This window comes from Benincasa hispida, chromosome 8 (assembly GCF_027475165.1).
Source record: "Benincasa hispida cultivar pf3 chromosome 8, pf3_genome.v1.1, whole genome shotgun sequence".
In the NCBI taxonomy this organism is placed as follows: domain Eukaryota; kingdom Viridiplantae; phylum Streptophyta; class Magnoliopsida; order Cucurbitales; family Cucurbitaceae; genus Benincasa; species Benincasa hispida.
The window spans coordinates 49,247,858-49,319,946 of NC_143485.1; the positions used below are offsets into that span (position 1 = coordinate 49,247,858).

Below are 72,089 nucleotides of genomic sequence, written 5' to 3' on the forward strand. Positions count from 1 at the left end.
CACTAGAAATAAGATTTTTAGCCCAACCAGGAAAAACATCACGGCAAACACCTATCAAATAAAATCTTCTAGCTTTCGTGGCTGCTTCATGGGTAGTCTTGTCTCGAATTCTATAGATATGTTCAAAAGAAATGGCCAAAAATTCATCAACTAGCTCCAGGATCTTTGCATGTAAGCATTCAACCTCATTGTGTGATCGTGATCTCCCGATCAAATTTATTGCTTCTAAACAGTCTGGTCTAATAATCACCTTCGGAATATCCCGAATTTTTGCCAAACACAGACTTTCTAAAATTGCTTTCATTTCATGTAGAAAGGGGAGTTGAGTTGAAGCCTGAAAGATAGATGGTCAAGAGCTAAGCCATTCAAGGATTCATCTAAGTTTCTACAAACAACTCTCAGCCCTAGAATTGAAGGAGATTTCCCTCATGCAACATCAATATTAATTTCTAAAGTATCAGCCGGAGGTTTTAACCATCTTGACCGACTTGATATAATAAGTTTTAAATTGGATTTAGGGTATTCATTAGTAGGACTCTTGTATTTGGAAAATTCTGATAAGTAATTATGGATCCATGTAGTTGAGATTGAGGAATCGCAATGCACAATCTTGTTTTGATCAGTCCAAATACACCAGCACGTCACAGCAAACAGAGTAAGTTCTTCTTCGTTGCATGAATGGTTGATAGGAATCCATCTATTGATGAAGCTTAGTTGAAGTTGTCAAAAATAATCAAGCAATCAGAAATCCGACTCCAAATATCAATGGCTCTTTGACATTTAAACAATGTGTGATCGATGGTCTCAAATTTCCTAAAACATAAAGGATAGTAACATGTGATTTCCAGAAGTGTTTAATTTTGCTTGAAATGTTTAATTTCAAGATATTATTCCACCCATTAGCCATTTTGTTGTTACTGGTACTTTCCATGTCGATAATATTCTTCATGAAGAGATGATAGCTACTTTTAACTAAGTATGCGCCAGCCTTTCCATAATGTTAAATTAACTTGTCAGGAATTCGTTTATTTGTTGGAACCTGTTTAATAAATTATGCATCATCTTGTAAATCAATTAAAAAGACTTCATCCTATCTTCCCAAAGGATGTAAGAAATCAGCCACTAATAAAGAAGATGTAAGAGGATTAAAACAGATTGATTTAAATGCACTGGGTCTAGGTAACCAGGGGCCTGAGAAAAAAATGTATTGATTTTCCATCACCTACTCTATACCTTAATCCTTTCGATAGTAGTTCTTTCCCCCAAATGAAACTTTTCCAAATATAAGAGGAATTTGGGTTCACTACTGCCTCCATGATTGAACAATCCTCAAAGTAAATGCATTTTAAAATAATAGAAACCCGTGTATTAAGATTTTCCACTATTCTCCAAATTTGTTTGGCAATCAGTGCTTAGTTGAATCCACTCAGATCATGAAAATTTAGACCACCCAATGCCTTCGGTAAACACATCTTCCATTTCATCCAATGAATTTTCTTCTTGTTATTCTTTGACCCCCACCAAAATCTTGTAAATGATTTGGTTATATCTTCACAAAATTGCCTTGGAAGCTCGAATAAGCTCATTGCATATGTTGGAATTGATTGACCTATACTTTTGATTAAAATTTCTTTTCTGGCTTTAGAGAAAAAAAGATCTCTTCCATCCTTGGATAGCTTTTCGAATATTTTCTTGGATGTAGTTGAAATCAGCTAATTTGTTTTTTGTAAGTGAAGATGGTAGATCCAAGTATTGTCTTAGATTATTAATATTTGATATGTCAAATAATCTGCACAATCTTTGTTAATGATATGTCGATGAAAATTTAATAATTGATTATAACACATCAAATGTGATTAGCCATCATTTTCGTTTTTATTTTTGAAACAAGTGGTTAGCCAATAGCCATCGATCTTCGGTTCCCATTCTCCATTATAGATTCATAATTTGTTATAAACACAACCATTATCATATTTTCTAAAGAAAAAGTTGTAGTAAGTTATTCTATTTTCTAATAAATCAAAAATAAAATATAAGATTAGAATATTTAAAATGAAAACACTTTTAGCGCGCGAAGCTCTGCAATTAGGTTATCGAATGATGAGGATTATCCTGAAGAAGACTAAGCCAAAAGAGAAGCGATCGCTTTGAAGATGACTAATACGACTGAATTTCGAATCTCTTCAACCTATTACCAGGTTTGTTTCCCTTCATCCTTATCATCGTTGACTCGGTTTGAATTCTTCTCAATAATGCAGCGACATCCTTCATCATCGGGCGATCATCGGCGCGATAATTGGTGCATAGAAGGGCGATTTCGAGGACCTGAAGCATTTCACGAATTTCGGCTTCGGGATGGATTTTAAGTTTTGGATCCAAAAGCTCGATTGGATCGTTCTGGCTGTGTAGATGATGTTGAACCCATTGGATTATGTGTTGGCCTTCTGGAAATGAAGGATCGGCAGGCTTTTTACCGGTAATCATCTCAAAAAGAACGATTCCGTAGCTATACACATCGCTCTTCTCTGTTACTTTAAGCATATGACCATACTCTGTCAATAAAATCACCATTAGCAGAAAGTTAAAATTGAGTGAAAAATTAGGTTTACCAAACGGGAAAATATGAACACTGTGCTCACCCGGTGCAATGTAGCCGTACGATCCGACGAATAGCGGATTGGCCGACGATGATTCGTTTAGATTGTCTTCAATGAACCTTGCGAATCCAAAATCTGTAAGGCACGCGTCGTATTCATCGCTCAACAGTATATTTTGGACCTTCACGTCCCGGTGCGAAATCGCCGGCACGCAGTCGTGATGCAAGTAAGCCAATCCGTCCGCCACTCCGATAGCGATCTTGAACCGAGCATTCCAGCCAATTACGTAACCGCCGGTGCAGCGCTCGTGTAACAAACCGCCGAGGTTTCCTTGTGGCCAATAGTCATAGAATAGCAATTTCGTTTTCCGATTCACCGCCCAACCGAGCAATCGGATTATATTCCGGTGCCGGATACTGGCTAGAGTCGAGATTTCGGAGGAGAATGCGGCGGCGGCGAACTTCTCCGATGTCTTGAACCGTTTGACGGCGATTGTTAAGCCGGACGGGATGTTGACCTGGTAAACGACGCCGGATCGGCCACAGCCGAGGATGTTGCCAGCTGTCAGTTTCTTTGCCACGTCAGAAATTGATAGGTCGAGCTTTTGATAGAGGGTCATCTCCCATTCGAGTTCATTGCCAATCTCTAAGTCGCTATCGACGCCGTCACCGTCGTGGCCACCGTAGAAGCGTCTTTGGGCCATTTTTTTAGATCCGAAGGTCACGTAAAGCGCCGCCATGAGAAGCGTCCAAGCTATGCATAGTAACAGCACCACCGCCACACGAGACGCCGGTTCATGCTCTGAATTACTGCTTCCCTTTTCGTCGGTGCATTGGCTGCCGAAGCAGAGGTCTGGATTGCCGGAGAGGACGCTGGGAGGGAGTTTTTGGAAGAAGGGAGTCACCGGGACGCGGCCTGAGAAATTGTTATCGGAGATGTTGAGAACCACGAGATTTTGCATTACGGCGATTGTTTGAAGGTCGCCGCTGAGGTGGTTGTGTGAGAGATCCAAGATTCCGAGTCTGTCTAAATAGGCGAACTCCTTCGGTATCTCGCCGTTGAGTTGGTTCCAACTTAAATTTAGAGCGATTTCCAGCGCAGGAATTTCTCCTAGCTCTGCCGGAAGATAACTGGAAAGTTGATTAACACTGAGGTCCAATAACTGTAACCTCAAGCAGGAGCCAAGCTCCCTAGGGATTGGGCCGGAGAATCGATTGTTGAACAGAATGAGTTTTGTCAATGAGCTTAACAGTCCGAGGCCAGGATCTATGTTCCCTTCAATTACATTATTTGAGAAGTCGATGATTTGAAGGGAAATAAGGTGGTTTAGACGTGAGGGTAAAGCTCCACTAATGGAGTTGGAGTGTATATCGATGAATGTTAGATTCGTGCAGCCAGAAATCTCATCAGGTATTACTCCAGTGAACCGATTCTCTCCAAGGTCCAAGAAACTCAGATTCTTCAAATTCCCAAACTGTGGTGGGAGAGCACCGAAGAGCAAATTGTTGCTGACTCTGAAACGATTTAGCGACGAGCAATTTCCAATCTCTGGAGGTATAACGCCTGACAGATTGTTGGAGAGGAGCATTAGGCTGTTTAGCTTCTTGAGGTGGAAAATTTCTCCAGGAATGTGACCCGTTAAGCCGTTTATAGATAAATCCATCTCTTCAAGCATCTCACAGTTGGAAATTGAAGATGGAATATTTCCCTCAAGCTTGTTATGCCACAAGAACAACATTCTCAAATTTTTCAAATTCCCTAGTTCTGAAGGTATCAAACCCGTAATTTGATTGTTGTCGAGCATCAAATGAGTAAGTTCCCTCCAATTTTCAATCTCGGCTGGTATCTCCCCTGAAATATTATTCATTCCCAAATTCAATTCTTGAAGCGAAGTCAAGTTACCAAATGTGGTTGGAATACTTCCCGTCAAAGAATTCATTGAAATGTCGATATCGAATAATTGATTGCAGTTTCCAAGCTCCTTTGGTAACGTACCTGTCAATCTGTTTCTATATAGAAACAGATTTAGCAGGTTCTGTAGATTCTTGAAACTGGTTGGAATGGAACCTGTGAGCAACGTCTCATAGAGAAACATGTATTGGAGCTCACTGCAGTTTCCAATTTCAGGAGGAATTTGGCCAGAGAGAAAGGTTGTGTACAATGCGAGTGTTTTGAGCTTCTTGAGGAGGCCTAAACTTGATGGCAGAGAGCCTGAAATTCTGGTTTCAGCAAAGCCTACATACACCAAATTGGTACAGTTCCCAATTTCCGTAGGTATATTGCCTTCGATGTCTTTGTTTCCACCAGCTCTAATTATATTAAGCTGCTTCAAGTTTCCTATGCTTCTGGGAATTTGACCGTTAAGTTGATTATCATGAAGACCAAGCTCTTTAAGGATCGTGAGATTCCCAATTCCAGTAGGAATCGAGCCCACAAGTCTATTCGAGCTGAGGTCAACTTTTTCGAGCTTGAGCAAACCACATATCTCAATTGGGATTTCTCCTGTCAAGCCATTGCCACTCAGGTCCAATGTATTCAATTCCCTTAGATCGCCAATCTCTTTAGGAATTGAACCAGTGAGGTTAGTTCCCACCAAGATGAGCTTGTTCAGGGTCAACAATGAGCTGACATTAGAGGGGATTTTACCCCACAATTCCACGTACCTGAACTCTATTTCCACAACTTCCTGTTTGAAGTTGCAGATGATTCCAAACCACTCACAGGGAGTTTCATCGTTGGAATCCCAATTGTTTAACTCTTGGGCCGATAAATTCAAAGATTGTTTCCATGATAAGAGAGCTTCGCCTTGATGGTTGACAGCAGAAGCGATTAAAGAAAAGGAGAAAAGAAGGAATATTATGAAGAAGAGGATCCACTGTTTTGCATGCATTTCTATTGCTGTGCTAGGAACTCAAATGGGAAAAGCAGAAAAGCGTGTCTGAACCTAGGCAATGGGCAAGGACAAATCATGTCCTTTTGGCTTATCGTGTTGCTGAATTGCTCTGAACAAAACCATGTTCTCTGGATCCAACAGACCTTTGTCTTTGTTGTTCGTGCTGAAGCAATGGAATTACAGTTGGCTTTCGTTCCTTTTTATGAACAAGGTGAGTACTGTTCTTATAGTTCAAAGTTGAGAGGGAGAGTGAGAGATAGACAGAGGAAGCCTTCGAGGAAGAGACTAGGGAGAGAATAAGAGAGAGAACTTATTAAAAGTTAAGTTGAGCTATCCTGTAGAGCTGCCTCAAAAAAAATAAAACATAGTCCGGACAAATTGATTATGTCCAAACAAAAACTTACCTTCATTCATTTTGTTTATCAATTATGTAGGGAAGAAAACCTGGAAACTGCAGATAAAAGTTTGAAATTTAGAAGAAAATGTCAGTGGAATTAGGATGGATTGATATTATCTGTCTGAAAGTCCGCTTGTACATTATTTGGATGCGCAATCATATTCTATGCAGACCCTTAAACATGTAGGTATGTCATCGTAAGATCTCTAGAGAGATCTGTTTCTGTTTAAGAAAATGTAGCAGTCGCAACATCAGTGGTAATGGTGACTCATAGACTCAGCCTATTCTACTCCCATTCTTGAAGTCGCTACTTTTCACTATTCGTTAAGGTTTCCCAAGAGTATACATATACAGAGCCGTTTCACTAGATATTTTTTCTTCTTTCAGTGTTATGATTCTAATTTATGTTTTCCTATTTATGATGCAGGACCGTACAACCGGTGCGAGGTTGCAAGCTTAAAGCAAGCATTCGAGTAGATCGTCGAGGACTCGAACACTACGCAAAAGTATTTTCCGCGATGGTAATTCAAACTTCAAACACTATCTGTGAGATTATATGTATTTTGTTTAGATTGATAAGAACAAATATTGTGAGATATATTCAACAATAACATGAATTCTTACATAACTTTTTTCAGTGAGAGATTACAATATTAAAACTATAAAGGCTTAGAGGCAATAATAAACTAATTTGAAATGTAGAAGGAATATATAGTTCAGATTCCTTTTTCATGCCAAGCTATCAACTAAAGAATGAATAGCTGGGTGCTGATACTATTTCTGGAACTATGTATATAATAATGATATTTGCTTTGTGTTTTTGGGGGATGTGTCATGAAAGCCTACATCCATGGGGGTAATGTTTTGGCACACCTCTAAGTGCAATGTTTTCTCATATCTTTTATGGTTTAAATCCTATTTCCGTTATTGAATTTTAAATCTTGTTCTATTTTGGTCTCTAAACTTTAAAAAACGACCGTTTTAGTCCTTGAATTTTTAAAAAGTATTTATTTTGGTCCATTCTATTAAGATTTTGTTAATTTTTTTATGAAATTGTGTCTAGCATGTGCAACCAACGCACCAAAATATTGAATGGCCAAAATCTTAAGCACAAAATAACTTTTGAATTCTATAGAAAACTGTTTTACCACCTAATTTAAAATTGAAATCCTATATTTTTTAATGTGATTAACTTATTTGGCAGCCTAGTCATCTAAAAATATGAGTCATCTCATCATTTTGTTTAAGAGTCAATAGACTTTAAGTAAGCACCTTTTAAAAGTAGAAGGACTAGAATACACATTTTTAAAAGTTTAGGAATCAAAATAGAATAAGTTAGATCAAGATTTAAACTTATCTTTTATTATCATTATCATTATTTTTTGTCTCTTTCTGTTTGCTTTTATCGTTTCTAAAAATGGAGGTTTTAAAAGTCTTGTATTTCTTGGATATTGATTTTCTGAAAACTTTCTTGAAACTCTCTACGAGTCTTAACATTGGTTTTGTTACTGTTACCTATTTTTTAGTTTTACAAGATGCAAGTTGGATTTCTATTTGTTAAAAGTTAGCCTACGCATATATGAAAATCTCAACACTAACGTTGTTTGTGAATAAAAAATGGTGTGCTTGATACGTAGAAATGAGAGAAAGTGAAACCTAGTCATTACCATTAGCCCACATCTCCCTTTTGAAGAAGGCCTCTAAGAATTCTCCTAATTCTATCAAGCTAGATGTTCTACAAAGTAACAGAGAAAGTTGCCCACTAAAGAATCCCTCCTTTGTCCCAAAATGACGGGTGAAATAACATTTCCACCATTACCAGACAACAAGATCAATCTCAATTATTCACTTGAAAAATGTCAAAAGTTTAAATTTTAGTTGGTATATACTTTCAGCTCTTGTTTATTTTGATTCCTCTATTTTTAAAAAGTGAGTACTTTGATCTATGTTTCAATGTTTTAACATAAATATTGTCACAATGAAAACTCGTTAATACAAATTTATGACTATATTTAAGAAATAAAGTGTCATGTTAAAAGTATAAAGATTAAAAGAATGAAAATTAAGAGTACAAAAACCAAAATGAATAAAAGTCGAAACCTCCATAAGAAACCTAAAAATGAGCCAATAGGTTATGACTTTGAGGGATAGATAAAATTGATGGTGGAAGATGGGTGAAACATTTGGTTTCTATCAGACGACAAAGTCAACTAAGCACTAGACGAATGTAAAAAAAGGCTCCAAAAGCGTCCAAATTGGTAATGTACATTCGGTTTCTACCACCTGAATAAATCAAGTGAGCGTTTGAAACTTGGTAGCTGAGATAATGCCCAAAACTTTGTATTTACAGTACTAACGAAGTGAAAGGCTATCTTAAAACAGTCTCTGTGATCATCATCTCCCTACCAATCACAGTAAATATCGTTCCCATCATTCTACATTTCATCTCATTTCACATGAAAATATAGAAATCCATCTTATTCAGCTTCTATTCTTTTTAAAGTGAAATGTTTACTGTATGTGTTCTTTATTGCCTCATAAATATTATATTATTCAGTTGCTTTAACATCTGTTTTATATAAAGAGGTGAATTTTGATGAAATGTTTGTCAAGAAAAATCTTAGCTTCAACTAGTATTTCAGGTGAGAAGACCTGTTTAACGCTAATAAAAGATGAGTATTACCTGGCCATGAACGAAAAGTAATTTCTTGCCCATAATTTTTGTTTTCATATTGTAAATTTTCTTTTTCTGTTTTTTATCTCCAAATTTTCTAGAGAAATTGCTCTGATCTTTGTGGCTTTATGGTCGATTTTCTATGTTTGCATTTTAATATAGGCATTTGCATAAAATTAAGAAATGAAAATGGAATATTCATCTTCAGTTAGCTTAGTAGTTGTCAGACGAAGAAGTAAGTGAACTTTAGAAGAATAAATTCAAACATTATATTGGTCACTCTTACTAATTTCATATTAATCAAATGTAGTAAGAAGATAGATTGATTACCTCATAAAATTAGCCGAGGTATTAAGTTGGTTCAAACTTTATACCATGTTTGTTGGTAAATTTTAAAATTAGCTAACGATAAACTTATCGAGCATAATACTTAATAATTTGAAGACATAAAAAGAAATTAAATTACCTAAGCAAAAGTTGAAATTTTACAAAAATTGACAATTATCTAAATCTAATAAATATTATATTTAGAAAATCACCAACACAAAATTATACCAAAAATTGTCTAAATTGAAATTATATATTAAAATTCCAAGTATTTATCATTGTTGAATGAGAAATTTTGGTTAATCACAAGTTGTCATATCATCACAATGGAGGCTCAAGTTCATTGTGGAAATTATAAATTGGATCCGGTCAAGTAATTAAAGTTGCTCGGGCTCAACTCAATTCAAGCCCATAGTGAAAAATGTGGGTCAAATTAAAGACTGGGCTCAAGTCCAATATTTGGGCCCAACAACAGCTGGACCTTAACCTATATAAGGCTCACGAGAAACCTTTATAAATAGAGATCTTACCTCTTCATTTGTGGAAGGTTGGAAGAATTGACAAGGAAGTATTGAAGCTCTAGAGGTCTGAAGATTAAAGCTCTAAAGCTCTCAAGACTTTAAAGTTCGGATTGATCTCAAGATTATCATCTTCTGAAGATTGCAGACTTGAAAGACTAAACCTTCCTTGAATTTCAGAAGATTGAAATTCAAATCGATCTGAAATTGAAGATTTGGAAGGTAAAAATTTATTTGAATGCTAGAATATTGAAATTCAAATTGATCTTAAATGGACAACTTTCTAAAGACTTTAGAATTAGACATTTCAAACTTTATCCCATATTTAGAAAAAACATTAAATGATTAAATATTAGAAATTATATCTACTACACCAAATTTCGCGAATTAAATTTCACCCAAAAAAATTGAAAAGCCGCTAAAATGTTAAAAGACAAACTGACATTAAGCCCTTAAAATATTGTAGAATATTGTAGAATTAAAAGCTAAAAGTGAACTATTTAGATGGGACAGGCCTGGGGATTCGTGCAAACTAAATAAATAAATAAAAGGAAAAACAATAGTGAGTGAGTGGTGGTAGTGGAAAGGAAACAAAAAAGAAAAAAAAAAAAAGAGAGAAAAAAAAAACAAAGAAAAAGTGCGTGTCACATCCCTCGCCCCTACTACCGTAGAGGATGAAGGGCAGAGCATAAATTAAGGGGGGAAAATGAAACATGAATCTACCCACACTATGCTATGCAATATTCACTTTTGGTTCAATTTTTTCATCATATGCATTACCATATTCTTACCCCCAATATATATATATAGGATTGGCAAATTTTCATTAAGGAAAAAAAAATGCCCATCTGATCTTTAGGTTTTTGTAATTAGTTTTTATTTGATCCCTATAAATAAGAAAACAAGAGGAAGAGAAAATGAAAGCAAGAAATTTTATTCAGAGTAATTTGTCTGTTTTTTTTTTCATACACCTAAATGGGTATAGTAGGCATATAATATACACTTGAAATAATAAATGAATAAAAGAATAAAGAAACAATAAAGGGAATATTACAACCAAAATAGGCAATGTGGTGCAAGCTCATTGATGGACAATAACCAATTGAGAACAACAAAAACTTCTAGAAAGGCATTTGGGATTTTGCCAGCTTGGCTCCACATCAGCTGCCATCTGGTGATGAGTCACTAGTTTGACTATTCTGACTTGGTCTATTTTTATCCTTAATATCCCCCGTTAAACAATAAGTTAGGGAGACTAGCTCAAGTTTGTCTATCAGATAGAAGAACTGACTATGGATTAGTGTTTTGGTTAGGCAGTCAGCAATTCGTTCGTTGGAGGGTACATATCATGCCTTAAAAAGCCCCTGAAGGACAAGATCACGGACATAATGCACATTGATCTTGATGTGTTTGGTTCTGGCATGGAAGACCGGATTAGCTGCCAAGGCTCCTACATCCAGATTATCACACCAGATTACTGGAGTACTCAACAAAGAGAAGCCAATTTCAATTAACAGATTGTGAATCCAAGTAATTTCAGAGGATGCGTGAGCCAATGCGCGATATTCAGATTCAGTACTTGATCGAGCAACGACTGCATGTTTCTTGGATGACCAAAGTATGAGAGACGTGCCAAGATACACACAGTGAGTTGCTATGGATTTTCGATCGTCCACACTGGCTGCTCAATCAACATCTGAGAAAGTTGTAATACTTAAGGAGTCACTTGGTTGTATGAGTAGGCCAAAGGTAGATGTGGCCTTGAGGTAACGAAGGACTCGTTTGTCTGCTAGCTAGTGTACGTCTGTGGGTACCTTTAGAAATTGACTTAATTTGTCGACAATATAGAATATGTTCAGTCTGGTATTTGTGAGATATTGTAAAGCACCAATTGTGCTTTTGTAGAGTGTAGAATCTATCAGTGGATTGCCTTCATGAAGAGATAACGACTTTCCAAGAACAGCTGGAGGGACATGGATTGATGTTTTGAAGGTTTAACTTTGACAACAGATCATTGATGTATTTTTCTTGGTTGAGATGAATTCCATTTGAAGCATATGTAACCTGTATACCTAGAAAATATCTCAGCTGCCCCAAGACTTTAAGTGCGAATTTAGAATCACTACTTTGATAAGTTGGAAGACAAGGGAGGCATCATTATCGGTGAGTATCAAGACATGCACATAGACAAGTAGAAGAACTATTGAAGGACCATGCCTTAAGTAGAACATAGAGGAATCTAACCTGCTCGATAAAAAACCAAAGTTGAGTAAGCAATGACGAAACTCATCATTCCAAGCTCTAGGCACTTGTTTGAGCCCATAAATTACTTTATTTAATTTGTACACGGGAGGTTGATGCATGTATACATCTTCATTTAATGTTTCATTTAGGAATGCATTGTTGAAGTCGACTTGTCTTAGAGGCCAGTCGTGGCTCACGACTAAGAACAAAAAAATTTGGATCATGGACACCTTTGACAACAAGACTATAAGTTTCGAAGAAATCAACTTTAGGATTCTGATGGAAGCCTTTGGCAACCAATCGAACTTTGTGTCATTGGATCGAACCATCAACGTTTTTCTTCAACCAGAAAACCCACTTATACCCAACTACGTTGTAATTAAGGGAAAAGGTTACCAAGGTCCAAGTATTTGTGCATGCTAGAGCCATGTATTCATCATCCATAGCAGCCTTCCATGTGGTGATGCTAAGGCGTTAGTGACTTTTATAGGTTCCATCAAAGCATTACCGATCATACTTGTAGGCATGGTAGAGGAGACCCAAACTTTAGGACAAAATATACCATCCTTATCTCGAGTAATCATAGGATGGAAGTTGACAGTGGGCGTCGGTAGGCCAGTTGGGGCACCGTTTGGAGCTGTGATAGAGTCCCTGGAAGGAGTAGGGTTATTCTCTGAAGGTGAGGTAGGAGAAAGGTGTTGAGATTGTTGGTGTGGGCTCGACAAGTGTCGTGATGCAGGGGAATTATTTGAGAAGGGTCTTGGGGTGCATGAGGGGGATTGGGTTGAACATTGGGCCATGTTGTGGGCTCACTTGGGAATAATGAAATTAATAGGAGGAGATTCAGGGCTTGAGTCTATGGCGACAGAGGGTTGGTTTAATGGGTTGGTGTGAACCATAGGAACGGGAGGAGTAGGATTAAGTAGTCCAGGTAGATTACTAAACCAGTCGGTGATAGATGGGCTGGATATAGGCTGAGAGGGTAAATGACGAGTTGTAGAGTTGCCAAAACCTTCCTGAAATGGGAATAGATTTTTGTTAAATGTCACATGTCGTGAAATAACGATTTTTCCATTTGATAATAAGCACCAAAAACCTTTATGAGTAGGTGAGGGTCCAAGACAAACACAATTCTCACTGTGAAAATCAAATTTGTGGGAGTTGTAATGTCGTAGATTCAGGTAGCATGCACATCTGAACATTTTGAGTTGAGAGAGATCAAAAGTTTTGTTGAGGAGTAGTTCAATTGGTGACTTGTCCTGAATCACAGAAGAAGGCAGATGGTTAATTAAGAAAACAACATGTTGAAAAGTAAACCACCAAAACCTCAGTGGCATGGAAGCTTGAGCAAGAAGATTAAATCTGGTTTCTACAACACGATGGTGTTTTCTTTCTGCCTTGCCATTTTAAACAGACGTATAAAGACATGATAGACGTGTTAGGCTTCCAAGACTATGACAGAATTACATAACGGGCTTATATTCTCCTCCACCATCAATTTGTATTGCCTTAATAGTTGACATAAATTGAGTATGAATAGGAGCTTGGAATTCTTTAAAAGCTACAATGGTATCACTTTTCTGTTTAAGTGGAAATAATCATGAAAATCTACTATAATTGTCCACAAACAAGAAATAGTACCTAAACTCATCCACTGATAAAAGCAGTGTTGGACCCCAAAGATCCTTATGAACTAATTCAAATGGTAAAGTGGCACGTAAATTAGACCGCATGAAGGGTAAATTATGTGCTTTGCCAAATTGACAAGTTTCACAAAAACTCAATTTGTCATTAATAGGAACTGAGAGGTTACATTTTCTCATAATCAACTCTAAAACTTTGGAAGAGGGATAACCAAACCTTTTGTAAAGGACTTAGACACCATTACATTAACGGAAAGAATAGGCAATGGGGGTACTTAGTGTCAACCTCTAAAGTAGCCATCTAAGCAGTTTTGGGCATCTCCACTCCTAGATCATTATTTATAAACTTACTGGGCAATCGTAACTGATAAAGTCCATCCTCAAGAAGTCCTTTCAGCAGCACTTCCCCTGAATTTTTGTCCTTAATGACACAGAAATCAGTATGAAATTTAATGAAGACTTGATTATCAATGGCTAGTTTAGATACACTGACCAAGTTCTTTACTATATCAGACACACACAAGACATTATCCAATTTAAGAGACCCATGATTAGATTTAATCACAGTAGTAACCAAGCGAGAAATATTAAGTTGATTGCCATTCGCCAAAATAACGTTCTCATTACCTGAGTGCTCAAATGAATGGTGAAGTAAGTTGGAATTGTTCGTTATATGATTCGACGCATTGTTTTCCATATACCAATTGGGATCCGCTACTATTTCAGGATTTGCTATAGTCATGTTTGCAGCAAGAGTTAGAGACTTGTGAGAGAATTTTTGAGTGATAGTTGCCGGAGAGAGGTTTGACTCAACGCGAAAAAATGTCTGTTTAGGATTGTTAAATTCTTTGTTGTAGCAAAAGAAGAAAATATCCACTATATGCCCAAGCTTACCATAGGTATGGTAGGTCGAATGGTTAATGGATGAGTTGTTCCAACGCCCTTTGCCTCTGCCTCGATTGGTCTTTGGATTAGAGTTCTGGTGTCCTTGACTATGAGGAGTTTGACTTTGTGTTGAAGCAGTATGGGTAGGATTTTGTACCATATTCATAATGGGTGGGCTCGAAGAAATACTAAGGTTGAACAGTCCTGTCTTCATTGTCAATTGGTACTCTAGTCTATGCTCATAGGACAACAAGTCATATTGCATTTCGGTTCAGGTGATTCCATATTTCCCTTAAATTGACACAACCATAGGATTGTATTCTTCGTCCAGACCAGAGAGAACCTGCGAGACAAGATCACTAACCAACATTGGGCTACCAACTAGGGCTAATTCATCCGAATATCTTTTCATAGTAGTTACATATTCATCCATTTTTAAGGAACCTTTTCTTATCTGTTGAAATAATCATTTTAGATAATCAACCTTGCTCTGGAGTGAATACCAAAGAGCTACTGCACAACCTCCTAGAGTTGTTTCAATGTTTGGAATCCCATCACCTGTGTGGCGATTTCTTGGGACATCGAGTTGTACATCCAACCTAATATCAATTGATCGATAGCTACCCATTGCTCGAACGTTGGGTTGGGTACGTTTTCTTCTGTTTCGACAGTAGTAGTACCAGAGCCCTCATTTGTCCCATTAGTACTGTTAGATGCCTGGTTTTTCTCCAATGAGAAAGCCCTTTAGTCGATAGCTTTGAAAAATCGGCCACACTAGGTTTTGTCTAGCAGGAAATTGGATATGTTCATTTTGATGGATGTTATTTAGTTTAACAACTGATTTAGGGGAGGGCTGGACAAATTAATAGGGATTCTAGTAGGTGTGGAAGACGATGACAAGTTTTGGCTATTCTTGCCCGAGCCAAGGGATCATTCTGTTTCTACCAAACGCGCCTAAAATCATCCCAAGCGCGGCTAATGCAGCTCGACCAAGAGGGAGAGGGGCGAAGTAGCTCGACGGGCATTTGTCCCGTCACAAGAATAAGCGGCAACCCCTTCTCTTCCTTGATCGTAGTTGGTCCTGCTTTCTCTTGCTGCCTCTTCTTAAAGGGAAGCAAGCCCAGATGGCACACAAGTCGCGTCACCACATTTGTTCAGTCGGGTCGCCAAAGCTGCGGTGGAAAGGAGAGTGAGGGGAAGAGGGGGCTGCCCTCGGCTCGCGCCCCCTTACTCTCTCTCTATAAAAAAAAGCCTGCGGGATGGTTAACCCGCTTTCAATGAAGAACTCTAGCCGGGGAATTAGAAATCCACTACTACGGATTACTTTTAGGAGAGATTGCTCATCCTGAAGCAAGACGCGATGTGATATAGTAAAAAGAAAGTTTTGTTTAAGGAGGGCAAGTAGCGAGTTTTTTGTTAGCCATATCCTGAGCTCTAATACCAAGTAAGAAAAGAAGAAGAAGATAAGATGAAAGCAGAGATGAAGAATTCTCTCTCGAAGGAATTTTATTCAGAGTAATTTCTATGTTTTTCTTCACCCATCTAAATGGCCACAGTAGGCATACATATATACACTTGAAATAATAAATGAATAAAGAAATAATGAAGGGAATATTACAATTAAAATAGACAACATGGTGCAAGCTCATTGGTGATGAGTCACTAGTTTGACTATTTTGACCTGGTCTATTTTTATCCTTAATACTATATTTTAAAATCTAACACTTTTAGCTTGAAATTTTAATAATGCTCAACTTTAGTCCTTGAGAATTATTAAAATCATAGGGACACAAATGTTAGATTTTGAAACGTAGAGACCAAATAGTAACTAAATTTAAAATCTAGGGACTACAAAGAAATTTTTTCCTTTTAAGAAAAAATGTTGAAATTTTAATTATAAATATATGTACGAAAGTATGAATTTAAATATAGTTTTCATGAGTTTGTTCGTCAATACTATAATAGTTAATAATTTCTAGATAAGTAAATCATCTCTAAAGAGGTGTTTGATAAATGGGTGTGAGTTATTGAGTTGGGCAGGTATTTATTACTCATGTTTGTTACACCCATAAACCCTTTTTTACCCACTCAAAAGTCCCCTTTTTTATCCCCTCAAAACTAGTCCTAAAAATCAATATATTTTCATTTCTTTCTCTCTTCCCTCATGTTTGCATTTTGGATCCAGATCTGTTTTTTTTTTTTTTTTTTATCATCAAACCTTTGGATTCTATTTTCATTTCTTTCTTTCTTCCCTCATCTTTGCATGTATATTTGAAAATTAATCAACAATAGCAAAGCATAAAACTAAAAAATAAAAGAATGAAATAAAAAACAAACAGAAAAAAATAGAACTAATCTCATTCACAAAAAACTGCATCAGATCCCAACTCAACTCAACTCTGTACAACAGATAATAATTATCAACTCAACTCTGCAAACAAACACAAACAATTTAACTCCCCAGATAATTTAACACTCCAGATAATAATTACCAACTCAACTCAACTTTTTACTTTTATCACGCACCAAATACACCCTAAGTTATTAAAATGTAAATAACTTTTCACTCAAATAATAGAATTTGTTTACATTGCTCAATTATTTTTGTTCTTCAATTTAATATTGTCTAACCATAGAGACTTAATTGGGGAAAAAAAAACCTCAATAGATTAAAGATGCAATTGAAATTTTAAAAAGACTAAAGCGCAATACCCAAATATTAGAGACTCCTCATATATTAAGGTTTTTTTTTAAAAAAAATACAATATACTTTTGAATAGTAGCAATATATCATATGAATTCAATCAATCCAGAAACCAATTTGAGATTTCAAATCTTCAATATTTGTATTTAAAAGAAAATCAAAATACAAATAAGTAAAATTGAAAGCTTATCCCAATCCCATGCCTAGAAACCCAACCACCAAATATGACAAATGTAGGTAAAAACATTTAGATAATGCATCAAGTGATACTTTTTTCTCTGCTGCCTTTCATTCCCACATATTTTTGTTTTATTATTCATTTCTTTTCTTTAGTTATGAGCCATTAAAAGTTGTTTCTTTTTTCTTTTTGTTTTTGGAAAGAATATATCAACTACAAAAAATTGCTAATCAGAAGGTACAAAATTAGTAAACAAATAATTCTTTCTTTTTGGGTCTACATTGCCATTATTGGGAATATAAAATTAGTCCTCCACATATTTATATGTAAATCCAAATAAAAATAAAAATATTTGTTCTTTTTCTTTCTTTTTGTTGGCAAAAGTCTCAAAGAACATGTGTTGTTTCCCCAAAATCTGTGGACGCTATGTGGGATCAGAAGCTCCCCCAAAATCTAAAAATCATGGGGTAGAAGATTATCAAAAGATATTATTCCTACTACTTCTAATTTATTAATATAAAAAAAGGAGTAACAATTAATTTGGGTTGCTATTTTTGCGGGGCTCACTTGGAAACCATTAGTCATTTGATTTTGGAGTGCAAAATGATTAGAAACTTGTGGAAGCTCCACTTTCCCTCTAATATTATTGTGTTGTCTTTGGGCAGGGGTCACTGGAAGCCGATGGAGTATAAGGGTTACCTTTGTGAAACCAATAAAAAAGAGGATGTAGGGAAATCGTGGCTATAATGAGGAGTATTTGGAATTATCATAACCCGATTCATTTTAACAATGTCCTTCTTGATTCTCAAGTGATCAATCTTGTTGTGGAAAAAGCTTAGATACTCTTTCATTGAAGAAGGAAGTCACCCCTACTAGGATGAGTTTGAGTATCAATATGCCTCATTGCCTTTGGAGGGTTGCTGGAAGATGAATGTTGATGCCGCATGGTCAGAGAATGCTCAGAGTGGTGGGAGCGGTTAGATTATTCGTGATTGGAATGACCGCTCTATTAGGGGTGGATGCATCCCTATGTCTACCAGTTGGTCTGTCACACCCTCCTTCCAGATTACTCTCTTTATCCGAGAAGAGATGTGAAGACAGCAATTGCCAATTCTTTTATGGCAACTACTGCCATGACCGAGCAGGAGGCCAAGGATGCACCAGATGTTGTTACTGGTATGGTCTTTATTCACGATAGACCTGCTCATGTATCATTTGATCCAGGGGCGACCCATTCATTTATTTCTAGCATGTTTGCATTGAATATTGATAGGGTGCTAGAAACTATGCCTGAGGAGTTGGTTAATTCTACCTCGGTTAGTGATGTGCTAATAGTTAATAACTATTATGGAGACTGTGTAATTGTAATAGAGAAATAGAGCATGGTGATAGATTTGATTCCCTTAAAACTGCTAAAGTTTGATGTTATTCTATGGATGGATTTCTTGTTTAAATACCATGCAACTATTGACTGTTATAAGAACGAAGTGATATTCAGATTATTAGGTCAAGCAGAGGTTGTATTCGTAGGAGAAAGGAAAATGTTCCCTACTTCTAATTTCAGCAGTAAAGGCCAGGAAGTTATTGAGTAAAGGTTGTGCAGCGTACTTGGTCCATGTAACAGTTTCACAACTAAAGAAGTTTGGACTAGAAGATGTTCCTATGGTGCAAGAGTTCATTGACGTATTTCCTGAGGAGTTACCAGGATTACCACCAGATAGAGAGGTGGAGTTTACTATAGATTTGATTCCAAGGACCACACCCATCTCTCTAGCACCTTATAGGATGGCACTAGCTGAGCTAAAAGAATTGAAAACTCAATTGCAGGAATTGGTAGATAGGGGCTATATTAGTCCCCCTGTGTCACCTTGAGGAACGTCAATTCTATTTGTTAAGAAGAAAGACAACATACTCAGGCTATGTATTGACTACAAACAATTGAACTAGGTAATATACGAAATAAGTATCTGTTACCTCGTATTGACGACCTGTTTGACCAACTAAAGGGAGCATCAGTATTTTCTAAAATCGATATGAGATCAGGTTACCACCAGTTGAAGGTTAGGGAATCAAATATCCCTAAGACAGTCTTTCGAATTAGATATGGGTTCCGAGCGTAGTCTTTAGTAGGGAGGGCCTTTATCGCAGGCATTATGAGTTCCTGGTTATGCCATTTGGCCTGACTAATGTCCCAGTGGTGTTTATGGATTTAATGAACAGGAAATTTCATCCATATTTAGATCAATTTGTAATTGCTTTTATAGATGATTTCCTAATTTATTCAGGTAGTAAAGAAGAACGTACAGAGCATCCGAGGATAGTGTTGCAAACACTACGTGAAAAATATTATATGTTAAGTTCAGCAAATGCGAGTTTTGGCTCGACCAGGTGATGTTTTTAGGACACGTAGTGCCTGCAACAGAAGTCGGCGTTAATCTGCAGAAGATTGAACCTGTAGTTGGATGGGAGTGGCCTACCTCAGTAACGGAGATACGTAGTTTTCTTGTGCTGGTAGGTTGGTAAGTTGTAGTTAGATGGGAGTTTTCAAGACTTAAAGTAAATATTGGTAACAATGTCAATCCTAACCCTTTTAATTCCAGGGAAAGAGTTCGAGATTTACAATGATGCATCCAGACAAGGGTTAAGATGTGTATTGATGTAGGATGGTAAAGTTGTAGCTTATGCATCTAGGCAACTGAAAAAGCACAAGGGTAACTACCCTACTCATGATCTAGAACTAGCAGTTGTTGTGCTAGCATTGAAAATTTGGAGACATTACCTATATGGTAAGAAATGTCATGATCGTAAGAGTCTAAAATATATTTTTTTTTACCAGAAGGAGCTAAATCTGAGATAGAAGCGATAGATTGAGTTAGTTAAAGATGATCACACTATTGATTACCACCCAAGTAAAGCTAATGTGGTAGTAGATGTTTTGAATAGGGAATTAAGCTGCCCCAGATATGCGTTGAGTTCTTTAAAAGGAAGGTTATTACAGGAGTTTAGGGGAGCTAATGCAGCATTGACAGTAGGTCATTTGGGGGAAATGATAGCTCATTTCCAGGTAAGGCCCACATTAGTAGATGATATTAGCATATCTCAAATAGTAGACCCTAATTTCAGTAAGTTAATTGACGAAGTTAATCAGCAACAGAGATCATATTATGTTTTGAGACAGGATGGAGCTTTGATGAAGGAAGATAGGTTATGTGTTCCTGATAATGTAGCACTGAAAAATGTAGTGCTAGAAGAGGCTCATAGTTCGTACTATGCCATGCACCCAGGTAGCACCAGGATGTACAAGACGTTGAAGAAATCTTACTGGTGCTGGGAATGAAGAAAGACATAGCCAGTTATGTAGATAAATGTTTTATTTGTCAGCAGGTTAAGCCATAACGTCAAAAGCCTGCAGGTTTGCTAAACCCACTTCCAATGCCTGAATGGAAATGAGAACAAGTGACTATGGACTTTCTATGTGGCTTACCCAGGACATTCACTGCCTGTGATGGCATTTGGATAATAGTTGACAGGATGACAAAGACGACAAATTTTTACCAGTTAAAGCCACATCTACGTTTGATCAGCTGGCTAAGATGTATGTTGATTGAGTTGTGGTCCAGCTTGGACCTCCAGTATCCATTGTATCAAACAAAGATCTTAGGTTTACCTTGAAGTTCTGGCCTAGTTTACAAAAGGCGCTAGGTACTAAGTTACATTTCAGTACAGCCTTTCATCCACAGATGGGTAGACAGTCAGAACGAACGATCTAGACCCTGTAGGATATGTTGAGAGCCTGTATGTTACAGTTTAAAGATAGCTGAGATATACACTTGCCATTAGTAGAGTTCGCTTATAATAATAGTTATCACTACAGCATTGGCATGACCCCATATGAAGCTTTGTATGGGAGATCCTGTAGAACACCAGTTTGCTGGAATGAGGTTGGTGAAAGACAATTGATAGGACCAGAGGTGGTTCAGACAACATCAGAGAATGTTAAGTTGATAAGAGAAAATCTGAAGATAGCCCGTGACGGACAGAAGAGCTATGCAGATAAAAGAAGAAGAGAGTTAGAGTTTGTAATTGGAGATCAAATATTTCTAAAGTTATCTCTATGGGAAGGGATACTTAGATTTGGCAAGAAAGGTAAGTTGAATCCAAGGTATTTAGGACCCTACAAGATAATTGAACGTGTTGGGCCAACAGCTTACAAGTTTGCTTTACCTACTATCTAGGATGCATGACATTTTTTCATATGTCTATATTGAGAACATATGTTCCCGATCCTACCTATATTCTCCAAGATCAGCCAGTACAGCTGAAGGAAAATTTATCATATGAAGAAGATCCAGTTCGGATTTTAGATAAGAAAGAGCAGGTGTTAAGAAACAAGACTATTCTGTTGGTTAAAGTTTTATGGAAAAACCATGGAGTATAGGAAGCCATGTGGGAAGCTGAGAAGCAGATGAGAAATAGATATCCACACCTATTCACATGATGAGTTCACAGCAAATTTCGAGGATGGAATTTCTTTAAGGGGAAGGTAAATTGTAAACCCCTAACCCTATTTTACTAGTTAATTACGTTTAAGTTCCTCTAATTATGTGTTAATTATCCTAATTATGTGTAGAAGCTCTTGTAAGTATGTGATTATAATGTTTGTAGTAGTTGAAAAATTATAGAAGTTATAATGAGTGTGCGTGTGAGGTAGAGATGGGGAAAACTTCTAAGTCTTGAGATGAGGTACTCTCGGGTAGTAAAGAGCAGCCAACACTTAAACAAATTTTGGGAAAGCTAAGATAAGTGAGGAACACATGGGTGTTTGCAAGCATAAGAACCTAAGGGTGGAAAATTAACTAAGTGTAATAGAAGGTATGCATCAAAGGCTTTAGAGGTCAGTGAAGACCAGGATGAACAGTATGTGGGCATTTGAGTTGCCTAAATGAACGCATGGTAGCTAAGGAGTGTTGAGGCGTGCTAGAGGTAAGGGATGCATTCATGAGCAGTAAGCCTAAGTATGAGTGTCTAAGGGTAAAAACAGCGTATACGTTGGACAGTGATGCGTGAGCAAGGGGATGCATCGTTAGCCGTAGTATGCATTGGCCGAGGCAGAAGGCTAGTAGGAACGCAAGTTTGGACGTTGATAAGAGACTTAAGCATTCAGCTTAAACACTTAATTAGTAGGCTACATGGCGTGCTTAGAGGCCCTAAAGATGGGTTAAGTGTACCAGTTGTCATTTTAAGAAACATAATAACCATGTAGCTCTAATATAAAGGGAAAGCTTGAATGGAGGTGCTTGGTTTTAGCATTCTACATGAGCTAAGAGAGGAGAATTTTTGCCAACTTAAGCTTGGAGTTTGAAGGAGTTAAGACAAGGTTTCCATAGAGGAATTTCCATGGATTTGAGCTATAAGTTGAAGAATTTCTACAAGTATTCGAGAATCTACGACCACGCTAATGAGTTGTAAGAATTGGTGAATTCTAAGCTTAGGGGAAAGGAACTAGAAGCTAGAAATTCTAAGGTAAGGTAGTTGAGATGTTTAGGAATAAGTTCTTAGAAGGAAGTTTCATAAGATTATATCTGAAATTTAAGTTATTCAAGTTGGAAGTGAAATCTGAAATTTTGATTGGATGAACAAGCAGGTAGCTACAACACACGCATAAGCAAGCAACTGACTAGCAGACGTTAAGTGTAGGCAATTGATCATCGCATAGGCAAAGATAGCACGTTTTGACACCTAAGAGTATCTTATGCGAGCTGCCACATACATACTAGTTGGTTGCAAGGTAAAAGTTTGATTAAGTGTGGTTATGCACTAAATACATTTTACTGAGGATGTGTCGAGTAGGAAATAAATGAAACGATGCGTTGAAATAGATTTGAGGCTTATTATGCATTACCTTGAATAATAAGTTAAGCTCGAGAGGAAGCTAAGGTGTTAATCAAAGGCTCTTATTATTCTTACAGGGCAGACACATATAAGGGAAGCCTACCATCATTTAAGGAAATAACCCAAAGACAGTGAGTGACTAGTTTTCAAAATATTTGCTAAGTTTTTTACTTATGAATTTCTAACGCATAATCATATTTATCTTGATCTTTCCAATGCATAGTTGCTTTAATAGTGATGTTTCAACATATACTTTAAGTAAAGGGAGTCGAGCATGAACGCATGTTAATGATTTAAAGACAGTTTTTACATGTAATTTCCATGTATTCCACTTGAGTTTTATACTATGACTTAGTATTTAAAATGAGCTATTTATTGATTCCCTTAAGCATGATGATGAGTATGTTGTTTATGATGTTAATGTAAGTATTTGGTAAGTAAAACCTACTTCTGAGCATTTGATACCGAAGGTGTGGTAAGATACCCACTTATATGATGATCCTTGCTATTGAAGGTATGATAAGGTAAGCGGGATCATATCTAGTTCTACATGCACGTAAAATCTATATTATTGACATTGATGAGATCGAGTAAAAAGGCTCTCTCTCAATTAAGATTATTAGAGATCGAGCAAAAGGGTTCTCCCTCATGTTCGAGCAAGGGAGTAGAAGAATTTTACAGGGAATGTTGATGAGTTTTTTTAGTCTAGGGTTTACATGCTATGGTTTCATATTTTTAAATTCTTATTTCTGAACTCTGGAATGTGAATGTAAATGTTTTGTTATAAACATGTTAATCATGAGTTAATGAAAGCATGTTTCCTTTAAAGAAGTCACTCACTGGGCATTTAAAGCTCACCCTTTTTAAATGTATGCAGATGCATTAGGTTTTTGTTCCTTTGATCATATTATTCAACATTTCTCAATATGAATATGTCACATATGCTCCTATTTCTAAGGTGCATGCGTTGGTCATAGAAAGTAGTGAAGCACAAGTATTTTTATCTCTAAATCTACTGTGCGTTCTGACTCAATGCGTTTCTAGCTATCCTATTCTCTTGAATAGTTTTACCTGAGTTATAACTTCAACCATATGATCAAAATAATTAAAGCTTGGGAATTAAGCATGCAACAAGTCATAAACGTGTCAATCACACAATAGAATATAAATAGAGGAAAAAGTGATGGATCAAATGTAAGATTGAATTTTTAAAATCGGAATTATCTTTACAACAATAGACTTAATCGCATGAAATGGAAAATGGAAATGAAGTGAAAGAAAAGGAATGAGTTAAGCAGAGTTCAATCTCTTGTCCTCTTTGGCTTGATTCAAATGCGTGTTCAACCAACTTGGTGAAGAAACGAAGAAGAATTCTCTCTTGAGCTTGGTCTTCAACAATTCTCTTTGATCAACAATGACAAAGGTTCTTTTCCTCCTATCTTCTTCTTGCAACAGTAGCGTTCTTCTTATTTATAGGCATTTTTCTCAGTAACTTGTGATAAGACAGCATTAATTTCCATGTCCTGGTCAGTCGCCTGCCAGTTCAGATGCTTTTCAGATGGGACAGTTAGATACCTATACTTGCAAGTGGTGATTTGACAAGACCAGCACGAACCAATGTATCTTTTATGCGTTGGGCAACTTCGGACACATGCCCTTACGTTAACTTAGCCTACAACACTTAGCAAATTTTCTTGAAATCCTGTAATAGGATGCATTAGTGAAGCAATTTTACCAAGAAATATGCTTTTGTAAGGGCTAGTGGTGTTTGAAGAATTCCATGTGTTTTCCCTTAAGACAAATGTGTTTTTTATCATTAAGAATCCTAATTATTCCAACTTTTGAGAGACAATAACTAGCATTTCTACAAGTTATCAGTGGCGGTTAAGATTTAACAGAAGTGTGAGGTGGCTGTCATCTAGGATCTATGTGGTTCAAGCTTAGGTCGGTTCAGAATTTAATCGGTTCAAACCAAGGAGAGATAAAATTCCGTTTTAAAATTGTGAGATCTAGGGCTTTCTTTTTGCGATAAAACATGGAGTAGTTGGATCCCAATCCACGTGTGAAATTTACTTCCCCTCCCTTTCAATCTAATATTTTCTGAAGGATTTTATATTGGGTAATCAAAAAGATTTATTTCAAGTCAATTGCTGGAGACTTGTTTGGATCCAAATCTGACGGTGCCATTGGATTTTTTATCCTGTCATTGAGATTGGTTTCCATTGACTTGGGATTTATTTCATTTTTAACTTGTGTCGAAAGTCAAATTTTCCATCACTTTTTATCCAACTATGTGGAATCGATGAATCACATTTCAGTCACCACCGACATTGAATGAATTTGTAGCTGGAGGAGTTCTTCTGCTAGGAAATGAAAATTTTAAAAAACCCAAAACCCCCATTATTTGGATTATCCATCAGTATTGTTTTTAGTTTTAAAAGGAGGAAATGTTATTCTTTTTCATATTACTATGATCCATAGCAGAAGTTTTAATGGCAACAAATTTGGTATTTGTAGGTTGTAAAAGTATTATTCTGACTGTTTATGTGTTGCATTTGGCTGTCGAGCTAAAGGGATAGGCAATGACATTGAAGGATTTTAAGCCAAAGGAATGGGCAATGAAGTTGAAGGATTTTATTAAAACTGACTACAAGTTATCTAGCTAGATATCTCATATTTTTCTATACCATAAAGAATTTGTATCTAAACAATAACGGGTTTAGTGGTCGAGTACCTGCTTACTCCTCCTCTCGACCACTAAAGTGAATAGCTACTCCACGTTTTATGTAAAGAAAAAAAAATTGCACAATCATCTTTCTTTATGATTCATCTTAGATATTGTATTTACAATATAATTATTTGGTTTAAATAATTTGTTTCTCATTCATTTAAATAATTTGTTCCTTATTCTATTTTATAAATGAATGGTACAATAGAAGGAACATGTGAAGGCTTTGAGCGAAAACATGGATCGTCCTAATCTTTAAATTTTCACAGAAAGCAAAATTACAGAATATAAAGATTATGGAACCATTCTTCTTCACAAATACTTTTCTCCGGTCACGATCTACCACGAACCAAAAGACCTCCAACAATGAGGACACCACCACAATAGAACCTCCTGTATTCTCTAGTGGGATGAGAAACACTAAGGACTTTTGTGGGCTCTTAAATTTTTTGAGAGGGAGAGATTGAGAGGAGAGAAGAGTTTTTCTTGGGAGGTTTTCCAGAGTCTCACACATAGAGATTGAATCTCCTATATTCTCTTTTTTTAAGAAGAAGAAACCACTCAATCACACACCAAACATCCACATTGAAGGTTGTGAGACATTAAGCGGAGTTAGCAATAACTCTCTCCATTTTAAATTCAAAATTTAAAATAAAATAAAACTAATTTCAATTTATTTAATATATATAATTATACATTAACTAATTTAATATATAATATATACTTACTATATGTTATATCCAATATAACATATAACCTATAGTTTATATTATATCAAATACAATATAATCTCATTAATAGATGGTATTTAATATAAATTTCATTTATATTAAATTTAATTATATGGAACCAATTCACATAATTAATATTTGAATCATATTCAAATATTTATTTCTTCTAAAATAAGTTTTATATTATAATAATTATATCATATATATGCTAGTGAGTGACTTCTTTAGAGGAAACATGATTTCATTAATTCATGATAATAACATGTTTATAACAAAACATTTACATTCACATTCTAGGGTTCGAAAATAAGAATTTAAAAATGTGAAACCATAGCATGTAAACCCTAGACTAAAACTCATCAACATTCCCTGTAAAATTCTTCTTATCCCTTGCCTGAACATGTGAGAGAGTCCTTTTGCTCGATCCCTAATAACCTTAATTGAAAGAGAGTCGTTTTGCTTGATCTCATCAACGTCAATAACATAGATCTTACGTGCACATAGAATTGGATATGATCCCGCTTACCTTACCATACTTTCAATAGCAAGGATCGTCATATAATTGGGTATCTTACCACACCTTCAGTACCAAATTCTCAGGAGTAGGTTTTACCTAGCAAATACTTACATTAACATCATAAACATCATATTTATCATCATGCTTAAGAGAATCAATAAATAGCTCATTTTAATTGCTAAGTCATGGTGTAAAACTCAAGTGGAATACATGGAAATTACATGTAAAAACTGGTTTTAAGAAATCATTAGTACGACTTTCACTTTAAGCTAGACTCATCATCTAAGGCCTACGATTGCTTGCTTGACTCCTCTTCTCTTAAGTCTCATTCCGTTTCTCCGTCTTGTTTTGTTCTTTGAGCCGTCTCTAGCAGGTAGGAAGGAATAGAGTCAAGGGCAACATGCGTTCATGCTTGACTCCCTTTACTTAAAGCATATATTGAATCATCACTATTAAAGCAACTATGTGTTGGAAAGATCAAGATAAATCTGATTATGCATTGGAAATTCATAAGTAAAAAACTTAGCAAATATTTTGAAAACTAGTCACTCACTGTCTTTAGGTTACTTCCTTAAAGGTTTCCCCTATATATGTGTCTGCCCTGTAAGAATAATAAGAGCCTTCGATTAATGCCTTAGCTTCCTCTTGAGCTTAACTTATTATTCAAGGTAACGAATAATAAGCCTCAAATCTAGCTCAACGTATCGTTTCATTTATTTTCCTACTCGACGCATCCTCAGTACAATGTATTTAGTACATAACCACACATAATCAAACTTTTACCTTGCAACCAACTAGTGTGTCTGTGGCAGCTCGCATAAGATACTCTTAGGTGTCAAAGCGTGTTGGCTTTGCCTATGCGATGATCGATTGCCCACACTTAGCGTATGTTGGTTAGTTGCTTACCTATGTGTGGGTTGTAGCTGCCTGCTTGTTCATTCAATCAAAATTTCATATTTCACTTTCAACTGAATAACTTAAATTTCAAATACAATCTCATGAAATTTCCTTCCAAGAACTTATTCCTAAACATCTCAACTACCTTACCTTATAATTTCTAGCTTCTGGTTCCTTTCCTCCGAGCTTGGAATTCACCAATTCTAACAACTTGTCTGTGTGGCCTTAGATTCTCGAATACTTGCAAAAATTCTTCAATTTATAGCTCAAATCCATGAAACTTCCTCTATGGCAACCTTGTCTCAACACCTTCAAACTCTAAGCTTAAGTTGGCAGAAATTCTCCTCCCTTAACTCACATAGATCGCCAAAACCAAGAACCTCCATTCAAGCTTTCCTTTTATACTAAAGCTGCATGGTTATTAAGTTTCTTAAAATGACAGCTGGCACACTTAACCCATCTTTAGAGTCTCTAAGCACGCCACATAGCCTATTAATTAATTGTTTATGCTTAAGTCTTTTACCAACGCCCAGGCTTGCATTCCTACTAGCCTTTTGCCTTGGCCAACGCATACCACGACTAGCGCCACATCCTCTTACTCACGCATCACTATTCAACGCATATGCTGGTTTTACCCTTAGACAGTCGTACTTAGGCCTACTACTCATGAATGCATCCCTTACCTCTAGCATGCCTCAACATTTCTCGGCTACCATGCGTTCACTTAGGCAACCTCAAATGCCCGCATACTTTCTGCCGTAGGCCTTCACTGACCTCTAAAGCCTTTGATGCACACCTCCTATTACACTTAACCAATTTTCCACCCTTAGGTTCTTATGCCCGCAAACGCCCAAGCGTTCCTCACTTTTCTTAGCTTTCCCAAAATTTGTCTAAGTATTGGTTGCTCTTTGCTACCTGAGAGCACCTCATTTCAAGACTTAGAAGTTTTTCCCATCTCTACCTCACATGCACATTCATTATAACTTCTATAATTTGTCAACTACTATAAACATTATAATCACATACTTACAAGAACTTATATACATAATTATGATAATTAACACATAATTAGAGGAACTTAAACGTAATTAACTAGTAAAATAGGGTTAGGGGTTTACATGGTCGATCAAAGTCTTGGAAGCTAAAGCCATTGTCGATGACTTAAATCACATTCTAGTTTTTTGGGATGGGCTTCCCTCGGTAGAGGTAGAATTAGATTCGATCAAAGTATTCAAGTTTTTGAATTGTGAAGCTTCTGATGTATCAGAAGGTTTTTTTTTTCCCATGAGGCTCTCTTTCTTGCTCCTTCTGTAAATGTTTCTCACTTTTGTAAAATCCTTAGAGAGGAAAACAAAGTTGTCCATATATCTAGTAGTTTTGGCTTTTTCATCAGGGATTTCCTCTTTTTGGAGAGAGTTTTTTCCTCCTTTTGTTTTATCCCTCATCCTTGTAAGAGATTGATGGTAGGTTGTTGGGTTATTCTGTCGGTTTTTTATGAATATCCATTTCAAAAAAAGAAAAAAAAAAGTTTCTTAGTTTCTTTTTTGTTACTCAATTCCCTCAATTATTGGTTATATTAGTATCCTTTGAAAACTTTATCTTAAAATGTTGATTTTGATCTGAGAACTTTCATACTTTTATTCATTTTTTATGATTTCTACTATACTTTCAAAATGTCTATTATATAGCCTCTAAAGTTTTAAAAATAGTCATATTGGTCTTGTATGCAGCTTGAAGCAATACTCATGTTAACATAGTAGTATACATACTCAAAATCATGTCATTATTTTGTAAAAAAGTTAAAAATAAGGACCAAAATTATTCACCTTTTATGTTGAGGGACTAAATAGCATTTTAAATTTTAAGGACTATAATTAAATAAATTTGAAAGTTCAAGAATCAAAATAGACATCTTGAAAGTTTAAGGATCAAAATGAAACAAAAATATGAAAATTTGCCGACTAAAATATGATTTGATTTTAAACCCTTAAAATTGTTTAAATATTTTTAATAGGAATTAAAAAAAAAGTGTTGTAAATATAACAATTAGGTCCAAAATATTTATATATATTACACACTATAAAAGAATTTACAAATATAACAAAATTTGAATCCAACTCTTAGAGTCTATCAGTTATAAACCGTACCGCTACTAAGAGTCTATAAATGATAGATTTTGCTATATTTTTAATTTTTTTAAAATGTTACTATATAGTTAATTATTAGCCTAAAATACTATACAATTAATTATTTATCCATGCCAATTACACCAAAAAGAAATGTTATTTCTTGATTGGGCCAATTCGGTGGTCCATTAATTGGTGGGCTTAAAAATCAATGAGGCCCAAACTCTCTCTTCCTAAAGCTCTGTAGTCTGAACAGAAAATAGAGGCCAATAACAGGGGGAGCTTCAAGAAAAAGGCGAAGAGGCCATCAATGGCGGTGGAGAGAAACATTTCACTTCAGCGGCAAAGCTGCCTGGTGCTACTATGGCTACGTTTCAGCAATATTTCGTATCCAATTGGAAAGTGCTGAAATTCGAAATTAAAGATTTTTTTTTTTTTTTTTTTTTTTGAATTTCCCCCATTTCCTTGGTTGTGATTTGATCCACGAAAGATTATTTTGTTGTTTTCTCATCAATTAGAGGTTTTCTGATAACACATTGTTAATCTCAGATTGTTTCCGTCATGGTTTATAAATTATCCTTTATACACAAAGTTCAAGAAAATGGGCCTATTTTTATTACGAGATCTTATTCGATGAACCTCTCTAGGATCTCCGTTCATTTACAAGTGCATAGATTTATATATACCATTCATTTTCTTAGTTAAAAATTTATTGGATGATGAAATAGAAACCATATCTAAATAGTTCAAGCTGGTTCACCAAGTTCTCTGAGAATTAGGGCACGAGTTTGCATCCATAGCGTTCGTGCTGTTAGCTCGTCGTTGGCTAGAGATGAACACTTAGTTTTGTTGCAATCTGCGAAATATTTTCCTGTTTTTCTTTGTGTTTGTGGGCTTAGAGCCACATAGCATGTTGTAGCAGCACCCTGTAGACACAATAATTGTTACTAGCTGTTTGTATGAATGAAAAACCCCTAGGCAAATCCAGACCCCCTGAACTGCTCTTACTCATGAATGTACCTGAGGAATCGATTTTAGTAATTTTGATGCCATGAAAAACAGAGAATCTGCAAAAGATGTTAGAAAATTGTTATGATAAGTCAATGCCCACTTGTGTATTTTCCTTTAGGCTGAAGTAGAATTAGTTTAAGATCACAGTATATCAGGAATTAAAAAGAGTCAATAGTTCATGCCTGTGATAAATCCTCGATGTGCTCTGATAATTGCAGTCTTTACAATTCCTGGATGCACTGCATTAATTGTCACATTGGCATCTTGTTCCTGTAAAAATGGCTGGAATCTCAGAATGTGGGCTGTTTTGTTAATTCTATGTAGGAAATGTAGAAGGTGAAGAAGGAAGATAACCTTCAACTTTCTAGCCACCTCCTTGGCATGTAAAATGCAAGCCAGTTTTGACTGAGCATAAGCACGCGTGCCATTGTATCTGCAGAATTCCCGAACAGGTATTAGTTTGATTCTCTAACCATGGATGATCATTGACCAGAAACCATCTTTAGAACTTTTTGTGTTTTTAGGAAAGAAGTACTGAGAACTAAAATAAGTTAAATTACAAGTTTAGTCACAAAACTTTTTGTGTCTATTTGGTTCCGAAACTTTTAATTTTATGTTTAATAGGTCCTTGTACTTTAAAAATGACCAATAGGTTCTTGAACTTGGAATTTTGTATCTAACATGTCTTTGACTTATTTGAAAAATTAAAATTATCCATCTATTAGTTATAAATTTTAATTTTATGTCTAGACTAGTTAAGTTTTAAAAATATGGAATAGGTCATTGATCTCTTATACACACAAAATTGATATTTCACAAATCTACTGGACATGAAATTGAAAGTTTAAAAATCTATTTGACACTTTTTGAGGTTCAAGGACCTATTAGACACTTTCTAAAGTTCAAGGACTTGTTGGACACAAAATTGAAAGTTCAAGAACCCATTAGACGCTTGTGAAAGTTCAAGTAATAAGTAGGCACAAGCATGGAAATTCAAGGACAGAACTTGTAATTTGACAGAAAGAAAATAGTCTAGAAGGGTGCAAGTTTTTTTAACTTGTTTGGGTTGAGCAAGTGAATGAAGCAGAGATCTTCCCTCTTCACCCAGTAGTGGACAACAGAAGAGACGTTTATAATTCTTCCTTGGATGCCTGTTCTCTTTGATGTTTCTATCAATTTGTCTAAAAGCAGTTCTGTCAGAAGGTAATGTCCTGCAGGAACAAAGATACACACAGATTGAAACACTGCAAATTATCTTGTTTGAACAAATTGTATAGACAAAACAACAGTTTGAAACGCATTATTTTGTATCCTTTTTTATGTTAAATTTGACAAAACTTCACTCTTTTTTAGCCATTATTGAGTAAATTCAAGTTTCTCTAACTTTGTAAATTGTAAAAGGAGTTTCCAGAGTTGATATAATTTACATGGAGGCGCTTCACAGGTATTTTCCCTTTTATCATATAGTCATCTATTTTAATCTTTTCGATTTGTTCATAGATTACAATCAAACTATTCTTCTCTGTTTGAGTTTAGGAATGAGAAGAAAGAAAGAGAGAGAGGAAAAACAATTACCCAAATAATTAGTAGCAAATGTCAATTCAAATTTGTCTTCAGAATACTCCAAATTTGGAGAGAAAACCCCACCATTGTTTCTGCAAAAGGCAATTGTATGTCCAAAAAAGGGATGAAGTTAGAGAGGGAAAATGGGATTTTGGTTGGGAAAAGTAAAGGCAAACTCACATGAGAATGTTGAGTGGTAGCCCTAAAGCTGCAAACTCCACACAGAACCTCCTAACAGAGGCAAGAGAGCTGAGGTCTATTTCTGAAACTAAAATTTCTGCCTCTGGACTTTCTCTTTTGATCCTCTCTTTCACTTTTGCTGCCTTCTTCATGTCCCTTGCTGCCATTACTATTCTCACTCCTCTTTTTGCCAATACTCTTGCTGTTTCTTCTCCAATTCCCGATGTTGCCCCTTTTTGCACCCACCCAAAAAAAAACATATAAATTTTCCTTGTTTGATTTTGTTGTTTTTTCATCCTTCTTGTGGATTATTGTGTCTTGTTTTAGGACTCATCTTTTAATATTATTATTCATTGGGTTACATTATATGGTTCGATTGATGTTGTTAACATGCTCAAGACCCTAATGAGTGAGGTTTGATTGATGATGCTTAGAGATTTCTCACCTTATTTCTTTGTATATGACAAAAACTAGTTTTTAATTACTTCTCAAAACATTTTTAAAGAGTAGATAGGAAAAGGAATAAATTAATAGATGTATCTAAGTATATTTATGAGCTCAATTTTTAAAGTAAATGATTATCAAAGGGCTAAACTTTCTATGCACTCAAGTGTATGGGTTATTCAATTATGAAAATATTGCCAAGAAAACCAAAAATGACCCTCTTCAATTTGGTTAAATCTATTTAGTTTCAAACGCTCACACGAAACAAATTAGAAAAACGAAAGGGAAGAGTAACTAAACCAAAATGAAAACGAAGCATAACTTAGTTTTGGTTTCCTTCTCACATATGTATATGGTAAGAAAAGTTATGAAAATGAAGTAAGAGTAACTAAACTCTAGTTTGATTCTCTCATATACACATGTGAACTTGGTTCATTTTAGTTTCTAAACTTTAACCACAAACTAAATCATAGAATGGTTTGGTCCAGCTCTTTTATTATTTTTTTTTTTCTTTCTCCCTTAAAAAAAAAGATGCTCTCAACTTTGCATCAGAACTTTAAACTTAGCACCATCCAAAAATTAGATGCAACATGCAGAATAAAGTGAACTCAGAACAAGATAGTACAAAAAACCACAATCAAATATGTTATCTGCCTTAGGGAAAAAAATGAATAGAGTAGCTGTAATTGTACAAGGTTTATTGAAATACTAACCAGTGATAATGGCAGTGAAAGGAGAAGAAAACTGAAAACTTTCGGTAACTTTCTCTGCACTAGCTTTAGAGCCATACCCACTTGGCCCTGCTATTCCAACTAAATACCTTAGAGTCTCCTTCATTTCTCTCAATATAACACCATCCACAAAACATAAACCACATCAAACCTAAATATTTATATACTATACTACCCAAAAAAGAAAAAGAAAAAAAAAACCTAAAGTTTTATGATCTCCTACTTCCAAGACCATCCCATTTCCCCTGCTCTCCCCTGCTCATAATAATTATCCTATCCAACTTTCGGGATGTTCCCCTTTTTATCTCAAGACTTCAAATTTCCATCTTTAATATATAAATTACTTTCAAAGTTGAAACAAAACATGGGTTAGATTTCAAATTACAGGAAAAAGAAAGGATCTTTATCTTCATGTATAGGACATAATAATGTCTCACTTAAATGAAAAAACAAAAACAGTCTTTTTGTCTCTTCTTTCTCAATTAAATGTATGCTGTTTACACATTTTAAGTTTGTTTTTGAGGGCCACAAGCTTCAATGTTAGAGTATTTAGTATTACAGTGTTTTATATTATGCTATACGATTTAATTTGGGTTCATTTTCTATGGGTCTGTTTGTATTGATTAGAGAAAAAATGTTTTTCAACAAAATCATTTTCTTTTAAACTATTTTAATAAAAAAAATGTTTAAAATGAATTTCAAATGTTATTTTGAGTGATTGACAAACATTTCATATATATAGAAGCTCATTAGACCTCTTTAATCTTGACAGTATTTGAGGATGTTTTTAATAGTATTGTATTGTGGCAAAAACCCTAATTTAATGACTAGCCTCTATATCGTTATTCTCTCTATCTTCCTCTACTCTCTCTTTGATTCAATATTAATTTTTGCATTCATATAGTTTATAAGATTTAACAATGTATCAATATGCGTCCTTTCCATGGCTTATAAAGCTGAAAGTAGGGAGCATTCATTTATGAACCCATTTCTGATATAATTAATGTTGTTTTCTCTGTTGAAATTCCTTATATATATATATATATTTTTTTTTTTTTTTTGAGTGTTGTGTGTGTGTATATATATATATATATTTTAAAAAAACAAAAAAAAAAAAAAAAAAAAGAAGTGAAGATGGGTTTGCTAACACGTGTGATATATGCACACAGAAATAAAAATCATAATTGGAACGACCCAAAAAAGAAAAAAAATTAAATAAAAATATTATTGGTGTAAAAAACATTAATTTCTTACATATACCAAAAAAAAAATGATATTGTGTCCCGTTAGGGACAGGAATTACTTTAGGCAGCAATTGCATGCAGCCTTTGTCCCAAAGTTTCAATCTTTGCCCTTTAAAAAAAGTGATGAGATTTTATGTTATGGAGCCTTGGTGACTTAAAGTTGAGGCCTTGATTTTGACAAAATTCCACTTACTATTTTACCATTTTCCTTCTCCCACCCTATATCTTGTATTAATAACCCAAAGTTCTCCTTAGCACAAGTCGTTGGAGAATTTAGGACTTGTTTGTTCTTGAACATGTCCTCTATTCTTTTACGTAACATCTCTATTAGACTTTCTATACTAATGAAACATGCACAATAATGATACCTTTTAAAGTTTTTTTCTACCACTGGTAATTCTTTCCAATCCGATGATACCTTTTGAATAAATAATTTGGCTTGAGGCTGGCAAGAAAGAAAGATGGAATGTGACTGCTTGTAGACCAAATATAAGACACAATTGATGAGTTGAAAATCTCTAACGTTATGTAGTATCCACTCATTTTATGTTGGCATAAAATGCAACATAGAAGATAAGTGATTAATAATCAAACTTTTCAAACTATTTTTAAGCTTATTATACCGTTTTTTTTTTCTTGACAACTCTATTATAGAGTATAGTGTCGTTTTGGGACGAGAGGGACCCATTTTGTTGACATATGATTCAAATTGGTTGAAGCAAAATTGTGTTGTAATTAATTTGACATATGAAGTTGCCCTTGTAATATTGACATGGATAGGTAATTTCAAAGCATATATTCATGGCATGTCCCAAAAAGTGTAAAACAAAAAGGATTGATTAGAAAGCTTGTATGGCCTACTTTTTGCTAGGCATGCATATATAATATATACATATTCTTTCTACATTATTATGTATATATGCATTTTGTACAACCTTCTTTGGTACGTACTAGACACACACACATATATATGTGCATCTTTAACTCCCCAATCAATCACTTCTGTTTTATAACTTGATATAGTTTTTCTTTAAATTAGGGTTAACATGTGGAAGGTGAAACTAATTATTTTCATCATTTGCATTCATTAACTTTAAAAACGTTATGTTTATTTGAAAAAGGAAGTGGTTTGAACTTAACTTAGATTTAATTCATATTAAATAATCAATTCAAGGGTTAAGATAATTTTTCATTAAAAATTCAAACACTTATATAAATTTATTGCCAAAAGATTCCTCTAAACAAAATATCAACTTCAATATAAATACGTAGGTGTAATGTAGATGTCCATTATTAGTGTTCATTGGTCATGTATTATTCATGTGTCTCAAGATTACATACTATTAGTATCCATGTAATTCATCTACTACTCGCTAAATTGACTATAAATAGTGACATTTGGAGAGTTTTGAAAGACATGCATGTTGATGATCAATCCAAAAAGACTAGAGAAAGTGAAAAAATTCATTCTTTGTTATTTTATTTACTTTTTATTATTTTTATTTATTTATTTTATATATTTATATATTATATTTATTTATTTATTTTATCATATATTATTATTATATTATATTTTTCATATTCGTGTTCTCGCTTTATGTCGTGCTCCTTGAATTCACAACATGTAGGTCCTAAAGGTATGTCGATTTTTTCCTCTTCGTTATAATTAATAAATGTAACGTTATTTTGCATATTTAATATCTATTAAATTTCTAATATAAATACAATATTTTATGATAATGCTATCATGATAAATCTCACAAAATTAGAATTTGTCGCCCTTGATATTAACGGCAATAATTATTTGTCATGGATACTTAATATCGAAATCCACATGGATGCTATGAATCTTGGAGAGACTATTAAAGAAAGAAATACGGCATTCAGTCAAGACAAAGCAATATTTATGATTTTCCTTCATCATCATTTCCACGAATGATTGAAAATGGAGTATCTTGTAATAGAATATCCCCGTATCTTATGGAAAAATTTGAAAGAGACGTATGATCATAAAAAAAAACAGTTATTCTTCCTAAAGCTCGTTATGAGTGGATGCACTTGAGGCTACAAGATTCCAGATCAATAAGTAATTATAACTCCATATTATTTATTTAAAATCAGTTCGAAATTGTTGTTATGTGGAGAGCAAATTATTGATGTTGATACGTTAGAGAAGACATTTTCTACATTTCATGTCTTGATTATGCTCCTACAGTAGTAATATCGGGAGAAAAGTTTTAAACAATCTTCAGAACTAATTTCATGTCTTCTTGTGGCCGAACAAAATAACGAGTTATTGATGAAAAATCATGAATCTTGACTAACCGAAATGACATCATTTCTTGAAGTGAATGCTATGAATTTTAATAATAATCATAATTGAGGTCGTGGTTGAGGTTGTGACCGTGGTAGAGGAAGAAATAATTATTATTTTTGTGGTGGTCATTCTAATCATTCAAATTTCAAAAGAACCATACAAAATGATGATCACAAAGGAAAAGCTCCACAAAATAAGAGTCTAAAAAATGTTGAAAATAAATGATTCTGATGCTGAATGACTGGCCATTGGTCATCATACGTCAAAACACTTAGTTGATCTCTATCAAGCATCCCTGAAGGAAAAAGAGAAAAATGTGGAAGAAAATTTTGCATATCGAGATAATGACATATTTGACTCATCCCAAATGACTAATTTAGATGTGATAGACTTCTTTGAATCTCCTGAAGAAAAAATTGACATAGTTGATGGAACATCAATTGTTTCTTTTGACTTTGAAAATATTTAGACTTAATGTTGTTTTTTTTTGTTATTATTCATCTCCATGTTTTTTTCTCCTCTTAGTAAATGTTGACTTTTGTGTATTCTAAGTATTATTTTTCTTATTGTAATTATTTTCTTTTAATGAAAAAACTTGGATCATTTTCATATGTTAGGTGACTAAAAAATGAGTAAAAAATATCTATGTCTGGCAGATAGTACAACTGCACATACAATACTTACACTATTTTTCCAAACTGACGATGTTGGAAGCAAAAGTCAATACAATATCAGGTTTTGCAAACCTAGTTGAAGGGTTTGAAAAAACAAATATTATTTTGCTTAGAGGAACAATTTACAATTGACAACGCATTGTTCTTTAGTCAATCAAAGAGAAATCTATTTAGTTTTAAAGATATATGTTGCAATAGTTATTAGATTGAGACTGATAGAAAGAATAATATAGAATAATATAAAGTATCTTTATATCATATCTATTGTCTCATATGAAAACGTATACGGGAAGAGTTGTCTACTTTATCTTCTGGATTATATTATACTAATATATAAGTAATTGAAATATATGTAACAATAAACTATGACATCATAGGAAAAAGATGAAACTGAACTCATGTAGTTATTGACAACATTTTTTACATATAATGTTGCTCTTGATATTATATCTGAAAATGAGGATTTTGAACCAAAATCTGTTGAAGAATATCGACATAGAAAAGATTGGCTTCAGTGGAAATAAGCAATCGAGGCAGAATTAAACTCACTTTCAAAACGTCAGATTTTTGGACCAGTAGTCTGAACACTAGAAGGTGTCAAACCTGTGGGATACAAATGAATATTTGTGAGAAAAAAATGAAAATAATGAGGTCACGAGATATAAAGCAGGACTAGTTGCACAAGGTTTTCCACAAATACTTGATATTGATTATGAGGAGACGTATACTCCGATGGTGGATGCAATTACACTAAGATATTTAATTGGTCTGACTATATATGAAAGTCTGGATATGCATCTTATGGATGTAGTCACACCATATTTATATGGATCTCTTTGTAATGATATCTATATGAGAATCTCATAAAGATTTAAGGTACCTGAAATATATAAATCAAATTTTTGAGAATTGTATTCAATAAAGTTACATAGCTCATTATATGGATTGAAACAATGAGGAGGAATGTGGTATAATCGCCTAAGTGGATATTTGTTGAAAGAAAGATATCAAAATAATCCAATATGTCTGTGTGAGTTTATAAATAAATCACAGCCAGGATTTACTATTATAATTGTATATATTAATGATTTAAATATAATTAGAACTTCTAAAAAGCTTTCAAAGGTAATAGAATATCTTAAGAAAGAATTTGAGATGAAAGATCTCGAAAAAACAAAATTTTGCCTTGGTTTGCAAATTAAGCATTTAGCAGATGTGATATTTATTCATCAGTTAACTTATGTAGGAAACATTTTGAAAAGATTTTATATGAACAAATCATATCCATTGAACATTCCAATGGAAGTTTGTTCACTAAATGTTAAGAAAGATATATATCGACCTCAAAATGATAATAAAGAACTTCTTGGCCCTAAAGTGTCATATCTTAGTGCAATTGGTGCACTTATGTATCTTGTTAATAATACAAGATTTGATATTGCATTTTCAATAAATTTATTAGCAAGATACAATTCTTCTCCAATAAAAAGACATTGGAACAAAATTAAGCATATACTCCATTATCTCCAAGGAACGATCGACAAGAGTTTGTTTTATTCAAATAGATCACATTTTGATCTAGTTGGCTATGCAGATTATGGATATTTATTTGGTCCACAGAAAGCTAGATCTCAATTAGGTTATCTATTCACATATGGAGGAATTGTTATATCATGGGGATCAGCGAAACAAACCATAACAGTCACTTCCTCAAATCATGCTAAAATTCTTGCAATTCACGAGGCTAGTCGAGAATGTGTATGGCTAAGATAAATGACTCAGTACATTCGTAGAACATGTGGTTTGTCTTCTAGTTAAAGTCTCTCAATGATATTATACGAAGATAACACAACATGCGTATCCCAAATCAAGGAAGATATATTAAAGGAGATAGAACATAACAAATTTCCCCTAAACTTTTTCTACACTTATGATCTTGAAGAAAATGGCAACATCACTGTACAACAAATTTGTTCAAATGATAACCTGATAGACTTATTTACAATTGTTGTGATTAATATCCTAATTCTTTCAGAGTCATGTTGTTTGTAATGATACACATTGTTTTATGAATAAAATAATTGTTATTTCATTCTGGAATTTACTCATATCCAATAAACAAAGCTCCATGGTTATCTTATGTAAACTTAAGCAAGTATATGTGATATACAAGTGGATCATGCCTTAAGTGATAACCTAGATAGGTCTGTAGTATAAGGATTAAGGTGGGATACCTAATCCTGGTGACACTATAGATACAGCCCACTTTGTAGAATCATTCATGTGGAGACATATGAGCGGAGGTGTCCTATACAAAGAGTTTATATAAGATCGGACCACGAGATGACTAAACTCTGTATATAAAGCCGTTGATACTAGAAACTTACATCTCACCTAAATGACCATATGTGATACGACCTCAATTCTGAGTGTTTTGGGAACTCCTGCCTTTGAGGGCGATCCTTTGATTAGTATGGGTGAGAGTGGCCAGATTGCCAACTCAATATGCCTACCTTTTTGGAGACGTGTCTGATTTAGAATCTAGGAACTCAATACACAAGATGAAATTCAGTCATTCCCTGAAGCAGGGTAAGTAAGAGATTGATCCCTTAAGGGCTGATTCTGGGGCTTGAACATATTGGCCACAGCTTCTCTTTGGAAGAGAGGAATCAGTCATAGTAGGACTATGACTTATGTTCATTATAGGATTCAGTGGTACTTAAGGAGTCAGATGTAACTACAAGGGCATAACGGTTATTGGTCGAGTTGTACTTACGAGCGATTTATGAAGGGTTGTCGCACTGTTGATTGGTTAAGATGGATATACAATATATCTGTAGTAAGAAGAGTTCAGTTGTCGGTCTTTAGTGAAGTGTCTGGCAGTTAACGGATGGTGGATCCCGTGACTAAAGAGTTTAGTCAGTTATTCACGTATCGTTGGAGCTTTGAGCTAGAGGTCCATAAGGTCCCCTTGGTAGCTCAATGGATTCAGTTGAGGATCAGTTCTTGGTGTTAATTTGAAGTGTTCAAATTAACAAGAGGTAATTCGATTATATATGATATGATCGGTATAGTATATGAGATACATCAAGTGGAGGTTAATGTAAATGAGATTTACATTAAGTGTCATGGAATAGAAAAAGAGTTATGGTTTATATGTTTCATGAGATGAAATATTAAAACTATAGGTAATAAATATGGTATGATAAGTTGGTTATCATTTATATTTATAATAATATTAATTATTGGATAATTGTCTCTTTTTCTCTAATAACCAACTGAGTGGGAGGTTATTGGTGGTTTTATGGTAACCGTGAGTTAAAAAGAAAAATGTTTTCTTAATTTTAGTAATGTTGAAAATTGTTGTTTTTGAGATTTCCAATCTCGGAAAAATTCTCATGGGAAGTTGTCAAGTAAATTGGATTTACTAAGCAACAGCTTGGAGGTAGCTAAATGATCGTGGAGTATTCTTAGGCGATAGACACTCAACTAAACGATGAGCTAAACGATCGCATAACTTTTGCTAGACGATCGCTTAGTTTTTTCTAAATAATTGGACATCGACCTATACGATAGGTTCTTCCATCTCCCACTTTCTCAATTGTTTACATGATTGTGGTTTCCTCCATTGTTCTACCTCAAACCAAGTCCACTCAGAGCCCGCCCTCTGGATTCTCACACCAAGAATACCAAGGTAGCCTTTTTGGTGGTGTCATACTCAACTTGACACTATTGAGGTTCTATGGAGGCCATTCATTGTGTTCGGGGAGTTCATGACCTAGGTGATCGATGAGTTCAAGCTCGTAGTGTTCGTGTAGTGTAGAGGTCGTGTTGGACAAGCGTTCGAGTATTGCTATGTTGCTGTGATCGAGTGTTCGTGATCAAGGAGCTTATGATGAGTCTACAAAAGTGTGTTACTCTTGTCATTGATCTTTTGTAGAACATGCTATAATTTATGTATTTTTCACAACCAATTGTTTTGTTTGAGATTGTAATTGTAAATTTTATATACGATTGTAATTTGGAATGATCTTCCGCTGCTCATGGAAATCCTCGTGTTCGATTTCCTTCAACAAAGGCATTACCTACAGCAACCTTTGAAAATTTGGTGCACAATATTGGAATGTGGTGACTTAGAGATCTCAAGTGATGTTTCCATGAGGTGGAGTAAATATATTTTTTAAGAGTATCAGATTATATGAAATATATACTCTTTTTCCTTCACTAAGATTTTTTTCCAGTAGGCTTTTTCTTAGAAAGGTTTTAATGAAACAAATTTCATATATATAATGGGCATCTAAAGGAGAGTATTATAAATATGCTAAATTAGGTGTACTGTAGATGTCTATTATTAGTGTCCATTAGCCATGTGTCCCTATACACTATTAGTGTCCATGTAATTTACTTCTTACTTACCAAATTGCCTATAAATAGAGACATTTAATGGGTTTTGAAAGACACATTGGTAATCAATTCAAGAAGATTGGAGAAAGTGGAGAAATCCATTCTTTGTTATTTTGTTTACTTTTTGTTAGTTATTTATTTTATTATATATTTATATATTATATTATACTTTTTAAATATTTATTTATTTTATTATATATTATTATTATATTATATTTTCTCCATTTCTCGTTATGCACCATTGTGTTCCTCAAATTCAGAACAAACCTAGATTTATTTTAAATTAACAAGAGGCTTCAAGGGGTTTTTTTTTTTCCAATTATATAGTATATAAAGGAATTCAAAAGTAAACTAAGAGACGTATAAATAACGGCTTTTCCGTTTGTATGAATTTCTAATCAAATTTTGCATTTGTAATAGATAAAGCCAACTTTTAATTTGAATTTATTACATTTTTTTAAGGAAAAAAAACCATATATATATTTTTTTAGAATAGGTGATATTATTATACAAGGGATCCCACAGCTCGGGATCAAGCATCAAAGCGACAAAACACAAACAAAGACAAGGCAATAAAACCAAAACAAAGCCAATAGGATAAGACCAGAACAAAACCAATTCATAAACGCACACTCGCAAATCACCAGAGAGAAAGCAGAGAAAAGAACCCAAAATTCCACAAATTAGGGCTACAGCAAAATAGAGAACAACGTGAAGTTCAAAAAAAATATATATCCAAACACACACTAAATAAGACCAAGAAGATCAGCCCACCACCGACCTTTTTGACGATGTATTGTCACCTGCCACCGACATAAAAGAGCGATTAATCACGTAAATAAATAGATAAATAAATAAATAAACACATTGATGATGTAGTGTCACCTGCCACCGACCAATAATGAACTTCCATTTGGAAACCCAAGTCATATGTGGTCCCCATCTCCCAAACTAGCTAATATATATTAATACATTATTATAAGCTTTATCATTCATAATGAACATCCAATGCCTTCAATGCCATCCAACAAATTAACTCAATCTTAATAATATTTATACCAAAATAAATTAATCTTAATAGTTCAAAATGACTTCTAATATTATTTTACCTTAATCAGCAAATTTTGATGGAAAAAATGAAGCACTTTGATACTTAAATTTAAGATTTTGTCTAGTTCCTATTTGATTCCTAAATTTTAAAATATTATTTTTATAGTTCTTAAGTTTTGAGTTTTATTTCGATTTAGTCAGTAAGTTTCAAAATGGTACAATTTTAGCTTTGAAGTTTGAGTTTTGTTACGATTTAGTCCATGATAATTTTAAACTTTTAACCTCATTTTTCATTAAATACTAATTTTTAGTTTTTAATATTAATATCTATTGATTAATTTAAAATAATTAAGAAAATTATAGTTAATTAAGTTTCAATATTTTTTCATCACTATTAAAATTAATTAAAAATTTTACTTCATAATTATTTTAAATTTATTAATCAACATTAACGCCAAAGATTGAATTGAGTATTTGGTTAAAAATTGATATTAAAAGTGTAAATCTAAAAACCTATAAATTAAATTAAAATAAAACTCAAATCTCAACAATAAAATTATAATATTTTGAAATATAGGCATAAATTGAAACGAAACTCAAAACTTACAAACTAAAATGTAACATTTTGAAACTTAAAGACTAAATAGAGGCTAAATTCAAAACCTAGACACTAAGATTTTTCTTTTCCTTTTTAATATATATTTTCAAATGGGATAAATTTTTTTTGATAGTGTTTGTTTAATTAATGAAAATGAAAACAAATAAGAATTTGTATGAACATACTTTATTTCCCTCAGGAACACGTGGCACAAGATTACAAAAAAATGAGTGCTCGATTTAGGGTTGACAAAATTTCCTGCGGGGTCGGGTCCCTGTAGGGAATCTCGGTTTGATCGGGGATGGGGTCAAACCGGAGGGGCCCAATCCAGGGACGAGGATGGTATCCCCACCCCGACTCCGACCCCTATTAATCCCCGACTCCCATTTTATATATTTATATTTTTAATATTTATAAATATATATTTATAATATATAAAATAACTTATTCATATGTATGTTTATAACGTATACTATAGACTTATAGTGTTGTGAGCCCAATATTGAATATATAAATTCTAAATTTAAGCCCAAAAGTCAAGTCCAAACTTAAAAAAAAAAAAAAAAAACCCTAAATTTTGAAAACACACAAGCCCTACCTCGCCGACTTGCCGTTCAGTGTATTGAGTGAGCCGAGCGTGCGTCTCAGCGAGGGTTCGACTTTGTTCAGTCCATTTGTGAAGAGTGAAGTTTAGCTTCAGGCGTCCGTTCGAGTGTTCGACTTCGTTCAGGCATTCGTTCAGGCGTTCAGTCCCTTCGTTTAGGCGTTCGTTCAGTCCCTTCGATTTCGAGTTCGTTCTTCCGAGTTGGAGTTCTTCCGAGTTCAAGTTATTCCAAGTTCGTTCAGTTCAAGTTTGAGTTCGTGAAGACCTTTCATGCATCCGTTCAAGTTGGAGCCACTGCCAAGCCTGCCATTCGACTTCCAAGAGAGGATATCTGGAAAGGTAATGCTAATACATGAGATTAGTTTGAAAAATATTATGATTGTGTAAGGATATATTTTGATTGTGTTGTTTTGTTTTTCATTTGAAAAATAGAGATTTGTGTTGCTGTCTTAATCTGTCCGTTCAAGCCACTGCCGTCTGAGATCTGTTGCCGTTCAAGCCGGTAAAAATTTTATATAAATTAGTGTTTGTGTATGTTTGAATACTTTGAATTTTAGGCTTGGATATGTTTGAAAAGTATGTTTGAATGTTTTTAATTTTGTGGTTGAATACATTTGAAAATATTTGGAGTCTTTGTGTATGTTTATAGGTTGAAATCTTTGGTAGGTTGTATGCTTTGAAAATTAAGTCCAAGTCTAATGAGGGGTTTTTAAATTAAATCTTTGGTAGGTCGAAAATAATGTCTTCATCACCTTATTCAAATAAAGATTCTCTAAGTCCAATTCCAAGTCCAATCCCAGATTCAACCCCAAATTTAACTCCATGTTCCTATAATTTGAATGTTGATAATTGTGTTATTCTTGGTGAGGATATTGAGAATAGATCTTAAAGAGGAGAATGACATCGGTTGTTTGGAACCATTTTAAGAAACAAAAAATAGATGGAGTGGACAAGGCAGTTTGTAATTATTGCAAACGAAAATTAGAGGGTGAAAGTAAAAATAGAACCAAACATTTGCATGACCATATTAGGATGTGCCCATATAAAGGACAAAAGAACATACGACAATCCCTACTGAATCCCAACAGAGAGAAGAACAATACATTGAGTTTATATAATTTCGATCAGGAAGCCGCAAAAAAAGCATTAGCTAGGATGATAATAAAACATGAATATCCTCTCTCAATAGTTGAGCATGAAGATTGGAATTTTGTAATGTCATCCGACCATTATTTAAGATGGTGTCAAGAAACATGATAAAAAAAGAAGATTTTGAAAATTGATGAGACTGAAAAGTTAAAAAACATGATATTGCTGAATGAGATCAAAGGAAAAATTTCCTTTACAACGGACGTGTGGACTTCCAACCACCAAACAAAAGGTTATATGGTTGTCACTACACATTTTATTGATGATAGTTGGGTTTTACAAAACAAAATAATCAGGTTTATATATGTCCCTTCTCCACACACTTCTGAGATGCTTCATGAAGAAATAATGGAATGTCTATTAGACTGGAACATTGATCGAAAATTGTCATCTCTAACTATAGATAATTGTAGTACAAATGACTCCATGGTTAATATGCTTGTTGATAGTTTGTGTGGAAACTTAATATTGGATGAGAATTTATTTCATATGTGGTGTTGTGCTCATATTCTGAACTTAATTGTGAAAGATGGGTTGACAGTAATAGAAGATGAGATCAAAAGAGTACGTAGTAGTGTGTTTTTTGGATGCATACACAAAAAAAGAAGGAGAAATTTGAGGAAGTCAGTTGAATGTTTATGATAGTTAGATGTTGAGTCTTGATTGTTGTACAAGGTGGAATTACATATTTTATGTTACCCACTGCATTAAAGTACATGACTGTTTTTTATCGACTAAAACAACGAGAACCAAAGTATAAGTGTTTGCCTTTAGATCAAGATTGGGTATTAGCAAAAGAGATATGTGAGAAATTGAAAATATTTCATCACGTGACTGAAATATTTTCTGGATCCAAATATCCTATTATTAATCTTTTTTTCAAAAAATATTTGTATATTGAAATTGGCTATTTCTGAATGGACGAATTCTGGCATTCAAGAGATAAAAGACATGACTTCAAATATGATTTCAAAGTTTGATAAGTATTGGAAGAAAATTCATGGGGTAATGGTCATAGCTGCAGTTTTAGATCCATGTTACAAATTGAAATGATTGAGTTTTACTTCCCTAGAATTTATGGAGATAGTTTTTTTCTTGAGGTGGAAAGGATTAAAAAAAATTGTTCAAATTTGGAAACGGAATATCAGTTGAAGCATGAAGGTGAAGGTGATGAATATCGCTCTAAAAATTTAGATGGAACATCACAGAATATAGAATTTGATGATTTTAATGATTATGATTTATTTGTATCAAATTCTAATAATATGAATCAGAAGCAACAGTTTGATGCATATTTGGATGAACCTGTCTAGTTTGATGCATATTTGGATGAACCTGTCTTACTTCGATCATCTGATTTTGACATTTTGAGTTGGTGGAAATTGAATGGTGTCAAGTATTCCATTTTACAAGAAATTGCAAAAGACATATTATCCATTCCATTATCTAGTGTTGCATCTTTTAGTATCTGTGGTAGGATTGTAAGCCCACATCGTAACAAATTTCATCCAAAGACGATAGAGGCTTTAATGTGTGCTCGTTTTGACAATTTTGTTTATTTTGTTTTAGCTCTTTTTAGCATTTAATATATTAATAAATATTTTCTTATGACACTTTTTATTTTTTGTGGTCTAGCTTTTTTTTTTGTGACATTATTTGTTAATTACATTTTAAATGTAGGAACGAATAATACTCACAACTAAAGATGGGATGATGCCAAGAAAGGAGAAAGATTTGAATGGAAGTCACCGGTGGAGAGAGAAAGACGAGCAAACTTTATTTAATTGTATAAGACATTTGTCTTTAATTAACTTCCTTATTCAAACTTTATTTAATTTTAAGTTGTAATATTATTTAATGGATTTATGAGCTTCTAACTTGTGTTTATTGAATATATTAGTTATTAAATTTTGTTTATTTTTTGTGGATTAATCAAATTTCAAATAAAATCACTTCAATTAAAAAAAATGGAGAATCTCCGGGGGATCTAATATGGGATTCCCCACGGAGAATTAGTAGAGGAATCCCCGCTGGAAACGAGGAATGGGCCCCGCGAGGACCCCGTTTTCCCAACGACGAATCCCTGCCCCCCTCCCCACCGGGGAGGATGGGGAGAATTTCCCCCACGGGGTCGGGGACAGGGGACACTCCCCCGCCCCGGCCCTGTTGCCAACCCTAGCTTGACTTCTTGTCAAATCTTGCCATACTATATTCAACCAAAAAGTTCCGGTAATCAAAGTATTAGCTACGGTATATCGGTTGGGGTGGAGAAATTTTTTTTGGACGAATTTGAAAATTCAAGTTAGTCGGGTTGGTTATCTAAATTATTTGAATTGGGTCTCTAAACCAACTCAACCTTTAATTGGATTGGATTGGGTTGGGTTGTTGGGTTATTTATTTTTTTTCTTTTTTTAATATATATTTTTTATTAACTTAAAATATATAAATTTATCTACAACACATACTAATAACTGCAAATTTATAAAACTCAAATGTTAAATATCAAAATCCAATATATATATTACAAACTTCGAGAAAATATCATATAAAGATATATGACTTATAATATTTATAAGTTTAATATATATACTTTTTAATAATATTAAAAATTTGGAATGGGTTGAGTCAACCCGAATTTTAAAAAATGTATCCAAATCTAGCCCAATTTGCAAAAAAAGAAAAAAAAATGTCAACCCAATCCAACCCAAAATTAAAACTAACCCAACCTAATTTTTATAATTTAGGTTGGATAATTTGGGTTATTCGGATTGTCAGATCATTTAAAATATCATTTTAAAGTAATTTGCTTTAAAAAAAAAAACAAAATAAATGAAATCCATATTCGATTATACTTGGTCAATATCCAAATTTAATTCTTCGATAAAAATAATGATAATGATAGTATAAGCTTCTTAAATCTTTTTGGTAGATTTTTTTTAAATTGTATATTTTCTATGTTTTGGGCAAAAAAAATCTACCAAAAACATTTAACAACAAAATGGGAAAAACGAATTGGCCCAAAGGTTGGGCCGTTGTCACTATATTCAGATAGTTGAGAGCCCAGCCCACTACCCGAAGGAGCTCACATGTGGATGGCTTTATGTGTACGTTGTTTTTTGGTTGATAAAAGAAATAGTAAAATTTAAATTTTGATTTGAAAAAATGACAAAAAAAATCGAAATTATAAAAATACTAAAATGAATTTATATAATAAAAAATACTAATTAATAAATGATAAAATTAAATAAAATATACAGTTTGTTAGATATTAATATATATAAAATTTTAAGTAAAATCCTAAGATAAAAAGTTTTAATCCGAATTTAAAATAATAAAAAAATAATTGAAATAATGTAAAATCTAACAATATATTATAAATTAAAATCAAAGTAGTTATAAACAAATTAAAGATGGATCCATTTGAAATATTTTCTAAAAATGGTTAAATCAAATCAAAACCGATAGTTAATTTAAATCAATTAGGGGAGAAAATAAGGAAGAGATTATTTTATATTAAATTAATTCGTGAAGTGGTTGTCAAGATACAATTTGAATATTAAAAATAAATTCAAATTTCAAAAGAGGGCAAAAATTACAAAATGATACTAATTTTCAATTTTGAAATTTGATCTGTTAGATTATAATATGATTAATTTGGTTATTAATCAAGCACTCCAATTATATTGCATTTATATCCCAATTTTTAATCAAGCTCCACTGACATTGTATTTATATCTTGGTTATTGATAAAGCTCTATACTTACATATTTAATATTCCGGACATATGAACCAACTAAGGACAAGTCATGTATTATCAAAATTTCAGCTAAAACAGTGACTAGATATGAAATATGTATAATTGAATCTAATAACATATACAAAACAATTTAAATCTTAAAAAATATGGAAAAAATATCCGCTTAATTTATTAATAATATATATAAAATAATGAAAAACAATTCAAACATTTGAATAATCAAAATTGAAAAACCTAGATATTTAATTCAAGTAGGATTAATTCGAAGTTAAATAAAATCTAAAATAATAATAAAATCTATATGATAGTTTCATAATAACAAAAACGAACTAGACAAGGGATAAAACATGTATTTGAAAATTTGTGATCATGTACATATTAGATGAGTTACCACAAATCTTATTATTCGATGGTTTTATCATTTTTCAAAATTAAACCTTAAAATCTCACGCTTCAATTCTTTTTGTTTTTTCTTCATAAATCTAAATAGAGAGATTATTAATTTCTTTTATCCTAATTGTATCAATTTTAACTTAAAGCTTTCAATTTTGTCGATTTAAACCTCAAATAGCAATTTACACCATCAGTTCAGCAGTCTCTATTAGATAGGCTTTCTGCACTTGCTCAAATCGTGTATTGCTCTATGATGTGTACTCGTTTGTATTTTTTTTTTATTTTTATTTTTTTAAAATAAAATTGCTAACAATATTGTAGTAGAATCGTGCAGAGTGTTTTCAATAGAAGGATAAGGCAATTTTAGGGCGTTTGTTTAGTAGTTGATGAATAATTATGAATGTGAAATTTTAAAATTAATTTTAATAATAAAAAAATAAACTTAATTAATCATTATTATTTTAATTATTTTAAAATAATTAAAATAATATTTTATAAATAAAAGTGTAAAATTTGAAACATGATTAACAAAATTCAAATTTTAAAAATAAAATTATAACATTTTGAAATTTAAATACTAAATTGAAATCAACTCCAAAACATAATTTAAATACTAAATTGAAATCAACTCCAAAACATAAAAGAATAAGAAAATTGTAGCATTTCAAAATTTAGAAATTTAATAAAAAGTAGGTAACAATGTATAAATTATAACTATTAGAGTCAAAATCTAGATTTTTAAAATAATGTTATTTTAATAAAAAAATATAAAAATATAATTGAAGCAAAAATAATGATAAAAATAGGGTTATTGAATCGTGGACCGGTACACGATTAAGGAAAAATGTGAACTTAGTCCACGAGTATTTAAATAAATTATGGACCTAAATCGTGTATTCGATCTACAATTTTAAACTCCACATTAATGTTACATTCGAGACTTTACCATATAATATGCCACGTTGGAAATCGTGGATCCATCCATGAGTTTCATTAAAAAAAAAAAAAAAAAAAAAACTTTGTTTCACTATCACTTGTGATTATCAGTCGAGCATGATCAATTTTGGACAAAACCCGATTCTTTATTTCAGTGAAGAAAGAAAAACAGAGAAAGAAACGAAACATGATGAAACAACAACAAAAAATTGACAAACTAAGAAAGAAAAAAAAAACATTAAAAAATAAGAGAGAGAGAAGGAAGAAACAAAACAATGGAGATCGAGAAAGAAAAGAGTAAGCAAAAAGGAAGAAGAAGAGAAATGATATAATGAAAAAAAGAGAAAAAAATCTAATTTGTTAGGTGAGAGATGAGAGAAAGAGAGTGAAAAGAAGAGAGAGTATGAAAAAGTTGAGTGAATTTCTTGGGTGTGGGAGAGGAATAAGAGAGAAAATACAATTAATGATAATTATTTTAGAAATTTAAAATCGTTTTCTCCAAAAAAAAAAATTTATTATTGTCCATGATTTTAAGCATTAATGAGATATAACAACATATGTTTGACAAACTAATTCTCATCATTTCTTTTATACACGATTTTTTAAAAATTAATGGACATATATAATATAATATATATATATATATATATTTTTATGATATTAATTATATTAATTTTTTTTGAAAATTTATTTTAATAAATAATATTAAAATCTTACATGGCATTGTGACTGCCACGTGGAACTTACATTCCTCAACTCTATTTTTTGTCACTATTTATAAAAATAACACTATCTATGACTAGAAAGATATGTATTTTTTTTTCTTTTCATATTTTTTGTTATTATTATAAAGACAGATGGCAGCTAGTTGGGTTGTTGAGAGTTGACATGTCTGAATGCAGGTGGCGTAGAGGTAGAGCTCCACACTAAGACTATGACACGACACAATACAATCGAAGAAACTTCTCGAATCTACCTTACAAACTACATTTAATCATTAATTTAATCTCTAACTTATTTTACTACATATCTTTATTACATTTTTTATCTACCAAAAATAAATTTAACTTCTTGGGGTTATTATGTTTCATTCAATCTCAAATAACTATAAAGTTGTCCTTACACGTTAAGCTAAAATTAGTTCATTGCACTTGGGGGAGAGAGTGAAAATTTTACCATACTATCTTCATTTATGGTATATTATTTTAAAAACTGATTTTTTTTTTTTTTTTTAAAGATAGAGTGAGATCTAATTTACAAATATTTATGAAAGAAAATTTATAGTGTGAATAAGAGAAATATACTATTTTCGTGACGATTATTCTTATTGACGTATGATGTTTCAACCAAATAATTACTCAATACATTAGTTATATTAAACTTTTCATTGGTTTTTTTAGTTTTTATTTTTTATTTTTATCCTTTATATTGTTCAATTAGTTTATTGCTTTTATTAATGTTTTTTTTGTGGTGTTTGATTTATTAATTTAATTAGCATACCATTTTAATAAATAATAAATTAGTAATTACAATACGTGGAGAGAAGGTTTCAAACTTATAATCTTTTGGTAAAATACACCTTTTTTTCTTTCTTTCTTTTTTCCTTTTTTTTTTTCATCCGATAAAGTTATTGTAATTAGAGTATAAGGTGGGAAAATCGAATCTCTGACTTCAAGATCGATAGTATAACTATTATGTCAGTTGAACTACACTCATGTTGATAAAAATACACATTTCTTGAACAACTAAAAATAAAGAAGTGTAATTGACACCTTTCAAATGAAGTATAGAGTTTAAAATGTCGATGGTTTCAAATTTATAAAAGTTGATAAAAATATCAATAAAGTGTGAACATTAGTAGATATTGATATGAACCAAGGTGTCCTCGTATTACCTTTAGGACCAATCACACATTCAATGGTCAAGAAGTTACAATTAGTACTAAATTATTCTTGTATATAGATAGTGATGGACTCAATTGAGAGGATTCAAGAAACACAAATTCATCTGAAGCTTTAAATAATGACTTCATTTGATGCTACAAGATGAAATCAATTGAGCTTGGTTAAAGTTTATTAGTGTTGTTTTATTAGCAAACATACCTTGTATTTTGATAATTTCATTTTTGAACTTATATATGTGTTATTTGGGATTTTATAAATTTTATTATGTATTTTTTAGTTAGGGGTAGAATGGACTTCAAAACCTCTTTGGTCAAGCAAGATAAGTCTTAAGCGTTGAAGGAGAACACAATCCGATAGTTTTGAGTTTTCAAATTATTTTCTGAATGAAAATTCTCTAATAGATGACAAAGTCTCATCCTTACTTTGCAATTCTTGAATTAGAGTTGCATGTCAAGAACAATGTTTGATAAACTTGCTTGTGGAGTATTCAAACTTGGAATGAGGAACAATTCTTCTTTTCTCTTGATCTTTGATCAAAAGAGAATTCAAATCTAATCATTATCGTTGGGTCGTGCAAAATTGATTTGGGAGTTATAGAATTTGATATTAGGAGTTTAAAAAATAAAAATATTTAATTTAAATTACTAGTATTTTCACATCAAATATTTTTGAAAAACTCACAAAAGCAAACATTAAAAAAATATATATTTAAATTAATAAATAAATAGTTTACACCTTTTTAACAACTTACAATATATATATATATATATATATTTCATGAATTTATTTTATCCCTCGTATCACTATGTCCAACCATAAAAATGTAAAATCTTAATTAAAAATAGACACGTTGGAATATAATTATTAACCGAAAGTAAATGGAGTAGAATTAGTTTAAACTTTATTTTCTTCACACACTATCATTCTTTTGTTAGGTTTACGCACCCCGAACGATCCTTATAGCTTTGCAAAAACATCCTTCGATTGTGGTAATTTTTTGGTGGTCATGTAATTTCTTTTTCTTTTTTGTTCTTTTTGAGAAATTCATGTAATATCTTTTTCTTTTTTGTTCTTTTTGAGATATTCATGTAATATTACACAAACCGACAAACCCAAACTCATTTCTTGACTTTATATGTTTATGGTAATGTTTTTTTGCAACAAATCTTAGTAAATTCCAAATATGTTTTCTTTATATATCATCTCTTTCTCTCTCTCTCTCTCTCTTTTGTCTTTACTTTTAGTTAACAAACAATTTTAAAATATCCATCTTTATTCTCTTCACAATAATACCTTCATTACATTACACTAAATAAAATTAAAGTTTAGATTTCATTTTGCTTTAAATCTCATTTTATTCTCTCTTTTTTTTTTAATATTGTTCTATTTTGATTCTTAAAATTTAAAATTATCTAGATGTAGATTTTAAAGTTTGTTCTATTATCATCATTAAACTTTAAAACTTTATAAAAGTCTTTCTTATATTGTTTTTCTAGCTTAAATTTACTTTGCCAAATGTTTATTCCTAATTTATTTGACTAGAAACCAATAATTGTATTAACATATTTATGCGTATACTTGAAGCTAGATTTTTAATTATTAAAATTATAATAAGAGTATGGGTCAAAATAGTTTTTTTTTTAGTTTGAGAATTAAATATACAATTTAAAAATTTAGAGACAGAAATGAAACAAACTTGGAAAGTTTAAGGATTAAAAGTAATCATTTTGAAACTTTTAGAATAAAAATATGATACATTTGATAACTTAGGAACCAAAATAAGATTTAAACCAATAATTTAGGTGCTAATTATTTATGTCTCATTTGGTAACAATTTTGTTTTTGAAAACTAAGCCTATGGACACTACTTATACCTTCAATTTTTTTTTTTTGTTATCTACTTTTCACCAATGGTTTAAATACCAAACCAAAATTTGAGAACTAAAAAAGTAGTTTTCAAAAAGTAGTTTTTGTTTTTAGAATTTGACTAAGAATTCAACTATTGTATTTAATAAATATGCAAATCATTGTAAGAAATGTAGATGAAATAGACCTAATTTTTAAAAACAAAAACAAAAAACCAAATGGTTAGCAACTGAGCCTTAGTTTTTAATTTTTAGTTTTTGATTTTTGATTTTTGAAAACTTAAATTATAAACATTACTTCTACTCCATCTATTGTTTTATTTGTTTTTCTATCCACTTTTTAGAAGGGTTTTAAAGACCAAGTCAAAAATTGAAAATTTTAAAAATATAGTTTTTGCTTTTAGAATTTGACTAAGATTTTAAATATTCGAATCTCGTTTGATAACCATTTGATTTTTTAAAATTAAGTCTCTAAATACCATTTTCCTCTATTGGTTTCTATGTTTTATTGTCTACATTTTAGGCATGTTTTAAAATCTAAGCCAAAATTTAAAAACTAAAAAAAAGTAACTTTAAGAAACTTTTTATTTCTTGAAAATTGTCTAATCATTCAAATGTTTATATAAAAAATACGAAAACCATGAATAAATTTTTTTAAAAAAACTAACACAAATGAAAACCATGGTAGGAAAATTGTAAAAAAAAACTAAAAAGAAATGGTTATAAAATGGCTTTAATTTTTAAAACTGAAAACAAAAAAGCATAAATGATTATCATTCAAATGGTTTTTTTTTTTGTTTAAACACTCTTTTCAATTATGAAAATCCAAAGCTACTATTTACTAAAGATTTAAAGCCAAGAGGCAAGAACTTTAATTTATTACACACTTTTTTAAAGATTACAATGACTTAACATACACAACTAAAATTGATGAATAAAGGTATAATCTAACTAAAAACAGTGAGAAATGTGAAATTCTTAAAAAAGGTGAAAAATGTGACAAAATTGAAGAAGAAAGCTTGCAACAATTATGGGACGTTACCTACCTACAAAAAAAAGGTAATATATATATATATGTCTGTATGTATATATATGTATATATGAAAGAAATAAGGAAATGTCTAGAAAATCAAGAAACCTCCAAAGGTTTCTCAATAAAGGCTGATTTTCTTCTTTTTCCCGAGAATTGATTGAAGACTCAATTTCTAGTACGGAAGGGAATAAGACTTTTAAATTAATTTTAAATGAATAAAGATATAATATTTAATAATTTTGAATCTTATGCGGTGATTTTAATTATTTCAGAATATTTTTATTAAAAATATATTAAAAACCTTTTTTTGAAAAAATTTATAAAATTGTGAAGTCTCCATCTGATTTATAAGATAACATGAGTTAATATCTCAAAATTAATTGACCATGTAAGAATAACTCGTGTATATTTTAAAAATTGTGAAATTTCTTGTCCCCTCTACCTTTTTAGCATTCTGGAAGGGCAACTTCGTGCTGCTTTAGAAATGAGAGAATTTCATAAAGTCAATATACAACATAGATGTAGTAAGTTACTAACTAGTCTAATTTATTGAATGTGAACTCAAAACATCTCCTTTAGGGGTATGTAAAGGAAGATAAAAGAAAATCGATCTAACCGTCCAAAATCGATTGAACCAACATCCATCAGTTAGTTTAGAGAGTAATCTCTATTGTTCTTTTTCCTTTCTGCCCATATCTTACATTCTTCTTTCTCCTTCTCTCCTTCTCTCCTCTTTTTTCTCTCTATTTCCTACGTACTTTTATAGTCAATTAATTAATGACAGACACCGACCGCTCGTGTGATTAAGCAGTCAGTGCCTCCAACCATTCCAAAACTAATGTCGATCGATCCATGTATGCTCCTAACCTAAATCACCACATCCTAGATTAAGGGGCTATTTGTTTTGCTGGAATGAAATGAACTTAAAATGGAATATAATTCAAAACCCATATTTAGATTAACTCATTCCATTCCCATAGCTTTTAACTCAACCCTCCTTTAATTTTCCACAATTTTCACGCTTCACGATCCCATTTCTATTTCATCATCGTTATATATATTTTAACACTCTTTTAATTTTCAGTAATTTGATTATATTTCAGCCTTCCAAATAACTTAAAAGTAAAATAAACATATTTACGGTCTATTTTTTTTTTTAATCCATCTAGAGTTGTCAACTAAATTTTAATTATCTTTTTTATGTGGGATTAGAAATGACTAATAAAAAGATGATGCAAACTAATTAATTATCTACACGTATGTGGTGATTGAGCAGTTCACAGTGTGTCCTCTCGAAAAAACTACCGCTAGAAAATTCTTTTCCCCTTTACTCCTCTACTTCTTTTCTCTGTTACATCCTCCTTCCTCAAATACAGACACTAAACTTATTAAGTTTCCATATCATTTTCTCTCTATATAAACCTCCCTTCTCCGCCAAATCCAACTCAACAAAACTCTCATCTTTCTCATGGCTCCACCAAGCTTAACCAAAAACGCCATAAACATAATCCCCAGCTTGCTAGACACTCCCTCATCCAATCTCTCAATAACCTTAAAAGGCTCGGAATTTCTTGCCAATGGCCACCCAATTCTCACCCATGTCCCTTCAAACATCATCTCCACTCCTTCCCCCTTCAAAACAAACAACTCCCTCGGCTGTTTTGTTGGGTTCGATGCTAATGAGCCCAGAAGCTCCCACTTAGCTCCCATTGGCAACCTCACAGATATCAAATTCTCAAGTCTCTTCAGATTCAAAGTCTGGTGGACCACCCACTGGGCCGGCACTTGCGGCCGTGACATCCAACACGAGACACAGATCATGATCCTCGACACAAATCATCACGGCCGTCCGTTTGTCCTCTTACTTCCCATCTTAGAAGGAGCCTTCAGATGTTCCTTACGTCCTGGCGATGACCATGATGACAGCGTGGCGATGTGGGTCGAAAGTGGGTCCACCACTGTCCAAGCGTCTCGGTTTAGAAGCTGCTTGTACATGCAAGTCGGCGAAGATCCATACACTTTGGTCAAAGAAGCAATGGAGGTGGTCAAACTCCATTTGGGGACGTTTAAACTTCTACAAGACAAAACCCCACCTCCCATTGTGGATAAATTCGGGTGGTGTACATGGGATGCATTCTATCTTAAGGTGAACCCTCAGGGGATTAGGACAGGTGTCAAGTGTTTAGTGGATGGTGGCTGTCCACCGGGGATGATTCTGATTGATGATGGGTGGCAATCTATTGCTCATGATGCTGATTCTATCACAGATCATCATCAGGAAGCCATGGATCTAACGGCAGCAGGGGAACAGATGCCTTGCAGGCTAATCAAATTTGAAGAGAATTATAAGTTCAGAGACTACGAAAGTCCTGGTAAGGGCTTTGATGTAGGGATGGGTGGCTTTGTGAGGGACTTAAAGGAAGAGTTTAGGACCATTGAGCATGTGTATGTGTGGCATGCGCTTTGTGGGTATTGGGGAGGGATTAGGCCTAATGTCCCTGGAATGCCCCTGTCAAGGGTCATTACTCCTAAGCTGTCACAGGGGTTAGAGAAGACAATGGAGGATTTGGCTGTGGACAAGATTGTCAATAATGGGATTGGATTGGTCCCGCCTGAACTGGCTCACAAAATGTACGATGGACTTCATTCCCACCTCCAGTCGGCGGGTATCGACGGCGTTAAGGTTGATGTTATTCATGTAAGATGTCTGAAAACTCCACCCCTTTGCTATCCTGCATTCGTTTTTTCCATTAACAAAGTTTAAAAGTAATGATATAGATGATATTTAGTAATAAAACAAGTTGGACAGTTCAGAAGTTACATTCAAAGCATTATTTATAATCTAGTTATGATGATTGAAGTTTTTTTTTTTTTTTTTTTTTTTTTTTTTTTTTTTTTAATGAATACCAAGTAGAGAGTTCAAATAACCCGAGAATCAAACAACCCAAACTATTCCATCCAAAAAATAAGGATTGGGTTGGGTTAGTTTTGTTTTTGAGTTTGGTTGAATTAAACTCTCTCTATTTGTGTTGGGTTGGCTAAAAAAAATTTGGGTTAACCCAACCCGAATTATATATATATAAATAAAATATATTATATACATTACTATTTTTTTAAAAAAAATTTGATTACATGTATTCATTAATTCGTAATTTTAAATATTTTTCTTTTAAAATTGTTATGATATTTGTTTTTATTTAAAATTTATAATAAATATCTTAACTATTTGGTATTTAGCATTTGAATTTTACGAGTATAAATTTACATATTTTTAATTAAAAAAAAGTTATAATCTGACAACCCAACCAACTCGAATTTTAAGATTGGGTTTGGTTAGAGACTTTATTTGAGTTCTTTGGGTTGCCAACCCAATCAATCCGAATTTTTTGGTTGGTTTAAAAAACACTCTCAACCCAACCAATGTACACCCCTGATAACAAAACCATGTCAGCTAGCTCACGCGCTCAGATAGGGCCGGTCATTTTCCCTTTCTCAGTCAGGTAATTATATTATGAGACGATAATGTATCAAATGGATTCTTGCGAGCATCCATGAATTGGGAACTTACTTCATTTTTCCATGAGATGGGTCTCAATATAGTTGCTTTTTCAGTCTTGAATTAAAAAGCAGTCATAGAAATTTCCAGTATTTCCTCTAGCTTATATCTACTGTAATGGACAGAATTTCCAATACAGCGTTGAATCAACGTCACCCGTCTTCCTGGAAGACCTGTTTGATGAGATATGTTATTCTTCTTTTCTCTCTGTTTGCATTGGTTGGAATGTTTCTAATTCCTGCTTTTGTAATCAATCATGCAGTTGCTTGAAATGCTATCAGAGGAATTTGGAGGTCGAATCGAGCTGGCTAAAGCTTATTACAAGGCACTCACTTCGTCTATCAAGAAACATTTACAAGGAAATGGGGTTATTGCTAGCATGGAGCATTGCAATGACTTCATGTACCTTGGAACAGAGGCCATAGCACTTGGACGTGTTGGTATGGAAATACCACCCACCAATCCTACTTTCTGCTAAATTTTACAACTCACTGTCAATCCTTTGTATGTTTATATTATTATCTGTTTACAGGAGATGATTTCTGGACAGTGGATCCTTCTGGAGATCCATATTGGCTACAAGGATGTCACATGGTACATTGTGCCTACAATAGCTTGTGGATGGGCAATATAATTCACCCAGATTGGGACATGTTCCAATCCATGCACCCTTGTGCTGAATTCCACGCAGCTTCAAGGGCCATCTCCGGTGGACCAATCTATGTAAGTGACTCAGTCGGTAAGCATAACTTCAAGTTACTCAAAAGGTTAGTTTTGCCTGATGGGTCAATTCTGCGATGCCAACACTATGCACTTCCTACCAGAGACTGTCTGTTTGAAGACCCTCTTCACGATGGCAAAACCATGCTAAAAATTTGGAACCTCAATAAAGTAAGACAAAACAATCCCTACCCTTGACCATATCTTTTCAATTCACAAGCCTATATCTCGTTTTAATGCTCAAATTTTGGTTGCGGCAATTAACCAAACACCTCGTGGTCAATTTCCAACAGTTCACAGGCGCATTGGGTTTGTTTAATTGCCAAGGAGGAGGGTGGTGTCCCAAGACAAGGAAAAACAGAAGGACATCCGAGTACGCACGCACACTAACCTGCGTCGCTGGTCCAAAAGATATTGAGTGGAACAATGGGGAAAATCCCATTTCTCTGAAGGGAGTGAACTTGTTTGCTATATACATGGTTCGAGACGAGAAACTAAAGCTATTGAAGACATCAGAGAATTTAGAATTTACCATTGCCCCATTAAATTACGAACTGCTTGTAGTTTCCCCTGTCACAATTTTATCGAAACCAAACATGGAATTTGCTCCAATTGGATTGGTGAACATGCTGAATTGTGGGGGTGCGATACAATCACTAGAAATTGATGAAAATGAAGGTTTGGTAACAGCCGGGGTAAAGGGTTGCGGAGAGATGAGAGTGTTCGCTTCGAAGGAGCCGAGAAACTGCAAGATCGACGGAAAAGATGTAGAGTTTGAATATGATGATGATGATAAAATGGTGAAGATTCAAGTCCCATGGCCGAGCTCTTCGAGATTGTCCATAATTGAGTATCGGTTTTGAGGTTCGGTGAACTCTGTTCTTCGAAAACTTCGTTTGCGAATTGCGGTCGTCGAGTATCGATCCAGTTTCACACTCTTTATAAAAGAGCGACGCGCTAATCAATATGCAATGAAGTTAAAAATTTAAGAAATATATAAATATATAAAATCCCGGGTGCTGCGTGTTTTTACTTTTTGTTAATAATAATTTTGGATTTAGATGCACGTTTTTTAGGTTTTTTCTTTCCATTTTTTGACAAACGGCACTTTTTAGTTTTTGTTATTTTGATCTTTTAGTTAATTTTAATATTAGTGTCTGTATTCCTTTTAAATGATCATTTAGGTTCTTTTATTTTAATTTTATCAAAATTTTAGAATTATGTTTGATTTAAAAATGTAATCATAAGTTTGTATGAAGGGATTTTTATTAGGAGATTCTCAAAAATAGAAAAATAACGAAGCTTGATTTTTATTAGGAATATTTTTAAAAATAAAAAATAATGCAAATTATTTACATAAAATAACAAAATTTAAATTTTGATAGAAGTTGTTAGAAGTCTATTTACCTATGTTTCCATACTCTGATATTTTTTTTATAGGTAATTTTTTTATTACCTATATCATAACGGTATCACAAATGTTTGGAATTATTTACTTCCACATGGTTCAAATTTTTTTGCAATCCCATATATATATATAGATTAAATAGTATATCAATAAATCAATAATTTTTTTGTCATATTAACTTAACATGTATATCTATTCGGTGACAAATTTAGTTTAGATTTAAAGATATGATTTTTTTACCAAAATTTTGTTATATTCGAAATTTTTTATTTTATATCTTTTTATTATTTTTATTTGTCAATTCACCTATTTTTATTCTAATTTAATAGTAGGAGTTATTTTTAAGTTTTATTGAAATTACAAGGATTAAAATTTGACATTTGAAAGTATAAGGGACTAAAATGGGACCATCATCAAAATACATAGATTAAAATGATATTTAATCTAAATTTTATTTGCAATGAAATATATTTTAAAAAATTACAAACAAAATAAATGAAATATCTTTTTTGCCCTCATTTAAAATTTGATCCGCTAATAGCGAGTGCAGTTACAATTTTAGTAATTGTTAACTTATAGCCTAAATTTTTTTAACAGGTCTAAACTTTCAATATTTTTATAATATGTGAACTTTTAATTCGATTATCTAATACGTTAGACCTCTCCAAATCACAGATCTATCATATAATTTTATTAGACACAAAAATTCAAGGGAAGAATACATTTTTTGTCCTTAGATTTAGGTCTAGTTTCTATTTAGTCCTTAGGTTTTAAAATGTTATATATTTAGTCTTAAGTTTGAGTTTGGTGTCAATTTGGTCTATATGTTTCAAAATGTTACAATTTTATTATTGACATTTGATATTACAATTACAATTTTGTCCCTATGTTTCAAGATTCATATTTTTAACTTTGATTATTCACTAAATACTCATTTACCATCTTTAATGTTAATTTATTTTAATAAATTAAAAGTTATTACAAGAACCATAATTAATTAAGTTTCATTACCTTTTGAACTTTATTTTCATATATAGAAAAATGATCAACTTATTTACAAATATAATAAAATGGCAAAAAATTTTCATTTTTTCATTTTGCTCTATTTGAAAATATGTCCAACGCTTTGCCATTGAAAATAATTTCTCTATTTTTTTTTATCACTTTTAAAATTAAATTTAAAATTTTAGGTCATAATTATCTTTAATCAATTAATACAAATTGATATCCATGGTTGAAAGTAAGTATTTAATAAAAAAACTAAAAATATTAAATCTTGAAATCTAGGGATTAGATTGAAACAAAATTTAAATCTCAAGGATAAAATTATAATATTTTGAAACTTAGAGACTAAACTGAAACAAAATTTTAAACTTAGGACCCATTGTGTAACATTTTAATACTTAGGGTGGAGCAAACATAAACTAGACCTAAAATGGACGAAAAAGGTAATTTTCCAAAGTTTAATTTTATATCTAATAGACTAAGACAATTAATTAAACTTGTAATTTATTATATATATATATTTGGAAAGAAGATAAAAAAAAAAAAAAGAGAAATAGGAATTTAGTAATGAGAATAGGATGGTGAGAAATAAGGTTTGGTTGAAATTGAAACTAATATCCTTGAAATTCTGAGAAGAATAAAATAAGAAATCCAAGAATAGAAGAAAGTTAGTTAAAGGTGACAACCTGAAGTTGCAGATTCAGAGTTGTTCCGAAATAGGGTGGAGGGTTTGTATTTAATCCACTCCCCCAAAATTGTAAGCTTTGCCGGAAAATGATTTGTGGGATTATTATGTTCTTAATATAAAATTAGATCATAATTATCCCCGGTCAGGCCATTGGGCGGATCCTTCCCACTCTCTTCCGCTCTCTCTTCTCTTTCTCTCTCTCTCTTTCTTCATTATTTCTTTAAACCTCTCTCCCATCCCATCAATTTTATCCCTTTCTTATTATTATTCTTAATATCGTACGCAACTTTTTTGAATATTCATTACAATGTTCAATTTTTGTACTTGTGTGAATTTCAAGCAAGAGCCCTGCAGGTCATTATTTATAATTCCATTGTTATTAGTATTATGTATTATTCTCTGCTTCATTTCCTTTCGTATTTCTTTATTTCAGCGATGAGGAACGGCAGAGCGATTCCCCGGTAAGGAAAAGAGATTTGAAGAAGGGTATATATGACACTTGTAATAATGCTCCTTTGACTTTGGTTTCGACATCTGAACGTCGAGACTATGGAGAAGATCGAGTCATCAACTTAGACGCGTAAGTCTTGTTCACTTCTAAATTTCTTATTCCACTCATACAATTCTTATCAAATAAATGAAACCGACCATATGATACATTTATCAATAAGATTTAAATTTAACAAAGAAACCAATATGCAGTGGAGACCCAACAATGTACGAAACGTTTTGGAAGAAAATGGGGAAGAAAGCGACGGTGGTGATACCAGGGTGGCGATCCATGAGTTACTATTCCAACGGTCGGAGCCTTTGTTGGTTTCTTGAGCCCGATTTATGCCAGCAAATTCTCCGGTTACACCGTATTGTTGGCAATGCCATAACCGAAGGTCGGTACATTGTTGTCGGCACCGGTTCCTCCCAGCTTATACTGGCCGCGCTTTATGCCCTCGCTTCCCCTGATTCTTCCGAGCCTACTGACGTCGTCTCTCCCGTCCCTTATTATTCGGTAAGATTTACTTTGATTCAATCTCTTGTTTTCAAATTTTTACTTAATAATGACACTTGAATATTGTAATTTTTTTTTTCTCGTGACAGTCGTATCCGTCAATGTGCGACTACTTAAAAACAAGTCTTTTCAGATGGGGTGGAGATGCGAGTACATACGAGAAAGATGGATCATACATAGAAATCGTGACTTCACCAAATAACCCGGACGGTTCTCTACGTGAACCGGTGGTGAACCGGAGTGGAGGCAAAGTGTTGCATGATCTTGCATATTATTGGCCTCATTACACTCCTATTACTGCTCCGGCTGACTTTGATCTCTCATTGTTCACAGCCTCTAAGTGCACTGGCCATGCTGGTTCTCGCATCGGGTTAGTTCTCTTCCATCTTAAACTTTAAAAAGTGAATTTCTGGTTTTTATAGAATTAAGGCTTCCATATATAGGTGGGCTCTTGTTAAAAATCCGGAAGTAGCAATGAAAATGGTGAAGTTCATTGAGTTGAACACGATCGGAGTGTCTAAAGATTCGCAACTGCGAACGGCGAGGATGTTGAGTGTAGTATCAGATAGTTGTGAGCAGGTTGGGAGTACTTCAGACAGCCGCAATGAATCCTTTTATGGGTTTGGGCATCGGCTCATGAGGGAGAGGTGGTGTCGGATTAGACAAGCTGTTAAACACGGTGGCATGTTCACTCTCCCTGACTTCCCTACTGCTTACTGTACCTTTCTTAACCAACCTACCGAGTCCCGACCTGGTAATTTCTATACTCTTTAATCTAATTAAACACTAATTATTATTATGATGAGTCTTAACATGGTAACAAACTAATATTGATGTCTATTATTTTGTTGATGGGATAGCTTTTGCGTGGCTAAAATGTGAAGACGACGAAGAAGATTGTGCAGGTTTACTTCGACGCCATAAAATATTAGGTCGAAGTGGAGTGAGTTTCGGGTGCAGTCCAAAGTTCGTACGTGTCAGCATGATGGACCGAGACGACAACTTCGACTTGTTGGTTCAAAGGATTTCTAAGATCACTAATGCTCCTAATTCTGAACATTGAAACGACATGTCGATTCAATAATAACAATAATCCCCATACATTTCCTTTCGTATCAACTAGAGAATAAGTAAAGGAGGAGGACCAGAATGATAGAGTCGAGTTGGTGGGAGATTTGGGGGTTGAAGCCCAATTTTATATTCTTATTTTATATTATTCTCTTTTTATTTTGAGTATTTTGTTTGCGACAAATTAATAGAAGAAAAAAAAAGGTGCCCGTAGTAGTATTTTTTCTAAGACTAATACTTAGGTGCATTCCAAATCCATCTTTATACATCCTACTTTCATCACACATAGAGAAATTTGTCACATGACAAATAATTATAATTGAACAATATAGTAGAATATACAAAGATGGATGCAACATAGGATACATGCACCTAAGTATTTTTCTCTCTCTCTTTTTTTTTCCGAATGCTGCCACACGCCTATACCTTACCCGTAAATCATGTAATACGCAATGCTTTCAGTTTTGTTTTATCTTCATATTATTATATAAAAGTTTATTTAATATTTATATATATAAGTGTTTATTTATTTTTGTCTCATGACCTCTTTTACTTTGATCTCATTTTCAATCTCTCTTTTTTTTTTTCGTTATATTCTTCACTTTCCCTAATTTTCATGGAATTTGTCCAATGTCTGTCTTCCAAAATTCACCAAAATCTACCAAATGCCACTATTTTATAGGCAATTTGACAAGTAGGAGATGGATTACATGGATACTAATAATGTGTAATGTTGAGATACATAGACAACACTTTGGAAAATGAGGGCATGACACCTGGGACATTAAGCATGTCTATCAAATGAGCATCTATTATCATAATATTTATAATACTCTCATTAGATACTCATTATATATATGAAATATGTTTCGTTAAAAAAAAAATCCTAGTGAAAGAAAAAGAGTACATATTTCATATAATTTATACTCCTAAAAATTATATTTACTCTCCCTCATGGAAACATCACTTGAGATCTCTAAGTCGCCGCATTCTAATGTTGTGCACCAGTTTTTTAAAGGTTATGGTAGGTAATGCTTTTGTAAATAAGTATGTCAGATTATCATGAACGGTAGAAAAGCTTCGGTGAAATATGTTTTGTTCTATTTCCTTTAATATATCATTCTTTGATTTATGTTGTGTCGTCTTCGTATAATATCTTTGGAAGTAGATAACCTGTTGAGATTTAGCTTTGTGTGGATAAGATAAATATTCAAAATCTATATAACCAACTAGATTAAAATTTGATTTATTTAAATAAAACAAACTCATGTTGATCATTCCATGGAGATAACAGAGTATATGCTTAATTCCGTTCCAATATTTTTTTGTTGAAGAAGAACTATATCTTGTTAATAAATTTGCTGAAAATGCAATATCTGGTCTTGTATTATTAGTAAGATATATTAAGTGCACAAATTGTACTAAGATATAGTACTTTAGGACCAAGTAGTTCTTTATTATCATCTCGAGGTTGAAATATATCTTTCCTCACATCTAGTGGACGAACTTCCATTGGAATGTTCAACGGATGTGCTTTGTTTATATAAAATCTTTTAAAAAAATTTCCTGTATAAGTTGACTGATGAATAAATATCTCATCTGCTAAATACTCAATTTACAAACCAAGACAAAATTTTATTTTTTCAAGATCTTTATCTCAAATTATTTATTAAGATATTCTATTGCCTTTGAAAGTTCTTCAGGAGTTCCAATTATAGTTAAATCATCAACATATACAGTTATAATAGTAAATTCTGATTGATTTTTCTATAAAAACACACAAACAAAATAATATTTGTTCTTCTAAACAAAATAATATTTGTTTTTCCAAACCTCTCAATTAGGTTTACAAAACCTAATATTCTATTGACTTTTGCTTTTAGTATTATTAGTTTGGAAAAATATTTTCTACTTGTAAGTATTGTATGTGTAGTTGCACTCTGCCAGACATAGATCTTTTTTACTCATTTTTGAGTCGCACAACATATGAAGATGATCCAGGATTCTTCATTAAAAGAAACTAATTACAATAAGAAAAACAACATTTGGAATATACAAAAGTTAACGTCTACTAAGAGGGGAAAAAAACATCAAGATGAATAAAAAAATAACATTAAGTTTAGATATTTTCAAAGTCAAAGGAAACACTTGATGTTCCATCAATTCTGCTTGTTTTCTCTTTAGAGATTCAAAGAAGTTTGCTACATCCAAATTTGTCATATGGGATGGGTCAAATATGTCATTATTTTGATATGCAAAATTTGCTTCTACAATTTAAATTTTTTTCCTTCAGGGATGCTTGATAAAGATCAGCTAAGTGTTTTAACGTACGTGACTAATCCCAGTCATTTTGCATTGGAAGCATTTATTTTCAACACTTTTTGAACTATTGTCTTGTGTAGCTTTTTCTTTGTGATCATTATTTTGTGTGGTTTTTTTGAAATTTGAATGATTAGAACGATCACTACGAAAATAATAATTATTTCTTACTCTACCACGGTCACGACCTCGACCATTACCACGATTATTAAAATTCACAATATGAACTTTAGGGAATGTTGTTGTTCTAGTTGGTCAAGATTCATGATTTTTCATCCACGATAAATAAAATTTACAATATTCACTTCAGAGAATGTTGTTGCTCCAGTTGGCTAAGATTTATATATTTTTTTAATTAATAACTCGTTATTTGTTCGACCACGAGAAGACATGAAATTAGATTCAAATATTGTTTAAAACCTTTCTCTTGATATTGCTACTGTAGAAGCATATTCGAAATGTAGAAAAAATGTCTTCTCTAACATATTAATTTAAAAATTTGGAGCCTCAAGTGCATCCATTTACAACGAACTTTAGGAAGATTTTTTTTTTTCTTTTCTGATGATCACATTTTTATGGCATCTAGGTGTATTTTGATAGCAAGCACTAATCATAAATAATTATTATCTTTAATATCAAATGCTACAAATTTTCTAATTTTATAATATTATTCATTAGGGGTGTACATGGGTTGGGGGTTTTTTTGGACCAACCCAAAAATTCGGGTTGGTTGGGTTGACAACCTAAAGAACCCAAATAAAGTTTCTAACCCAACCCAACTCAACCCTTAAAATTCGGGTTGGGTTGGGTTGTCGGGTTATAACTTGTTTTTTTCTTTTTAATTAAAAATATGTAATTTATATACAACATATGAATAATAACTAAAATCTCATAAATTCAAATGCTAAATACCAAATATCTAAGATATTTATTGCAAACTTCAAATAAAGATAAATATCATAACAATTTTAAAAACTATATATTTAAAATTCACAAATTAATTAATACAAAGTCATCAAATTTTAAACAAAGAGAAATATATAGTATATTTTGTTTATATATATATAAAACTCGGGTTGGGTTGGGTCAACCCTAATTTTTTTAGCCAACCCACGACCCAATCCAATCCAACAAAAAAAAAAAAAAAGAATTAACACACGGTCATGAACATCTAATGAACATCTATTAGCATAATATTTAGAATAAAAGCTTTGATGTCTCCTATGTTGAAACAGATGTCACAAAAGTTGCTACACCATGGAAGAACCATTGCCCTAAAAGCAAATATGGTGTGACCTTGGTGCTAATCACTTATGTCGGTTGCTGCCCAAGGTTGACACAACCTCCAAATTCAAGCCTGCACTCGTCGGAAAAAGGACTAGAATCGATAAAAAGGTTGCTCAAGAACAATAGAAATCAAGTGGAGAAGAATGAATGAAATTCAGTTGTGTGTCCTCTCTCATAGATCTGGAGGACACCAACGGACGAGAAACCAACTGTCATAAACTCAACGAAAAAACCTATGAATATAAATTCCAACAATAAAAAACTCCAACAGTCAGAATACTAAACGGTCCAGATGATTAAGTAATAAAAATTTAATTTATAATTAAAAATAATAATTTATAAATAAAAGGATAAGTAATAAAAATTTAATTCTTTTTCATGCAAGCACAATTGCCCAAACCCACCCCCATTCGACTAAACGGACAACGGTGCACACGTGAGATGGAAGTATGTGGTGAAAGTCTAACTCATTTTGGGTTCTTATCTAGAATGCCTTGGTATTTATACCCATTAGGCAATTCTAAATCTATCCATGTGGGACAAAACTTTCCACTCTCTTAACTTTTCCTATGGACCTAAGCACAAAAGTCATTTCCAACAATCCCCCACACAAATGACGGTTACAGAAAAGTTAACAAGTAAAGAAAATATAAGTTTAATTGAAAATAAATAAGTGTTATGAGTAAATAAAGGAGATCGGATTTAAACATCAATATTTAACGATTTGAATTGATACATAATGAAGTAGGGCAACAACCTTGTTAGAGAGAGTGAATTACTTCTTGAACTTTCAATAATACTGGTTGAGACTCCTACAACATGTCTACTACTAGTCCTCTCGATTTTGCGATATAAAGTGTGCTTAATATGGCCATACATATAAACCTTGGGTCATCGTGAAAGCTCTAAAAAGAGACCTTTAAACTCTTTCATAGAACGCGGTCCACCTTCACAACACATTAATTGCTTCATCAAGTCTATCGCAATAGACCACTTAAAACTGAGTTATGAAGACTTTGCATCTAGTCCATACTAAGACCTACTTCATCAAGTATGTCAAAGAAAAACCACTCAAAACTGAGCTATGAAGATTTTACACTCATCCATCAAATTCATACCAGTACCACCCAAAAAAAGGACTATGGAATTTTAAAAGATTTTAGTTCTTTTCATCAAGTACGTACCAAACGAAGGGCTATCGACCATCAAGTTTATTGCAATAGATTACCCAGATAAAGGGCTATAGAATCCTATAAGGGTTTAAGCCTCATGTTTATTGGTAATTCTAAAATTATTTTCCTTGTTAGGCCTTTGATCAAAGGGTCAACCAAATTTTGCTCAGACCTCACAAAATCCAAGGAAATAATTCCTCCCTATAACAATTGTTTCACAGCTCCATGCTTAAGACGTATATGTCTTCTTTTGCCATTATATACACTATTCTTAACAATACCTATGGCAGCCTATGAATCACAGTGCACAGATACTGGTACTGATGCCCCCTACAATAGTAAATCCCCTAGCAGGCTTCTAAGACATTCAGCCTCATGTCTTGCTAGTTCTAGAGCAATAAATTATGATTCCATAGTGGATCTAACTATGCAAGTATGTTTTACAGACTTCCATGATATTGCTCCTCCTCCGAGTAAAAAAATACAAACACTTGTACAACTGACTTCGTCATTATCAAATCTAGTTAGCATTACAATAACCTTCTAATACAGCAGGGAATTTGTTAAAATGTAAACAATAATTCACGGTTCCTTTAAGATATCTTAACAGACGATAAAGAGCACTCCAATGATCCTTATTAGAATTATGTGTATATCTACTCAATCTACTAACAACATATGCAATATCAGGTCTATTATAGTTCATTAAAAACATAACGCTACCTATAATCTTTGCATATTCAGATTGAGATACACAATCACTTTTATTTTTCTTAATACTTATACTAGCATTATAAGAAGTTCTTGTAGGAGGATCATCAAAACAATCAAACTTCTTTAGTAATTTTTCAAAGTAATGTGATTGGCATAGAGAGAAACTGAAGAAAAACCATTTTCAGTTTTTCTTATCTTAACACCAAATATTACGTCAGCTTCCCCTAAATCTTTCATTTCGAAATGGGAAGATAATAACAATTTGGTATTCCTTATCATCTCTACATTTGTTCCAAAGATGAGTATATCATCAACATACAAACATATAATCACACAATCAGCTCCAAACAACTTTGAATAAACACACGTATCATGAACAGTTTACCTTAAAACCATTATTTATCAAAATATCATTGAATTTTTCATACCATTGTTTGGGAGCTTGTTTAAGACCATAAAGAGATTTTTTTAGTTTACATACTTTGTTTTCCTGACCGGCTATTGTATAGCCTTCAGGCTATACCATATAGATTTCTTCTTCTAGATCACCATTGAGAAATGCTATTTTTACATCTGTTTGGTGAATTAGAAGTCCATGGGTAGTAATCAATGCAATCAAGGCTCTAATAGTAGCTATTTTTGTTACAGGGGAATACGTGTCAAAATAATCAACACCTTGTTTTTGTGTATACCCTACTACTACCAGTCTAGCCTTGTATCTTTCAATTGAACCATCTGGCCTCATTTTCCTTTTGAAAATCCGCTTACACTTAATAGGTTTACTTCCTTTTGGAAGATCTACTAAGTTCCAAGTTTGGTTCATGATTAGAGAATCCAATTCACTCTTAATAGCTTCCTTCCATAAGCTAAAATCTACAGAACTTAAAACTTCTTGGTAAGATTTAGGATCCTCATCTATAAGGTACATACATACAAACTGATAGTCAATATCATTTGGCCTTTCAACTAAAAAAGTAGTTAAAAAATCAGGACGAAAATTTTTCTCAGTTCTCTGTCTCTTACTTCTTCTTGGTTCTATAACAGGCATTATATCCGTATTGTTAGCGTCTACAATATCAGACATACTACTAGAAGCTATATCATGCATACTATTAGAAAAGAAAGGCATGGAATCATAATCATTCTCACAATTAGTTGTTCTAACAATTTTAGTGTTTCCCTTTTTCAAAGGAAAAACATGCTCAAAAAATTCTGCATCCCTATATTCACACACAGATCTATCAATCAAGCACATGAATCTTTATGCAGCGCTACTTTGTGCATAACCAATAAACACACGATTAAAAATTTTAGATCCTATTGTAGGTATCTTGAATG

The 72,089-nt window shown here is 33.0% G+C and overlaps 5 protein-coding genes and 1 long non-coding RNA gene across 21 annotated transcripts; 4 read left to right on the forward strand and 2 right to left on the reverse strand.

Annotated features, from left to right (window-relative positions):
- Window positions 1-1,824: 1,824 nt before the first annotated feature.
- LOC120084087 (uncharacterized) lies at window positions 1,825-5,559 on the reverse strand. Its single transcript, XM_039039986.2, has 2 exons — window positions 2,640-5,559; window positions 1,825-2,552 (listed from the first exon to the last, which is right to left on the reverse strand). Exons 1-2 carry the CDS (start codon window positions 5,485-5,487, stop codon window positions 2,158-2,160), a joined length of 3,243 nt encoding a protein of 1,080 aa, XP_038895914.1. The 5' UTR covers window positions 5,488-5,559; the 3' UTR covers window positions 1,825-2,157.
- Window positions 1,992-25,762, forward strand: LOC150034647 (uncharacterized). Of its 15 annotated transcripts, none has more exons than XR_016531570.1 (5): window positions 5,561-5,701; window positions 6,315-6,408; window positions 9,436-9,628; window positions 17,726-18,236; window positions 25,470-25,762. XR_016531570.1 is itself a non-coding variant. In XM_090316870.1 (3 exons), the coding sequence occupies exons 1-3, from the start codon at window positions 2,451-2,453 to the stop codon at window positions 10,918-10,920; spliced, it is 321 nt and encodes a 106-aa protein (XP_090172996.1). In that variant the 5' UTR covers window positions 2,132-2,450; the 3' UTR covers window positions 10,921-17,716. The 15 variants fall into 15 exon arrangements, 1 of the variants encoding a protein (XP_090172996.1); XR_016531568.1 differs by lacking the exon at window positions 25,470-25,762 and adding an exon at window positions 24,484-25,463 and having other exon boundaries at window positions 17,726-24,375; XR_016531577.1 differs by lacking the exons at window positions 5,561-5,701; window positions 9,436-9,628; window positions 25,470-25,762 and adding exons at window positions 2,132-2,476; window positions 8,530-8,587 and having other exon boundaries at window positions 17,726-25,463.
- Window positions 25,763-30,543: 4,781 nt separating this feature from the next.
- On the reverse strand, window positions 30,544-34,182 carry LOC120083520 (short-chain dehydrogenase TIC 32 A, chloroplastic-like). 2 transcript variants are annotated; one of them, XM_039039296.2, is made up of 8 exons: window positions 33,863-34,173; window positions 32,706-32,937; window positions 32,538-32,617; window positions 32,020-32,173; window positions 31,317-31,395; window positions 31,145-31,232; window positions 30,972-31,018; window positions 30,544-30,877 (listed from the first exon to the last, which is right to left on the reverse strand). In XM_039039296.2, exons 1-8 carry the CDS (start codon window positions 33,984-33,986, stop codon window positions 30,698-30,700), a joined length of 984 nt encoding a protein of 327 aa, XP_038895224.1. In that variant the 5' UTR covers window positions 33,987-34,173; the 3' UTR covers window positions 30,544-30,697. The 2 variants fall into 2 exon arrangements, with proteins under 2 accessions (XP_038895224.1, XP_038895223.1); XM_039039295.2 differs by having other exon boundaries at window positions 31,145-31,395; window positions 33,863-34,182.
- LOC120083521 (uncharacterized) lies at window positions 30,789-32,345 on the forward strand. The gene is made up of 2 exons (XR_005483442.2): window positions 30,789-31,414; window positions 31,983-32,345. It is a non-coding gene; the product is annotated as an uncharacterized LOC120083521 (long non-coding RNA).
- A 22,981-nt stretch (window positions 34,183-57,163) lies between the features above and the next one.
- LOC120082791 (galactinol--sucrose galactosyltransferase-like) lies at window positions 57,164-61,150 on the forward strand. The gene is made up of 4 exons (XM_039038102.2): window positions 57,164-58,506; window positions 59,627-59,804; window positions 59,897-60,255; window positions 60,378-61,150. Exons 1-4 carry the CDS (start codon window positions 57,277-57,279, stop codon window positions 60,945-60,947), a joined length of 2,337 nt encoding a protein of 778 aa, XP_038894030.1. The 5' UTR covers window positions 57,164-57,276; the 3' UTR covers window positions 60,948-61,150.
- Window positions 61,151-63,064: 1,914 nt separating this feature from the next.
- Window positions 63,065-65,501, forward strand: TAR2 (tryptophan aminotransferase related 2). The gene is made up of 6 exons (XM_090316808.1): window positions 63,065-63,078; window positions 63,619-63,765; window positions 63,888-64,191; window positions 64,281-64,561; window positions 64,635-64,945; window positions 65,052-65,501. Exons 1-6 carry the CDS (start codon window positions 63,065-63,067, stop codon window positions 65,252-65,254), a joined length of 1,260 nt encoding a protein of 419 aa, XP_090172934.1. The 3' UTR covers window positions 65,255-65,501.
- The last annotated feature ends 6,588 nt before the right edge of the window (window positions 65,502-72,089 follow it).

Coding starts and splice junctions, on each gene's coding strand:
- LOC150034647 (XM_090316870.1), top strand. CDS start 2,451: ATGAAGGATCGGCAGGCTTTTTACCG. Junction 2,477..6,314: donor GATCGGCAGGCTTTTTACCG/GTAATCATCTCA, acceptor TTTATGATGCAG/GACCGTACAACCGGTGCGAG. Junction 6,409..10,719: donor CAAAAGTATTTTCCGCGATG/GTAATTCAAACT, acceptor TGTTTTGGTTAG/GCAGTCAGCAATTCGTTCGT.
- LOC120084087 (XM_039039986.2), bottom strand. CDS start 5,487: ATGCATGCAAAACAGTGGATCCTCTTCTTCATAATATTCCTTCTTTTC. Junction 2,553..2,639: donor GTACGGCTACATTGCACCGG/GTGAGCACAGTG, acceptor TTTTATTGACAG/AGTATGGTCATATGCTTAAA.
- LOC120083520 (XM_039039295.2), bottom strand. CDS start 33,986: ATGAAGGAGACTCTAAGGTATTTAGTTGGAATAGCAGGGCCAAGTGGG. Junction 32,938..33,862: donor TTTCACTGCCATTATCACTG/GTTAGTATTTCA, acceptor GGGTGCAAAAAG/GGGCAACATCGGGAATTGGA. Junction 32,174..32,537: donor ATTTGCTACTAATTATTTGG/GTAATTGTTTTT, acceptor TTGTTCCTGCAG/GACATTACCTTCTGACAGAA.
- LOC120082791 (XM_039038102.2), top strand. CDS start 57,277: ATGGCTCCACCAAGCTTAACCAAAAACGCCATAAACATAATCCCCAGC. Junction 59,805..59,896: donor CATAGCACTTGGACGTGTTG/GTATGGAAATAC, acceptor ATCTGTTTACAG/GAGATGATTTCTGGACAGTG. Junction 60,256..60,377: donor AAATTTGGAACCTCAATAAA/GTAAGACAAAAC, acceptor AATTTCCAACAG/TTCACAGGCGCATTGGGTTT.
- TAR2 (XM_090316808.1), top strand. Junction 64,192..64,280: donor CTCCCGTCCCTTATTATTCG/GTAAGATTTACT, acceptor TTCTCGTGACAG/TCGTATCCGTCAATGTGCGA. Junction 64,562..64,634: donor CATGCTGGTTCTCGCATCGG/GTTAGTTCTCTT, acceptor TTCCATATATAG/GTGGGCTCTTGTTAAAAATC.